Raw genomic sequence first — 69,479 nt, forward strand, 5'->3', positions numbered from 1 at the left:
CTCAAGGGTTAATTAATGGTTGTGGAGCTTATGGCCACACAGTCCTCATCAGGTCGGCTGATTCTCTAAAACTACTGTGGTTTAAAATATTACTTCACGTGCTCATGTAAAATTTTCACTTTGTAACTCTGATTTCACAGTAGTATATTCAGTCCCAGATCAAATCCAGAAGATTTTGCAATCTTGGAGAAGATAATGTTGGAAAGTTTCTTTGACGATGCCGTTGTGAAAGTGAGTAGAGCTTGTCCTCATTATGTATTCACTTTAATGTCCTGTTTATGGCTTCATCTGTGCTGGTTTCATGGTCTCAACTTCATAAAATAAAATAGACATTAAAATTATATGTGAAAACAATTCCTCATAGTGCGGCATTTTTCCATAAATAGTGTGAGGACCTACAAACTTAACACTTCTTATTTCAACTATTTTCATTTGACGTAGTTAAAAAATCTAAATTGACAAATAAAAAGACTTACATTTTCTATTTCTGTTGGTGGTGGTGAATCATGTCTTACCTCTTCACATGAAACAAATCCTTAACTATATGAGAAACAATATGAGACTTGTCTCTGTTTTTATTTTATAACAAATCTCAGGTTCAGATCCAAGTCAGCTTTGAGCTCCAAACAGATCACTTCCAACTTTAAAAAGAAAACACCTCATAAACACACAGCTGGAGTTAAGAATAAACTCAGTAAACAAAAGTAAAAATAATAAAGGAAATAATCAGAATTACGTGAGCGATGGAACTGACTCAGTGTCTCACTGTAGGACTCCTTAAAGATGGAGAAGCAGAAGCTAAATGAAGAGCTTTTCTTCAGTTCACTGCCTGATAGTCTCCTGACACTGCACAAGTCCGGTCAGGATGACACAGGTACAACTACAGTAACATCGTACTGTAAAACACGTTCAAATACATAATGATAAACCAGCTTTGTTAGCCTTAAAAATGTCTATATTCTATAATGTCTATATTTTCTTCCAGAAAATCCTAATATCACAGTACAAAGACTTTTAGCTAGACTTTGAATTTGAGAAAATTACAAGTCAGACTTGAGGCTAAAAACACCAGACGGCTTGTGGTCACACAGTGTTAAAGACAAATCAGTGCAGGGAAGAGTGACACTTCTTTCATTTCAGATTTCAATTCTTCCACAGCAGCTGAGCTTCTATCCGGGTCACCTGAGCCGGACCGAGTGGACTTTTCTGTCTGTCCCACTGTTCCTGAGGTGCCTGTCAGCCATGTGACGGAGCAACTAGAACTTTCCCCACACATACAGTACTGTGCTTTAAATATTACATGTAGTACTAAGTGTCAAGCTGCTTTCGCATGCTCATGTAAGAATTTCACTTTGTAAATCTGATTTCACAGTAGTATATTCTGTTGCAGATCAAATCCAGAAGATTTTTCACTCTCGGATGAAATGATGTTGGAAAGGTACTTTGACGAGTTCATTGCAAATGTGAGTAGAGCTTGTCCTCATTATGTATCCACTTAAATGTCCTGTTAATGGTTTTGTCTATGCTGGTTTCATGATCTTAACTTCATAAAATAAAACTGACATTAAAAATTTCCACCCAGTGCTGCATTTTTCCATAAATAGTGTGAGGACCTACAAACTTAACACTTCTTATTTCAACTATCTAGTGGGAGAGCTGGCACTTAAAACTTCCCTTCTACTTGCCTCTTTTGATCAGCTTCTTGTATCCTCATACTATAGCGTAGAATCTTCAGTTAAAGTTTAAACGGGTCTAGTCCCTTTCTACTTTTTCCGCGTTGATCAGCTTCTTTGTATCTTTGATACTTTTTGAATAATCCCAGTTTTAGTTTTAGGCAACTTTTGGAGCTTTTTTTAACTTTTCCATTAGTGTGTATTGCGGAATGTTGGAGCAGCTAGAGTGGGTGACATCACACGCACTCTAACTTTTCAGCTTCCACTTTTAGCAACTTTTTCCCTTCTTTTCCTTCTTTCCTTCAATCAACTTTAATCTTAAATAAACAAACTATACATCAGAATGTAGGTATTTTTGTGTTCTTTCGGGAAGTGTAACTCTCACAGTGATAGAACGTACGGTTCTTTCTATAAGTGTCCAGAAGCGGAGGGAGCGACGTCTCAATCTCCCATTGGAGCCCATTAGAACAGGTGTCCTGAAATACTCCTCAAATCACAAACGTGGGGCTCTTTTAAAATTGCCACAACGCCTTCATTTTATCGAGTATCTTCAAATAAAGTACATCACCGTGTTTGTTGAAGCCTTTTGCTGCTCACAAGTTTTGAATTTTTTCGATAGGACAACTACTTTTTCAGATTTTGAACATTTTGCGAGGTAAAGTCTCCGCACTTTCACAGCCTGCCCTTTGCATTTGGGATCATGTGATCAGCCTCAGAGCTGTGTCCACACACTTTACCTGAGTTTTTCTCCTTCAACATACACAGTGGAGACACACACACACAAATACACACACACTCCTTCAGACAGGAAACATCCTTTCAAAATAAAAGCCGTTCATCACACTTTATTCGCTTTTTTAGCATTTAAATGCTAAAATGAGTTTGTGGTAAAGTCTCCCGACAAAGGAATTCACCACAACGCGAGTGGTGGAACTGACTCAGTGTCTCACTGTAGGACTCCTTAAAGATGGAGAAGAAGCAGAAGCTAAATGAAGAGCTTTTCTTCAGTTTACTGCCTGATAGTCTCCTGACACTGCACAAGTCCAGTCAGGATGACACAGGTACAACAACAGTAACATCGTACTGTAAAACACGTTCAAATACATAATGATAAACCATCTTTGTTAGCCTTAAAAATGTCTATAATAAATTCCTTCCAGAAAATCTGAATATCACAGAACGAAGACGTTTAGCTAGACTTTGAATTTGAGAAATATTTGCTACTATTATGATTCATATAATTCTTTCACACAATATTACTGCGGCTAAAAACACCAGACTGTACTTGTGGTCACACAGTGTTAAATACAAATCAGTGCAGGGAAGAGTGACACTTCTTTCATTTCAGATAAAACCAGACAATCAGCAGAGAGTGAAAGTGCATCTATGGGCTACCAGAATACTTTTATAGCAGCCGAGCTTCTATCCGGGTCACCTGAGCCGGAGCAGGTGGACTCGTCTTTCTGTCCCACTGTTCCTGAGGTGCCTCTGAGCCATGTGACAGAGCTACTAGAACTTTCCCCACAAATACAGTACGTCACAAACCAGTGTCCCTGAAGGGTTAATTAGGTCGTTTGATTCTCTAAAACTACTGTGGTTTAAATATTACATTTAGTACTAAGTGTCAAGCTGCTTTCACATGCTCATGTAAAAGTCCAAATCCACTGTACCTGTGTGTTTGTGTGCAGTAACGTCGTCTCTACAGCAAAACTAGGCTGTCGACTGGATCTTAAAGTAATCGCTCGTAAGGCGAGGAACGTAGAATACAACCCAAAGGTACACACACACCTGAAAACACACACCTGAGGTGGAACAAGTACACTAACTAAATACTCAAGTAAAGATTAAAGTACAGGTTCTTGATTTGAAAAGTACTCCATTACAAGTAAAAGTGCCATTTCAAATAGTACATGCTCTGAAATGTACTTTAAAACTACAATATACAACTTATGGGACTCACGCTAGCTGTAGCATGGGACTTAAAATTAGCCCATCAAATACTGTGTGCATTCAAACCTGTGTGCATTGATGGGCCATAAGAAAACTGGCCCCTGGGCACAGACGGGTAAACCCCCTAACCTAGATTAGCCCCAGACTGAAAGAGGAACATACTGGTTTGTAAAAGTCTTAACTAGTTGCCTACTGCATGTACACATTCTGTTTTAGCCTTTTGAAAATCAAGCTGCTCTGTGAACCTTCCTGTTTTAAAGAGTGACACTTTTAATTTTTGTTGTTGTGTTGTTTTAGGTTTGCAAGGTGCTAATCATGAGGATCCGTAAACCCCGGACCACAGCCATGATCTATGCAAATGGGCATGTTACGTGCACAGGAGCTAAGAGGTCTGCAGGCCTGTCTGTCTGTCTGTCTCATTCCAGTACTACAAGACAGTTTTGAGGACAGTGACTTAACTTATCCTATGTGCATTTTGAGTAGTGAGGAGCAATCGCGGGTGGCGATCAGGAGGCATGCTCGCATTGTGCAGAAGCTGGGCTTTCCCGTCTCTGTGTTCAACTTCAAGATCAAGAACATAGTGGCCACTTCCAAAAGCTTCCCAGTCAATTTTGAGCAAATGCTGCTTGCCTACCCTCAGTACTGCAGGTCAGCACAACCGCAGCCTTCCAGCTGATAAATCCTGTGAAAGTACTTGTCTGGACAGTTTGCTGCTGTAATGTCTGTGAAAACTGTTCACTCTTCCCAGTTATGAACCAGAGCTATTTCCTGGCCTCTTCTTCAAGATGGATCATGGCATCACTGTGACCATCTTTGCATCAGGGAAAATGTCTCTTAGTGGTAAGTGAGCTGCCTTTGAGTTCACACTTTGGAATTAATGTGGTGAAATACCACAGAGCACAGCAGCAGTTCCTGATCATTCACAGGAAGTGTTTTCAAATATCAGGTTCTAGTGAGCGCTGAAGAAATTCAAGGGGTCCTGAAGGTAGTTCTTGTTGTCAATGAAAATTTTTTAGAATTTTGAATGGAAATCTAGTGGGAATTAAGGAAGTTCTATAAGTAATTTACCTGTTCTTCGTGATAACTTAGGGTGTCACTTAAGGTGCTTCTAGCAGTGAGTATTCGGTAGTTGTAGTGCTCCTTTTATACTTTCTAAAGGTCTGGTATGTGGGTCATGTAGGTAGATATGGATGAATCTGTTAAACTGCAGTTCTCTAAATGTTTAATGAGCATTGAGGTAGTAGTGTTCCATTAGGAGTTGAGGTCATTACGGAGGTTCTCAGGTTCTTTTACGTAATTGTAGTGTTGTGGTCATTCAGGTTATGAAAGTCCTTTGGAACGTCATATAGGGCCTTTTTAAAGGGTTTCAGGGCTATTTGATGTGGCCATGTGGCGAGTAGGAAAGTTCTATGTCTGAAAATATGTTTACAGGTCACTGTAGGTTATAGAGATTGTGAAGTTGATGTCACGCCGTGTTAATTGTTGGGGGACAAAAGCAGAGGCCTGTTGGTCAGTTCTGCGGAGGGTTTGTGGGTTAGATTTAGTTTAAACATCATTGTGTTTACATTTTTCCAGGAGGAGACTCTCTTCTTCCTCTTTATAACAATCTCTGTCCAATTCCTATCATTTAAAGTATTCTGTAGCCAAACAAAAGATGTTCAGGTAACCCATTCTAACCACTGTAGCAGGTACAGGCAAACCACGTAGACCACAAGATGTTGCCCATGTCCCCCCAACACTTAAAACAATGTGGCATAACTTGTGTCATGTTCCTGCATCTGTATGAATCCTTCATGTGTATGGAGATGATCAGTCATCTAGATCATGGTCATTACTGAAGTACATTTTCAAATATTGCAAGTACATGAAGTTCTGTAAAGTGTTGTGTTTGATTCTAGGAGCTAAAACAGAAGCTGATGTCTACAGAGTGCTTGATAGCGTCTCTTCAATCTTGAGCAGCTTCAGGAGGCAGTGAGACTCACCAACCAGCAGGAGCTTCCGTTCCCATTTTGTTTTACAGTCTGCAGTGTCCCAGACACAAAGGCTCTTTTAATAAACAGCTTTTAGCATTTAGACTCGACACAACTCCTTATTAACATTTACATTTAGCTACAGGAGCTGTCAACATCCTGATCTCAGCCCTAAGGTCTAGTCACATATGACCTGATGCTTGGGAATGTTGGTGATGTCTCTTAACTTAATTCTATGCAAACCGTTGAATATACAATTAACAAAACACGGCCAATGCTGGAGAAGATCTCCACTGTAAAGCCTATTGAGCAAAGCATGTGCAACTAAGTAGATGCATTTCCTATGAAAACCACTAGAGGTCAGTGTAGTTGCAGCTGTGAGCGTTGAAGTCTCTGACGTCACCATACAAACTAATTCAGGCTCATGACTGTATTATCAGTGCAATATTTGTAAGGCAGCAAGGGATTTCATCAAAACAAGATTTCTATTTCATGTCCTTTGTTAACACAAGTAAAAGAAACAGACTATTGTCGCTCACTGCAACAAATGTGCAGACAAAATCAGCTAAGGTGCACAAACAGGTATGATTGTGATCTAAAGTGAAGTACAAACATTAAAAAAGCAGCCACAGAATAAAACATTTGCGTTGACCCCCTGCAGAGAGTTTGAAGCACCGCCACCTCTAATTAGACCGATTATAATCACTGTGTTGAAGCAGACTGGTGACCAGATGTGCAGCTGTTGGTATACAGGGAGAATAACAGAGGAGATGATGGTGACAGTGAGTCAGAGACATGCGTCCCCAGCCTCACGAACTGCCGTCCACCGTCAGTCGGGCACTTGATGAACTGCTTGTATCTGGAGACTTTGTGGGAGAGATGACCTTTGTTAAAGTCTCCTAGGACCATAACCAAGGCGTCCGGGTCTGTCCGTTCCACGCACAGCATCCCGTCAGCCAGCACGCGCTGCGCCTCGCGCACGTTGCCTTACAGCGGAACGTAAACACCGACTAGAATGAATGATGAGAATTCACGGGGCAAGTAGAAAGGCCTGCAGTTCATGATGAAGAGCTCCAGGTCCGGGGAACAGTGCAGAGACAGCACCGAAACATTGTTGCATAAGGCAAAGTCCGCTCTGTAAAGCTGAAATCCCCCTCAGCTGTAGCACAGACTCTGGAATAAGACATTATCCACGCCGGCGGAGACGCACAAGTACACCTGAGCGTTTACCTCTTCTGCAGGGGCTCACTTTGTTACGTGCCTCCTCGATCCAAACAGCCAGTAAATCCGCGGTAGAAGCCAGGAAAGTCGCAAAAAGATCGACAGGGGTAGTAGCTCTGATGTTCATGAGCTCTTCCCTGGAGTAACGGCCACCAGAACTGTGGCAGAAAACTAAATTAAAACACATAACGGTACAAAGTGGAGCGCACCAAAACACCGAGGCTGCCGTCCATGACACCACCGTGAATTCTCCTTTGATTTGACTCTCTCACTCTGCACTCTGTGCTGTAACTGCTGCCAGAACAGTTGTCCATGAATCACAGGGTCGGTGGTTCAGACCCCAGTTCCTCTTCCCCAAGTGTCCGTTGTTGGGTGGTCCTAACTTGGATGAAAGAGTCTACTAAAGGCCTACTGTCCATCCCTTCTTCTGCAGGGCCCGTGTGTGTGTTGGTATGTCACAGGTGTCAGTCGTTAACTCTGTGAAGCGATGAACAGCACATGAATTCCCTTTTGAAATTTTGCTTCAGTTTTGGTTACATTCTTGAATTTGGATTCTAAACTTTGAATTTATGACTCTGGGAAGTGTTTCTCTTTGTGTGGCTGCTGAGGCTCATATGAAACGTAGTGTTCAAAGTGAACAGCCTGCACACGTAGGAGATGGTTTTAAAAGCTTTCTGCAGTATTTTCTGTGACCTCTGACCTAGAAGCCCTTCCTGTCTGCTCTTCAGGGCTGTACTGACACACACGGTGTAAAACATCAGTTGAATCAGTTAGCAGGTTGGTGTCTGAGTCTGCATGAGACTTCAGAACAGAGTAATACAAATCAGGCAAACACAGTACGTTGACAGGTGCTTAACTCAGAGAAAGGAGACTGTCACATAACAACCCACAGAAATGTGTTATATCCGGGCTCTGGCCAACAGGACACAGTGACGCGGGACTCAAACTAGGCGGAGGATTTTGTGTCAGTGTGAAACACTTTTTTGTTGTTTGGATACGTTAAATGTGCCTAAACCCAACCGCACCATGGTAACACTCCTAATGTAACACATCGTGTGCAATCTTGGTGCCTGGTAGGGAGGGAATTTTAACAAATGTGTGCTGACATGAGGTTCCCCTTTAGCAACGTCTGTGGGTCATGTGTGTGGACAAACAATGTCTGTGGTGAGAGGGTGAAGGTTGAAATACGTGTTCAGATAATTTGGGGGGTACAGCCATTTTAAGAAATGCATCTTAACCTTTTTTACTTAACATAAATCAAATGTCCAGGAGATGATGCCAGTGCCTTTGCATGTGATATAAATAGACTTATGAAACTTTTTGAAACATTTATTTTTTGATAACAGGCTTTATAGCTATTGACTTTGATAACACTTTCAGTTTTATACATTGAAGCACTGCTCATAAAATGACCTCAGTACTCATTTGGATTAGTCATTGGCTCCGACATAAGCAAACTATTTTCTACTACAGTTTTGATCATCAGACATTGTTTTTCCTCTGTGCTCTTTCCACATTTATTTTGTTCTTCAGTGAGAGCACTCACTCAAACCTTGGTAAAGTTAAGGAACCTTCAGATTTATCATTTAACTGTTTTCATGATGTCATTTCATGCATAGTTCATATAAAATATCTGTACTTTTCTGAATGACCTTTGACCTCTAGATGGAGCCTCACCTTCAGGATTTCTACCTGCTCCAGGATGAAAACACTATGTGTGAAACTCTAAAATTATTCACATTGTCCTGTTTTTACATATTCTCTTTGGCCTCTTTCTTATCTCCTTACAGCATATTTTCTCCTTTCTGTTTCAAACAAAAATTTGAATCGTGCTATGAAAATAAATGGAGCTTGCTAGCTGCAGCTCTAGTTTGAAGTTTTAAGTCTCAGCTGGTGTATCTGTGCTCCTGCAGCGTTCTGGAGATGCTGAGCTACTCCAAGTTGTCGGACTTGGAGACATGGCTCTGCATGCCATACTTGCTGCTCCTGCCTAGGGCTCTGGACTCCACCCACGCAAGCTCCTCTTCCTCCAGCACCTCTTCCTCACGAACCAAGTCGGCCACTGTCTCCTCCTCATCGTCCCTGGGTTCCATCTCACGTCACTCCATCTACATCAGAGGGCACAGATGCACTGTTCAGGTAACACCAGTGTTTCCAGTATGCATTTTCCAAAACTGCTCATCATTACTGAGTGTAAGCATTTGTTTACATGTACTACACTTAAATATAAAGGCTTCATATAAAGCATCCACATTTTATGGATGCTTGCAGTAGTTTTACTGCATTTTCAATTACTGTTACTACTGTATTTTGATCTACAATAATAATACTGAACTTTCTTTTGCATTATTATTATTTTATTCAGAGTTACATTAACATTACTGCAATTGCATTTACAGTAATATTACCGTATTTTTTAAGTATAGCATATGTACTGTTTTCAATTACTCACTATACGAGACTTGTTTAGATCTACAGTAAAAGTTAATGTGAACTGGACTGCTGGGTTAGAGAAGAACCAAGAAGAAAGAAATCTAGTTGACATTATTCAGTCTTCAGATAACCAAAGCTGTCAGTCATCCAAGCTTCACCGACAGTAAAAGTTAACAACAAAAAAAATCAACAGCATTCAATTGTAACCCAACCGTCACCAAAGATAAAAGTCACAATTACTGATTGTCTTTATAAGATATTTTGTCTTTATATGATATTTTTATGTAAAAGATGTACTTATTGAGAGGTACCATTTAAAAGAACTTTAAGAGAAATCAGTTTAGAGTCAGAAGTCCAAAGCATTCACATATGCAGGACAACATACAGTAGCTACACTGTGTCTCTTCAGTGTTATTCCACAGTCTTACTTACCTGGTCCATTTACTTCATTTAATCCCTGCAATATAACTTTGAAATATTATAATATGTCTACATCTGAAATAAAATATTACAAAACATAATTCATGTAATGTTAGTTTACTTCAATACACCATTACCATCTCCAGCTAACTAATACTTTCATTTCTTATTTTCATCATTGTTTATCATCATTGTTCTAACTGTCGATGTAAATTCTTTCCATTTCTCAAAATTTCTTTTACAAATCTGACCAGAGTGCTCATGGTGCTTTTCTTGGGGTGTCATACTAGCATACTTTGTAGTGAACCTTTTTTGATATGATTCTGATCACAAATGCTCCATGTTTGTACAATTGGACAAAAGGAAACCTGAAAAACAACCATAAATCTATGTAACAAAAAGTACCTTTATATATCTTTGAGACGAGTATCAGTGCAGGTTCTGCTTCTTCAAGTTCCATCCACGAGCATGAACTTGGTTCTCTTTTAAGCAAATGATTAAAAAACAATGGGCCACAGAAAAAACATGAAGATCAGGAAATCTGCCACTCACTTGCTTTAGACATGTATTTTGTGTTTGTTGCCACACGAGACAGGTAAGAATTGACAGCTTCCACCTCCTCTCCTACTGTCAAACCTGGAACAAAGCCCTTTGCATTTGTATAATACCTCAATACTTTTACTTTTTTAGTCGTAAATAGTCAAATTACAGTTGAGAATCAACTACATTTATAAATATATAGCATTAGCCCATAAAAAAGCATTTTTATGTCACATTTTGTTGGGTGTCCTTTTCCATGCATTACTAACAAAAATGGCTGCATTTGCAAGACACACTGCAGTTCAGGAACCGTTTCCACTACCCTCTGTACATATGGATAGTATTTGCACATGACATTGGGACAAACAAACTTTTTTGTGCTCTTTACCAATTGGCTCTGGAGGTACAGAGGGTAGGCAAATACCTCTCCACGAAGGATGTGGATGCCTGTAACAAAAACAGGTAGATAAAATGGTAAGAAAAATTGTTATGATTAGAACTTTGTGTTGAAACATATAAAGAATTTTATGAGAGGCAATTAAGTATCCTCGAGTGTCAAGAGTTTTACAATTCAAAAATCAATAAACCACTAAACAAAAATGCAGTTTCTGCAGACAGATATGGTTATGCTCTCTTCATCCAATCTGTCATTGCCTGCTTTGAATTTAGATTTTCCACACGATGGCTGTCCAAGAGCCTATATAAAAACACAACACAGAAATTATTCCAAATCTATATTTTACATCTTACAACTGAAAGAAAGCACAAAAAATTATAACTTACTGATTTCACTTATTCTCAAATGTTTTGTACAAACTGTTGTATATCGGAGTCTCTGACAAAGAATGTCAAGGGACACTGCAACTATATTGTCACGAGAAATGTTCATCACTAAGAAGCTTCTCAATCTCAAGAATTAAATGTCAAAAATCATTTGTTAAACACACCACCATTCTCATATGTTTACAGTATACATGACATGTAAGTATTTTTCTCTCTTTTAACTCACTTTGGAATTTGTGACCAAACAACAAGTTCATTACAATATATATTACACTCTTTGCATTAGACTGTCCTGACTTAACAAGTTTAGTCCTCATTTTCCTAAACTGGTCTGTCTGAAACAAGTGCATTACCCTGCCAGCACCAATTGACCGGCTTTCCAGCATTCGTGTGCACTGATTTTCAAATCTTCAAACACGTCACTGGCAAAAACTGTTCGAAAATCTACAATCCCAGGCCAATATCCATTTGAGATTAACTCACAGTGCAGTGCAGCGGCAGGTCACCTGGAAGCCCTTGGTCCAACTCAGCGATGAGATTCTTGAATTGCCTGTGGTTAAGCGCATGTGTGCGGATGTAGTTTACGATTTCCATCACAGGCTTCTTGACGTTTTCTAAATTAAATCATTGTTTCTTTCACATCTATGCCACGGTTTCTGTCTTTTAATGGTACAATATCAAGAAGTTCTTCTTTGATCACACAATTGTTTGACACAGAGCGTGCAAATATTGCCACCTGAGGGTTGTCATGTACTGTATGTCACAACTCTCATCCAATGCGATACTAAAATACTCACATGCTTGAAGGTCAGAGTGCAACTGTGATTCAATAGCCGATATTCTGTGTTCAACAGTGTGGTAGGAAAGTTGAATGTCTGATACCATTCGTTTTAGTTTGTCGTTTTCAGGAGACAATATTTGGACAATGTCACGGAGGCATTTGTTTAACGAACTCCCCGTCATCGTGTGGCTTTTTAGCCCGCGCAATGTTCCAAGCCAGTGGATACGATGCAGTCGTTACTGTCTCTGAGTGCTTCGTGAATTTTTGGAAAAAACTGTATCTGCTTTTCTGTCTGACTTTTCAAACTGACCAACTTGTGCTTGCGAAGTTCAGTCCCTTTTGGAAATTCCTGGTCGATGTTAGCATGGAGTGAGCTGAAGTGGCGCTGAAGAGTTGAAAGCTTTGAAATGCGCTAATGACGCCTGACATATAAGGCAGAATGGCTTATTATATTACGTTCAACAAAAACATATAAACGCTCAACGTCTTGTGTTCATCTTCATATTTTGGTTTTGCTGTGTTTCCCTGCCATTTTGAGGGCGAACTTGACAAAAATTGTTCACTCAAATGATCTTGCCACTAGTGGGAAACTTTTCGGTATTTTCATCTCACGCACATGCGCAGTTGACGAAATACCGTATTGAAAGAACACGCCAGGTCTAGCTGGATGGCGGCTTCCGGAACTCCCTCCTCTGCTATGTTTTGTTGCCCTACCATCACGTGACTCAGCCGTGCCAACAGCAAGCAGCTGCAGAGAGAGTGAGAGCGAGGTGGTGCGTGCCTGCCTTGGTACCATGGAACTGGCAGATAAAAGACGGAGCGCGTGGAAGTATTTTACTGCTGTGAATGAAAACACAGCAAGTTGCGACCTCTGTAAAAAGATCATTCGCTACAGTGGTAACACCACCAACTTACACGAATACATTTTTATTACTATTCTTGTAATTTTCTTGCAGTTTCATGTTTGCATATTGAGTTTATTACAATAATAGAAACAAGAAAGTAAATGTAATTTATATTGCTTGCTAAAAATTAAAAAAATATCAGTATCAATATCAATTGCCCTGTTTTTAATTGGTATCGGATCGATACAAAATTTTGCAGTACCGTCCACCTCTAGCGGACATTCTGCGTGAGCGTACCTCTTTTATTCACGTGCGCACCCCGGACAGCTGTGGCCGCATGGGTATGAAGTGTATCCCTCTCTCTCTCTCTGGCAATACACTTAATAATGAATTAGGTGCTGGAGATGTGTTCAGATCATTTACTTTAGTAAAAGTAGAAACACCACAGTATATCAATACTATAAGGAAAAGTCCTGCATTCAAAATGATACTACAGAAAAAGTACAATATTACTAGCTCAAACTACTTTTGTGACATTAGACATCAAATAAATGAATGTTATTTTATTAGAATAACATTATTGCTTCATTAATGTTGCAGCTGGTAATGATAGAGATAAGCTGATGAATTACTTTAAATACTGCTGGGTGACTCTCAACGATGGCCCAACATTGGACGACAGCTCAACACAGTGATTATAATCGGTCTAATTAGAGGTGGCGGTGCTTCAAACTCTCTGCAGGGGGTCAACACAAATGTTTTATTCTGTCGCTGCTTTTTAATGTTTGTACTTCACTTTAGATCGCAATCATACCTGTTTGTGCACCTTAGCTGATTTTGTCTGCACATTTGTTGCAGTGAGCGACAATAGTCTGTTTCTTTTACTTGTGTTAACAAATGACATGAAATAGAAATCGTGTTTTGCTGAAGTCTCTTGCTGTCTTACAAATATTGCACTGATAATACAGTCATGAGCCTGAATTAGTTTGTATGGTGATGTCACAGACTGTGTCTAGTAGTTTTCAGAGGAAATGCATCTACTTAGTTGCACATGCTTTGCTCAATAGGCTTCACAGTGGAGATCTTCTCCAGCATTGGCCGTGTTTTGATAATTGTATGTTCAACGATTTGCATAGAATTAAGTTAAGAGACATCACCAACATTCCCAAGCATCAGGTCATACGTGACTAGACCTTAGGGCTGAGATCAGGATGTTGACAGCTCCTGTAGCTAAATGTAAATGTTAATAAGGAGTTGTGTCGAGTCTGAATGTTAAAAGCTGTTTATTAAAAGAGCATTTGTCTCCGGGACACTGCAGACTGTAAAACAAAATGGGAACGGAAGCTCCTGCTGATTGGTGAGTCTCTCACTGCCTCCTGAAGCTGCTCAAGATTGAAGAGACGCTATCAAGCACTCTGTAGACATCAGCTTCTGTTTTAGCTCCTAGAATCAAACACAACACTTTACAGAACTTTATGTACTTGCAATATTTGAAAATGTACTTCAGTAATGACCATGATCTAGATGACTGAGCATCTCCATAGACATGAAGGGTTCATACAGATTCAGGAACATGACATAAGTTTTGCCACATTGTTTTAAGTGTTGGGGGGACATGGGCAACATCTTGTGGTCTATGTGGTTTGCCTGTACCTGCTACAGTGGTTAGAATGGGTTACCTGAACATCTTTTGTTTGGCTACAGAATACTTTAAATGATAGGAATTGGACAGAGATTATTATAGATAAAGAGGAAGAAGAGAGTCTCCTCCTGGAAAAATGTAAACACAATGATGTTTAAACTAAATCCAACCCACTATGGCAGCAGTACAGACCCACACTGGAGATGCTTTTCAGAATCGTGACAGAAGGAACACAAAACCTCCGCAGAACTGACCTACAGGCCTGTGCTTTTGTCCCCCAACAATTAACGCAGCGTGACATCAACTTCGCATTCTCTATAACCTACAGTGACCTGTAAACAAATTTTCAAACTTGCCACATCAAATAGGCCGGAAACCCTTTAAAAAGGCCCTATATGACGTTCCAAAGGACTTTCATAACCTGAATGACCACAACACTACAATTACGTAAAAGAACCTGAGAACCTCCGTAATGACCACAACTCCTAATGGAACACTACTACCTCAATGCTCACTAAACCTTTAGAGAACTGCAGTTTAACAGATTCATCCATATCTACCTACATGACCCACATACCAGACCTTTAGAAAGTATTAAAGGAGCACTAGAACTACCGAATACTCACTGCTAGAAGCACCTTATAGACTAAAAGAATCCTCATACTGTACTGACTAATCACAGGACCTCTAGAACCGCCTACATTGCCTGTAGATGCAGCTGAGTGCCCTCTAGATTTATAAAATCCTTAAAGTATAATTCCTTAAGGATCCCTTCCTAAACGTCCGTAATTCCAACTAGATTTCCATTCGAAATTCTAAAACATTCTCATTGACAACAAGAACTACCTTCAGGACCCCTTGAATTTCTTCAGCGCACACTAGAACCTGCTATTTGAAAACACTTCCTGTGAATGATCAGGAACTGCTGCTGTGCTCTGTGGTATTTCACCACATTAATTCCAAAGTGTGAACTCAAAGGCAGCTCACTTACCACAAAGAGACATTTTCCCTGATGCAAAGATGGTCACAGTGATGCCAGGTTCCATCTTGAAGAAGAGGCCAGGAAATAGCTCTGGTTCATAACTGGGAAGAGTGAACAGTTTTCACAGACATTACAGCAGCAAACTGTCCAGACAAGTACTTTCACAGGATTTATCAGCTGGAAGGCTGCGGTTGTGCTGACCTGCAGTACTGAGGGTAGGCAAGCAGCAGTTGCTCAAAATTGACTGGGAAGCTTTTGGAGGTGGCCATTATGTTCTGGATCTTGAAGTTGAACACAGAGACGGGAAAGCCCAGCTTCTGCACAATGCCAGCATGCCTCCTGATCGCCACCCGCGATTGCTCCTCACTACTCAAAATGCACATAGGACAAGTTAACTCGCTGTCCTCAAAACTGTCTTGTAGTACTAGAATGAGACAGACAGACAGACAGGCCGTCAGACCTCTTAGCTCCTGTGCACGTAACATGCCCATTTGCATAGATCATGGCTGTGGTCCGGGGTTTACGGATCCTCATGATTAGCACCTTGCAAACCTGAAACAACACAACAAACTCAAAGTGTCACTCTTTAAAACAGGAAGGTTCACAAAGCAGCTTGATTTTTAAAAGGCTAAAACAGAATGTGTACATGCAGTAGGCAACTAGTTAAGACTTTTACAAACCAGTATGTTCCTCTTTCAGTCTGGGGCTAACCGCCTGTGTTAGGGGGTTTACCCATTTACACGGTTTACCCGTGTGCAATGCACACAGGTTTGAATGCACACAGTATGTGATGGGCTAATTTTAAGTCTCATGCTACAACTAGCTTGAGTCCCATAAGTTGTTTATTGTAGTTTTAAAGTACATTTCAGAGCATGTGTTTGAAATGGCACTTTTACTTGTAATGGAGTACTTTTTAAAAACAAGTATTTGTACTTTTATCTTGAGCGTAGTTGGTGTACTTGTTCCACCTCTGTTCCCATTTTCAGGTGTGTGTTTTCAGGTGTGTGTGTACCTTTGGGTTGTATTCTACGTTCCTCGCCTTGCAAGCGATTACTTTAAGATCCAGTCGACAGCCTAGTTTCGCTGTAGACACGACGTTACTGCACACAAACACACAGGTGCATGAGCATGTGAAAGCAGCTTGACACTTAGTACTAAATGTAATAGTTAAACCACAGTAGTTTTAGAGAATCCGACAACCTGATGAGGACTGTGTGGAAAAAGCTCTACTCACTTTCACAATAGTGTTGTCAAAGAAAATCCCCAACATAAGCTCCTCCAAGATTAAAAAATCTTCTGGATTTGATCTGGGACTGAATATACTACTGTGAAATCAGAGTTAAAAAGTGAAAATGTTACATGAGCATGTGAAAGCAGCTTGACACTTAGTACTAAATGTAATACTTTAAACCACAGTAGTTTTAGAGAATCAGCCGACCTGATGAGGACTTTGTGGCCATAAGCTCCACAACCACTAATTAGACCTTTAGGGACACTGGTTTGTGACGTACTGTATTTGTGGGGAAAGTTCTAGTAGCTCTGTCACATGGCTCACAGGCACCTCAGGAACATTGGGACAGAAAGACGAGTCCACCTGCTCGGGCTCAGGTGACTCGGATAGAAGCTCGGCTGCTGTGGAAGAATTGAAATCTGAAATGAAAGAAGTGTCACTCTTCCCTGCACTGATTTGTCTTTAACACTGTGTGACAACAAGCACAGTTTGGTGTTTTTAGCCACACGTCTGACATGTAATTTGTCAAATTAATATAAAGAAAAATGTGAAGTAAAGTTGCAAGGAACCAAAATTAGAAGACAAAAATACTAATCTTTAAATCTGATAATCACTTAGTCTATTTCCATGTGAAACTAAACTTGTGACTCTCTCTCTGAAGGTCTGTCCACACCTGTAAATAACATTTAAAACCTTTCTTTGTAAAATATTTGATTGTCTATGGGCCTAAATTTAATATTGTGTGAAAGACACAATCAGTTGGTTTTCTCAGACGGTATAAAAGACAGAAATAAAAAAATTACAGAATTATATTAATCATAATAGTAAACAGATATTTTTCAAAGTCTAGCTAAACGTCTTTGTTCTGTGATATTCAGATTTTCTGGAAGAATTTATTATAGAGATTTTTAAGGCTAACAAAGCTGGTTTATCATTATGTATTTGAACGTGTTTTACAGTACGATGTTACTGTAGTTGTACCTGTGTCATCCTGACTGGACTTGTGCAGTGTCAGGAGACTATCAGGCAGTGAACTGAAGAAAAGCTCTTCATTTAGCTTCTGCTTCTCCATCTTTAAGGCCTCCTACAGTGAGACACTGAGTCAGTTCCACCAGACATTAAAGTGAATACATAATGAGGAAAAGCTCTACTCACTTTCACAATAGTGTTGTCAAAGAAAATCCCCAACATAAGCTCCTCCAAGATTAAAAAATCTTCTGGATTTGATCTGGGACTGAATATACTACTGTGAAATCAGAGTTAAAAAGTGAAAATGTTACATGAGCATGTGAAAGCAGCTTGACACTTAGTACTAAATGTAATACTTTAAACCACAGTAGTTTTAGAGAATCAGCCGACCTGATGAGGACTTTGTGGCCATAAGGTTCACAACCATTAATTAACCCTTGAGAAATACTGGTTTTTGACGTACTGTGTGTCTGGGGAAAGTTCTAGTAGCTCCGTCACATGGCTCACAGGCACCTCAGGAACAGTGGGACAGACAAATGAGTCTACCTGCTCCGGCTCAGGTGACCCGGATAGAAGCTCGGCTTCTGTGGAAGAATTCTGGGAACCCATAGATGCGCTTTCACTCACTGCTGTTTGTCTGGTTTTATCTGAAATGAAAGAAGTGTCACTCTTCCCTTCACTGATTTGTCTTTAACACTGTGTGACCACAAGCACAGCTCCACTCACTCTCACTCAAGTTCCTGAATTTCCTCCTTTAAAGATATGTTGTTATGGTGACGAACAAAAGATGCAAAAACGGAAATGCAGCAGAGGAGACCACAGAGCAAAACAAGTATTTCCCACTTTAAACCGTGTGTCATAACTTGTGTCATGTTTCTGGATCTTAGACATGTACTCTACTACTTAGTCGTTACTGCATTTCATTTTCAAATATTACAAGTATTTAAAGTTCTGTAAAGTGTAGTGTGTAAAAGTGTAGTGTAGTAAAACAGAAGCTGATTACAGAGTCCTTGATACGTTACTTTTTAGACAAAGCTGAAGAGTAGAGTGCATTTGAATGAGAGAAAATTGCTGAAAAAAGCTGAATATTTTAAAAAGTCCAAAAGATGCTAAAAAGCTGAATGGAAGCACACGTTCTTAATAAGATGAATGTTTTAAAGTTTGAACAATGTTTCTAGCTAAAAGTAGGCTGTCAGAAACAACAATTAACATTCAGTTAGTACAAATGTTCCCTCATCAGAAATTATTTAAAGTTCATTTTAAATTATTTTTTCAATGAACATCAAAACTTTAGCACTGATATAATTGTCATTATTTTACCGAAACCTTTTATTAACTTGTTTGATACACATTTTGACTCAGTTTTTTTTGATGAACATTTGTACTTACTGAATGTGCATGTGTCCAAATCCTGAAAGAAATGTTTGTCTCTTCAGCAGCTAAAAGATCCACTTTGTTCACACCTTTGTGTTAACTGCTTCTTTCTGCAATTTCATGCCAAGCAAGTCGTGTACAATGTTTTCTTCTATGTTAAAATTGTCAAACTATCTTATTACAGCAGTATTTTAGTCCATCAGACAAGCTTAGCCTACGTGTCTGCTGTAAGAATGGTCTAATAGCTTCTGGTTTGTCCAAGTAAATGTCTCGGCTTTTTAATGTTGTGGGATCACAGAATGCTAGTTGTTTCACGTTGACTGTATAAGCACCGCCCTCGTGTGCACGATAAAAATTGTTCACTTTTCTTACTTTCATATCCTCTTTCCGATGCTACATGAACATTGCTGTGTGTGTGTAGTGATGATATTCCAATATATATATATTTTTGCTTGTGTGCTGTGTGGTGTGCAAAATCTGCAAGCTGCTGTGCAACAGGTGTGTTGTCAACAACCCCCAGACCCGATTTTTGACAAGATCGACTTGTTCTTTCTCTGAAGAGCTAAAGGACGTCGGTAAAGTTTCTGCAAACTCAGATTTATATTTGCTGCCCAGCTTGGCCTGTTACAGCAGTCTGTTAACTACTAACTACCAGTTGACGTTAAGGTTTCTGTTACCAAATCCCACGACGGCCAGGCAAACCGAAAAGGAGCCGATATAGTTTAGACACAAATCCAGAGAACAATTAAGTTTAAAAAACCCCAAATATTCACTTAAAGTAATGTTACGTAAATCTCTGGCACTAGAAACGCCCCATTAGGCAATAATGTTAAAGTGACTGAGTCAGTGGCACATAAAGTTCAATTTAACTTACATTGACCTGGATGTTATTCGACGTGATTATTCGATGAGAAAAAACTAATTACAGCTTAACATCTCCAACTAGAAAACATTTTCAAATCTCTGTTTGAAATTAAACTATGGAAATAAAATGCTTACAGTTTTCCGCAGTTATTTTTTCCTTTGTTCTTTTACAACCACTTTATTCAAAATGGAAATTACACAAACAAATCATACTCTCATTGGTCATTTTCTCAAGGGTGGGTAAATATGACAGTAAATTATTTGTGTGTTGTTTAACTTAATTAACATATATGATTATTGACTGATCACTGTAGATCTGAATTGTTCTGAAAGATAGCAGGCAGTTTATGAGCCTGGGAAAACACCCCTCCCCCCCTCTGAGCATCAGCACAGGGCCACCTCAGAGCTGTACACATCAGACTAAAGCTCTTCGTTGTAGCACATTCAGTTCGACAAACCACCATTGCAATTGTACTGAAATTGGGTGGAGTCTGATAAGTAGGTAACAAATACGGGTAGTTGCACATTCTGAAGATAGCAGAGATAATAACGGATTGAGTAAAAAGTTTCATGTCCGGTTTGACGTAAAAAAATGTCATACGGGCCAGCATGAATTTTACATGCCACCGATGGGGGGGGGGGGGGGGGGGGGGGGGGGTTGCTTTTTTATTGTATTTCCTTTTTTTTTGCTTTGTTTTACTATGCTTTCTGCTGCTAGGTAGATCTGATAACTGCCTGACCTGGATAAATGTAGGTTAAAAAAATAAATTGAATGCAAGTATTTTATGAAATTTGACTCAAACTCAAACCTTTATTCAACAGAATCAAGAAATAGCATGTCTGCATTAATGCGAAGGGGGATACTGAGATCTGCACTGCAGTAAACTGGGCAAGTCTGGCTCAAAAACGGTGGTTTCAATGTCACAGAGGTGGGAGTCGCTTAGTCTTGTTCTCACACGGTTATTATTCATGTTCATAACTGAGAATGTCTTCTCGCACAAGTATGTCGAGCCAAATAAGCTCAACATTTTCTTATCAAATGTTCGAATCTCTTGGAACCTGTCTTTATCCAGCTGCTGGTAAAAGTTGACTAGAGGGAGTTGTTGGTGCCGGCTGCGACACTCCGTGTCACACTGCAGCTCAGTGAGCTCCAACTGCAGGTGGGCTGGAACGTCACTGGGATCCGCGGAAAAAAGCGTGATCTCCTTTTCAATAGTTGCAAAATCTCTGAAACGCTGTTGAACCATCGGTTGTCTCTTTTTGCCAAGAATTGTCCAATTTCCTTTTTAAGAAAGTAGAAACGATGCAGTGCAGACCCCCGACTGAGCCATCTTACATCAATGTGATCCACAACATCTCCGTATTCAGCGTGAATGTCCAGTAGAAATTGTTGAAACTGGCGGTGGCACAGGGCTTTGGGGCGAATATAATTAATAGCCTTTATCACCGGTTTCATAACGTGATCATATTTCACATGTTTGGCACATAGAACTTGTTGGTGAATAATACAATGGAGTTTTATAGCTTTGACCTCCTTCTTCGCTGACTTTGTTACACACCAGAGTTGATAATCCACTGTGCTCGTCAACCATGGCAGGTGCGCCATCCGTAATAATCCCCGTGATTTTATTCCACTGTAGTTTTATGTCATCTACGGCGGAACAAACAGAATTAAATAAATCTGTCCCTCTTGTTTGTTCCTTAAGGCTCTGGAGGTCAAGTAGCTGTTACCTCAAGTTCATTTCACTGTCCACTCCTCACAAAAAAAATCAGTAACTGAGCGGTGTCTGAAGTGTACTGCCATCTTGTGGTGAAATATAAACTTGCTTTTTTTTTACGCGTGTATTTTATACTGTGGATAACAGTACTGGCGGGCCATACCTTATTGATTTTATGACAGAGGCTTCGGGCCAGTGGAAATATGAAGGCGGGCCGCATTTGGCCCGGAGGCCGAACTTTGGGCATGTCTGTACTAAGCGGAGAAGATCTTATTGACATCCCACCCTGGACACTCTCATTGAATCTATGACCAGAACTGCTTGAAAAGGTCAGGAGAAAAGACAAAGAGCAATAGACACCTCCACAAGCAGACACAGAAACAGCTTTTCCTGAGGCAGTTTAACTTTTAAAAAGCTGAAGTACACAGCTGATAGAAAACAGACCTCATATTGCCCACTGCATACCTCCGTCAGTGTTATTCCACAGTCTTACTTACCTGGTCCATTCACTTCATTTAATCCCTGCAATATAACTTTGAAATATTATAATATGTCTACATCTGAAATAAAATATTACAAAACATAATTCATGTAATGTTAGTTTACTTCAATACACCATTGCCATCTCCAGTGCTAACTACTACTTTCATTTCTTATTTTCATCATATTGTTCTTACTGTCAATGTAAATTCTTCCCATTTTTCAAAATTTCTTTTACAAATCTAACCAGAGTGCTCATGGTGCTTTTCTTGGGGTGTCATACTAGCATACTTTGTAGTGAACCTTTCTGATATGATTCTGATCACAAATGCTCCATGTTTGTACAATTGGACAAAAGGAAACCTGAAAAACAATCATAAATCTATGTAACAAAAAGTACCTTTATATATCTTTGAGACAAGTATCAGTGCAGGTTCTGCTTCTTCAAGTTCCATCCACGAGCATGAACTTGGTTCTCTTTTAAGCAAATGATTAAAAAACAATGGGCCAAAGAAAAAACATGAAGATCAGGAAATCTGCCACTCACTTGCTTTAGACATGTATTTTGTGTTTGTTGCCACATGAGACAGGTAAGAATTGACAGCTTCCGCCTCCTCTCCTACTGTCAAACCTAGAACAAAGCCCTTTGCATTTGTATAATACCTTAATACATTTACTTTTTTAGTCGTAAATAGTCAAATTACAGTTGAGAATCAACTACATTTATAAATATATAGCATTAGCCCATAAAAAAGCATTTTTATGTCACATTTTGTTGGGTGTCCTTTTCCATGCATTACTGACAAAAATGGCTGCATTTGCAAGACACACTGCAGTTCAGGAACCGTTTCCACTACCCTCTGTACATATGGATAGTATTTGCACATGACATTGGGACAAACAAACTTTTTTGTGCTCTTTACCAATTGGCTCTGGAGGTACAGAGGGTAGGCAAATACCTCTCCACGAAGGATGTGGATGCCTGTAACAAAAACAGGTAGATAAAATGGTAAGAAAAATTGTTATGATTAGAACTTTGTGTTGAAACATATAAAGAATTTTATGAGAGGCAATTAAGTATCCTCGAGTGTCAAGAGTTTTACAATTCAAAAATCAATAAACCACTAAACAAAAATGCAGTTTCTGCAGACAGATATGGTTATGCTCTCTTCATCCAATCTGTCATTGCCTGCTTTGAATTTAGATTTTCCACACGATGGCTGTCCAAGAGCCTATATAAAAACACAACACAGAAATTATTCCAAATCTATATTTTACATCTTACAACTGAAAGAAAGCACAAAAAATTATAACTTACTGATTTCACTTATTCTCAAATGTTTTGTACAAACTGTTGTATATCGGAGTCTCTGACAAAGAATGTCAAGGGACACTGCAACTATATATTTCTCCTTGACTTAGATTTTTGCTGCCTTGTACCTCACTTGTAAGTCGCTTTGGATAAAAGCGTCTGCTAAATGACTAAATGTAAATGTAAATTGTCACAAGAAATGTTCATCACTAAGAAGCTTCTCAATCTCAAGAATTAAATGTCAAAAATCCCTTGTTAAACACACCACCATTCTCATATGTTTACATATTAAGTATACATGACATGTAAGTATTTTTCTCTTTTAACTCACTTTGTGACCAAATTTGTGACCAAACAACAAGTTCATTACAATATATATTACACTCTTTGCATTAGACTGTCCTGACTTAACAGGTCTAGTCCTCATTTTCCCAAACTGGTCTGTCTTAAACAAGTGCATACCCTGCCACCACCAATTCAATTTAGCTGGTAGCCTGAACACCACAAGAAATTTTAAACATCAATTACTCCTCTGCACTTCATTACCTACTGCTTCATAAAAAAAAAAGTTCAAATCTGATTTAGCCAGTGCTCCACAGTTTCTACAGTAAACTTTTTATTTCTGTGCAGTAATCGACCTACATACACAGGATTTATAAATGAACGTAAATGATATAAACCTTAAATACAAAGATGTTACTCCAACGTACAAAAAAGTGCTTAATTTGCTGCTTCATGCAACCAAATCCAACCAGATATTGAGGACACATGAATAATGAATAATAATGAACTCTTAGCTTAGTGTTTGTAAGAATCAAAAATAGCCAAGACAAAGGAAAAGTGTTGGAAAAGCATGTGTCTAGCTGGCAGACGGACGTGGAATAAGAGTTTGATACTTACAAAATCCATACTGGGAGTACTTTTCCCATTAGCTGATCCAGAAAAATGGGGGTGACATGGAGGATCCTCTCTCTCTTCTGTAAACACACAAATACAAGTTAGGCTTTGCCACATGTAGTTGACCTAAAAGAACATATAAAGCTTTAAAAACAGGCAACACTGAAATGATCTGTTAACTAAATTGGAGTTTCAGACTCTCCGAAAAAAATATCTACCAAACCCACAACTGAACAACTGTTTGAATTATTAAATCCCACCCCGACTACATTTCCCATGAGCACAGTGTATTAGAAAAAAAACACACGACCACACAGAGTTTCAGCCAATAACAGAGCAGAATGTGACTGTCTCGAGCAGTGATTGGCTATTTTTGCACTAATCTTCCCACAATGCTTTGCCACACCGCCTTGGAATTTAAATCTAGCGGACCAATCAGAGTGCGCTGTAACGACTGAGGCAGCATTTTAAATTTGTGCCAGAGACTTGCCAAAGGCAGAACGGGTTAACGCTTCAGATATCGAGGGACCAAGTTGGTGGTTTATTTAAAGTCATTCTCAGGTATTTTCGAACATTTTGATTCATATGTAGTAGGTTTTACATATTTAATCAAATGATTAAGTAACGTTTGGGTTCAGGAGTGATTGAGGTTAGTTTTTATTTGAATTGTGAAGTGTTTGAGAGTAAGCTAACAGTTAGCTTCTAAGCCTGAACTACCGTCGTTAGTGTTAACATTAGTTTGGTATTTGCATCTGTTATCGATACTTCGACTTTCGAAGAGTTTTAATCGTTTCTTTTTATTTCACCGAAGAGCACCTCGAACCTAGAATGAGCGCAGGCATTCCGAAGCCGGCCAACCCGGCCGCACATGTCGACCCGAAATCAGCTCCTCTCAAAGAGATTCCAGATCTCCTAGTGGACCCCCGCAAAATGAGGAGATACAGCAGAGGAAGGTTCCTCGGAAAAGGGGGGTTTGCAAAGTGCTACGAAATCACGGACTTGGAGACGAAGCAAGTTTTTGCCGGAAAAATCGTGCCGAAGACTCTGATCCTGAAGCAACATCAGCGGGAGAAAATGACATCGGAAATCGCCATTCACAAGAGTCTGAATCATGCAAACATCGTTGGTTTCCACGGGTTTTTTGAAGACGACGATTTCGTCTTTGTTGTCCTGGAAATCTGCAGGAGAAGGGTGAGTATAAAAGGACATGAATGCTTTGTCTTCAAAATAACCTACATCTCAGAACCAACGGCTGTCACGGCGGTCACTTCCGTTGTCCCAGTGGATGTGTTAAATCTATAGGAAAAGCAAAGAAAAATAGGATCATGCTTATATTTTGTTTCAGTTCTTCACTATGTAACAGTAAAACAGCCATTATACCATACGTCACTTGTTGTTGCAGATGTATTTCCCTGAATTTAACGTTATGGTTTTTGCTTCCCTGCTCACGTCGCAAATATTTGCTTTGGATTTATTGGCCAGTCCTTCACTTTAGGTTTCGGGTTATTTTAAATAAGGCCCCTTTTGAAGCCTGAGTTATTCCCAAACTGAGCTTTTATGTTTTAAGTTGAAGCAAAAAAAAACAAAAAACGAGAGCAATGGACTTGATCTCAAGCACGTTATAGTATTTTCCAGCTGTTTCATGTTATGGATACTTAGCCCTCTTCTCTTCTCTTTCAGTCCTTGTTGGAGCTGCACAAGCGTCGTAAGGCTGTAACTGAGCCAGAGGCTCGCTACTTTATGACACAGCTGCTCAATGGTGTCCAGTACCTGCACAACAACAGAGTCATCCACAGAGATTTGAAATTGGGCAACATCTTCCTAAATGATGATATGGCAGTCAAGATAGGTAAATGTTACTGTAAACTTAACTTCAGTTTTCTTGTGATTCCTAAGACAGCTGTGACATTTATCAAACAAAACCTGTCAGTCTAGTAATAAAGAATAGGACACATCGGGTCCGCACATCAGAAATTTGTCATACTTCCTGGATGAGTGGATTCTACAGAGCAGTGGTTTCTCATGAAGAACAAATGCACAAATTAGCTTTCAAATGGAAAATGGCACATTAAGAACAGAAATGTCCCTAGAATTAACAAGCAATATGTTTAAATTTTTTAATTTAATTTACAAAAACTTATTGTTTCATTCTTCCCTAGGGGACTTTGGCCTGGCTACTAAGATTGAGTTCGATGGTGAGAGAAAGAAGACCTTGTGTGGAACGCCCAACTACATTGCACCTGAAGTGCTTTGTAAGAAAGGCCACAGCTACGAAGTCGACGTTTGGTCACTTGGTTGTATATTGTAAGTCTGAAAACCCGTCCCACCTAAGAATGGCTCTGTCCAACATGGTTTAAAAGCCCAGTTAGTTCAGCATCCTTCTGTATGCTTTCCTCAGGTATACTTTGCTGGTGGGTAAACCCCCTTTTGAGACCTCCTGTCTGAAAGAGACTTACAATCGCATTAAGAAAAACAACTACACCATCCCCTGGGTAAGCTGGAGTGTTCAGATTATTTTATTTATTCCCCTTAAATTAGCTGAATCCTAAATTTACATCTCTCTGCAGCACATCAACCCATCTGCAGCTTCTCTTATCAAGCGGATGCTGCATGCTGATCCTGCCCAGAGGCCCACTGTTGCTGAGCTGCTTACAGACGAGTTTTTTACATCAGGCTACACTCCCACACGCCTCCCCACTACTTGCCTCACTGTGCCCCCGCGGTTTTCGATTGCCCCTTCCAGTGCTGCCGAGCTTGGCCAGAGACGCCCATTGACGGCTATTAACAACAAGGGTAATAGTCCCATCAGCACACAGTGACTAACTTTCGAAAGTCTTTGGGTTATTCTAACAATGCTGACATATATAGATTTCACACAATATAGCAATGCTGTTAACGTGTTGTCTGAAGGAGTGTTAAACTTATCTTTACAGCAGGCACAGAGAAGGTGGACATGAAGGAAGAGCCTGTGCAGAGGTGAGGTGCTTGTTTAAGATGCACATACTCAGGAAGTTTCTAAATAAATAGCAACTGTCCTCAGTTAGGAAAATTAGAAATTTTGGAGGCAGTCAGTCACTGAGACTCATTCTACAAGAACTGGATATTTATGTAGATGTATGTTTGGTCCCTGTGCAGAGAGGCTGAGCCACCAGAGTGCCACCTAAAAAACATGCTGCAGCAGCTTAACAGCATCATTGCTGCCAAGCCCTCTGAGAAGGCTGTCATTCGCCAAGGTGAGTGAAGACTCCAGTTTAGTTAACGGGTCATTTCAGTGTTGCCCGTTTTAAACCTTTATGTTGTTTTTGCTTATGTGAACTCTGCACGTGGAAAAGCCGAACTTGTATTTGTGTGTTTACAGAAGAGGCAGAGGACCCTGCATGTATCCCCGTTTTCTGGATCAGCAAATGGGTAGACTACTCTGACAAGTATGGATTGGGTAAGTATCAAACTCTTATTCCACCTCCGTCTGCCAGCTAGACTCATGCTTTTCCGACCCTTTAATTTCTCTTGAGTTTTGCTAAGATTTGCTAAAACAGTAGATGATGAAGAGATGAAGTGCAGAGGAATAATTGATGATTAAATTAATTTCTGGTGTTGTTCAGGCTACCAGCTGTGTGACAACAGCGTGGGCGTGCTTTTCAATGATTACACGCGCCTGATCATGTACGCCGACGGAGACAGTCTTCAGTACATCGACAAGTCAGCGGTCGAGTCATACCTCAGCGTGTGCTCTTATCCTTCTGCCCTTAACAAGAAGGTCAGCAGTTCCAGACTTTTGATTTGAATTTTGCATGTGACATTACCGCGATGATACATTAACTTAATTGAATGGATTAATGTGTCCATCCTAATAACCTTTTTAAAGACTGATCACCACTTTTTATTACGCCACTGATTCTAACACATTTGTACCTCCTTGTAGATAACACTGCTGAAATACTTCCGCAATTACATGAGCGAGCACCTGTTGAAGGCCGGCGCAAACATAGCACGGCGGGAAGGAGATGAGTTGGCGCGTCTGCCTTATCTTTCCCTCTGGTTCCGAACAAAGAGCGCCATTGTCCTGTACCTCACCAGTGGCACCGTTCAGATCAACTTCTTCCAGGTTCGACACACCTAACCTAGTCCTGCAGGAACAATAACTTCCATTTAGCTGCTAAAAGTTTACCTTTAAAGTCTGACTTCCATTGTTAGCTTTTTAAAAATCTTCGTTGTCATTAACCCCTGACAGGACCACACCAAGCTGATCCTGTGTCCACTGATGGGTGCAGTTACCTATATTGACGAAAAGCGGGACTTTCGCACCTACAAGCTGTCTCTGCTGGAGGAGTTCGGCTGCAGTAAGGAGCTGTCCAGCCGCATTCGTTATGCCAAGCTCATGGTAGAGAAATTGCTGGACAGCAAGCCTTCCACTGCCGCACATTAGACCCCCACCCACCCCTAGAAAGTCAGTTATTGACCGTGTTTAATCACTCTGGGTTTGTACAATGAAAATTATGCTATGTTTTGTGCATGAAAGTTGAGTTTCGGTCTGTCAATCCGTCATTTTATACCTTTTCCTGCTAATAGAAATTCACTCAGACTCTTAACTTTGCTGGTATGTCTGTTTTATGTGTCGTATGGAGAAAATGGAACATGTTCATGTCTTCATCATGTACATTTTTCCTGTAGTTTTTAATTCATTTTTATAACTATTTTAGATGTCTCTTTCAACATGTACAAACTTGTACATACTGCTCAATATGTATTGTAAAGATGGTTTAATGTTTACCAAAGTTTAAATAAAAATTCCCTTCCATAAGACAAAACTTAGTTTCAGACACATTTTTAATTAGCCTTTTGCTGCTTTTTTTTTTTTTTTTTTTTAAAGTGTACAAACTGAAGCTAGATTTGAGATTGAAGGTTCATTCTTAAACTGCTGTTGGTTCAATTGAATTGTATTAAAATCTGTTTTTCAGATTTTCTCTTGCTCTCTCTTGCTCTGCCAAAAGTCCTAATGTAGGATAAAGCAGTCTTTTGGTGTCTCCTGAAGATTTTTTTTTATTATTTATTTTTAACCTTATGAAGCTCAGCACAGCAGAATTCCATGTCTAAAATACAATTTGAAACAAAACATTCAGAATGCCCAAGAATTATTTTAGGATGGTGTCATTTTTGTGTGGGGAAAAAGTGAATACAGTTGAGAACTGTGTAACCAAGTCTAACAGTTTGTTTCCCTGGCAAGATTAAACGTTTCCTTTTATCACTCTTAAACTTTGCTATTGAGTGATGAAACTGGTTCGGCTTGTGCAGACCTACATCAAGTTTTCATGCTCTATATTTCAGTGCGGAAAATATTTCAGTGCCGGGAGCCTGAACAAGTAAATTTATTACTATTTAGATTTTTTAATCTAAACAATTTATTCATGCTTTTGAACATAGACAAAAGTACAATTAAAAGCATCAAATAAACAAACATTTAATGTACAGTAAATTATAAAACCGAACTTTGGCAAGATATATATTATCAAATATAACATACCAATGTGTTTTCAAGTAAACAAAGAAGATTCCAAACAGCAGCAGTAGTAAAACAGCAGAGCTGGTTTCCAGGCTGAAGTTACAGGGGTGTAAAACGTGAAAACTCTGTCAAGCAGATAGGGAAGTTTATTAAGAGATTTCCAACATGTTACTGATGCTGGATGCTGGATATTTTAGCAGCACTCCACCATGAACAGCTCAGCGTCTTTTATTTCTAAGTAAAGCTTCACTTGCTTATGGTGTAGTTTACAGTATATTTATTTGCATATTTAGCAGCATTGTTGCATAAAGACTATAAAAACAATATTAATAAGAGAAGCCACAGAAGGCCTTTACAATGCATTCAGGATCAGATCAGAATAAACGTGTGGTGTAGAATTTTAAGGGTGTTTTTAAACTGAAGCCATGTGAAAAACTTAGAATCTAGTGGCAGAGTGAATTCTGACTGTAGTAGTGTAGAGTAACATCTCCATTGTGATGGCCAGTCACTAACACATCTGGCCCCCCCCAGCGAGCCAGCTGCCAGCCTTCGCTCTCCGGAGCCCACACCATCCTTGAGTTCACCCGATGCCCGAGCTCCCACACACAAACACAGCCGTTCTGACTCCGACTCACCACACTGGAGCTATTAACGTCAGCTTCACACAGTCTGCAGAAGAAACAGAGGAGGACGGGAGTGTTGGTTACATAAATGGGTAAATAAACACACACATCTTACCCTCTGTCGGAGCTTATCTCACCTGCCTGACCAGGCTTTGGGAGGATACAGCTTGGTAGCCACGACGGATTTTCCACTCAGAGGGTTAACAGCAACCAAGGAGAACAAGGCAGTCTTGTTCATTTCCTCTTTATTCGGCTCCTCAGAAAAGATTTGATCTTTTGCTTTGACCTCTGTTCCTTCTCTATCCAGGGAAATGAGCAACTGATGCTGCAGCAGGACGAATAACACTCCCTGTGCACAAACACACGTTTACAAAATCCAGTCTGTAGAGTTACACGGTTATGATGTTCGTACGACAACAGGCAGTGGTCTTAGATGCAAAAGCAAACACACGTACACAGTAGGAGTATCCTCTGAGGCAGGATGTGTGGGACAAGTCCTCTGCGATGGTGACTCTCTGCAGTAGCTGTCCAGTCTTCAAATTCCTGTAATAAACAAAAAACACATTGAAATGTGAACATGAGCTCCATCTGTAGGTATTACAGACCTTTTCCACAGCAACTGTGAAAAGGTTTCATTTAGCTTTGCCAGTTCCAGGGTTCTGGTGCAGTGGATGCTGGCTGTTCTTTTTTACTGAAGCCATTTTTCACTAAATTTGTTTTATCTTTCTCCTTAATCACCTCACTAAACAGATTAAAAAATAGCTTGGCACAAAATAAATCACACTCATTTCACTTCTATTTGTGGAGATGGGCATGGTGTAATTATGCATTACAATCTATTACATTCACTGGCCTGTAGCTCTTTAAAGGCGGCATGTCTGTTTGCATAAGTTTGAAACATCTTTTGGAAATGGGCTGTGGGTCTCATTCACAGAGAGAGCTTCCTGGCAGTAAGTACGCAGATGACAGGCAGCCACAGCGCTACTTACAAATGGTAAATGGTAATATAGCGCTTTTCTACCTATTGCCACTCAAAGCGCTTTACACTGCTTCTTGTTCACCCATTCACACACACACACACACACACACACACACACACACACACACACACACACACACACACACACACACACACACACACACACACACACACACACACACACACACACACACACACACACACACACACACACACACACACACACACACACACACACTGGAGGGCGCCGGCTTAGTGTGTCACAGCCCTAAATAAATTGGCCATGATTGGCATTTGAAGCAACGATCTTTTGACTGCCAGGTGGTGCCAGGTTTGACTGCTTACCAGATAAAGAGGCTCCCACACTCATCTGTGCCAATGAGAGCATCAGAAAGTCCATCCACTGAAGCAAGAGCCCCAACACAAACACCAGGAGACACGAGAAGCTGAGAGCTCTGCGTGCTGAAAGACAGACCAGGCAATGAGACCACTGTGTCCTGATGAAGTAGCTGAGAGAGGACAAATACCGCACTGACAGTGTGTTACCTGCTGCTGTCTGACACGTTAAACACTTCCAGTGTGGAACCTGTTGCTGACAGGGACGAGGTAACCACTTTGGACTTGTACGCACCTACAACAGCCTGGATGCACCCCTTACATAGCAACACATGGGAGAGGCTGGAGCAAGACAGGATCCTGTGTAAACAGTGCAGAGACCCTCACATACACGCAAATCTTAAACACACTGATGATGTGCAAACCATTAAGTATATCCACTGAAAAAAATGATACTATGGCATAAATCCTGCAGACAAAATTCCCACCCGGCAGTCTGAATGTACTTACCTCACTTCTCTTATTTCCAACTGGCCCAAACTCACACACATCAGCCCAGCAGCATCAGGGACAGGAAAGACATTGATAACAGGCTGTGAAAATAAAGGCACACATCACAGATGTTTTAAAGCTAATCTGTGTAGTACGGTTGTTGCAAAACAAAAAACAGCTATCTTCATGTTGACCTAAAAAGAGCAATGTCACTTTAAAACTCACCTCATCGAAGGTCCAGGTGTGTATTAGGCTCCAATCAAATGTTGAACTCTGATTCCACAGGCACACTGCCCATTTTCCTGCTGCTGCTAGAAACAAACCTCCAGAGTGCCCAGTCAGACAGCATGCATCTACCAGACAGCCTCCTGCTGGGGCCTGCACACACACACACACACACACACAAATTTTATTTATTCAACAACGATTAACACAAATCTTTGAAAGAAATGTTGATTTTAATCTAAAATGGCACACTGAAATCACAGATTAGTTAAGTTTAAAGTATTTCACCTTCAAGGTGTATGTGCCTCTCAACTTGTTTTCATTTGCAGACTCTTCTATTCTAGGGCTAGGGTCCACCAGCCCACCTGAGCTCTGCAGGTGGATACTGGAAGCACTCAGGCAGCGTAGAGGCTCAACCTGATGACAATGATCAGCTGTACCTGGTGAATCTAAGGAAGACTGCTTCTGGATTGAGGGAGAGGCAGGAGGGAGGCTTGAATGAAGGGAAGTGAAGGACGGACAGGGTGAAAGAGCTGGAGGGGAGAGGGTCTGAATGGATGGGCTGTGAGGAGGAGGCAGTGTGAGAGATGGGGCAGAGGGGGACGAGGTTAGGGGGAAGACAGGGTGGGGAGTTAATCCTAGGGAAGGTAGAGTGGGGCTCGACAAGACAGCAGAGGAAGGCAGGTTTGGGGTTATAAAAGGGCCGGGTGGTGAAGCCAAAGGTGGACTCTGCAGGAGCTGAGAGTGGACACTGGTGTGCCTTAAATCCTTCGCCGGATTTTTAGTTTCCACTGATGTGTCTCTGACAGGACTTGTTATGGCTTCAGAAGGTTCACTTGAATCTCTGGCAAGATGTATAGCAGCGGAGTCTCCTGGAGCTTCAGTGTCATTACATGCCTCTGCAGCAGTGCAGCTGTCAGACGCTCCCTCGGATGTTTCCTGTCCACCAGCACAATCTGGTTCTTTCTCTGATGCATGCTCTTTCATTTTAAGTTGATCTGAGTTTCCATTGACAGAGTCATTCACTTTGCCAGCTGGTCTGTCTACAAGGTTTAAATGAGGCTGTAGCTGAAGGTGGTTTTTCGATCTGTGTGTGTTGCTAGTACAGATTCCACTGCTGCTGTTATGACTGTTATAATTTAAAGACTCGTGCTCTTTATCAAGACTGACGCAGTCGGTAACAAAATCTTCAACCACGGAAACACATTCTGTCGACCTCGTGTGAGTTGTTGAATTGGGGTTTTCAGGCTGTTGTTCTCTAGGTGTTTCTGTGGTACCTTGCCCAGATGTCCCTTCAGCTAATTGCTGACTTGCAGGCTTGAGGTCTATTGCCAAGTTACTGGAGTGGACAGACTGTGCTGTAGCTTGTTTATCTACCGTGAAACCAGGGGAATCTGTAATTGTCGGTGTAAGGCTGAGTGGAAGAGGGAGCAGCAACACTGGGTCACTGCTACTGCTGCAGTGAGCATCAGAGTGACGTTCACGGTTACGTGTAATGTGAGACGGTGAAGTCAAACTTTCAATCCCTGATTCCAGAGCAACTTGGCGAAGTTTGCGTAGCTTCAGGGAGGCAAACTGGTCATCAGGAAGATGGAAGTCTTGATGGATGTCAAAGTTCATTGGGTTGTTGATGAGTGAGACTGGGGACTGAAAAGAAAGAGGACCAAGTGACGTTTGGGCAGGTGGAGACGAGGGCAAGAGTAGAGAGTGCCAGCTGGTGGTGCCTGTTGGAAGCAAAGTGAATAAAGAGAAAGTGAGATGATGCAGACAGGTAGGACACGAAGTTGACAATGAGACCAACAATGACTTTATCTACGTCAGTACCATTTGTATAACTACAGCTTAGCTAAAACTAATTCAGTCTAACACAGCAGTCAATAAATTCTATCTTCGTGACCATTACTATGCTCAGTTCTTGCTATAACTGTTCAAGGGAAAAGTAGATTTGACCTAATAGCCATCTTTGCACCTTTTGGTGCGTTATGGTGATAGATGTTACTAATTTAAAAACACCATAGACTATGTTCACAAAAATAACAAATCATAACAACTCTTTAAACCAGTGGACAAGCCGACAGGTCTGCAGACAGTAAACAATAACACAAAGTTGATTCAAATGAGAGAACACAATTCCAGTGCTGATCCTAATGACTGAATATGTCAGTATTATACATTTTAGTTCCTTCACCTAGTTGCAGGACTTGCACAGAAATGTCATGTTTTAAGTCATATATTTGTGCAGTCATAAACAAAATGCTAAAGGTGTCAGAGATTTTCACATACCGTTATTAAAGAGAACTTACTTTTGCTCATCTTTGTGGATCTGTTAGCTTTGGCACAGCTCTTCAAAAAGACGGGATAGACCTCCTCCAGGTGCACAGACATAGGTTTGGACTGAGCTCCATTAACTCCAGAAGAAGTCTGGGTAGCAGTGCTGTGGGTGGACGAAGACTCTTGATTATCTGGCAATGGAACAACTTCTTGTGCGATGAGAGTAGATGGTGGTTTATCAGCTGAATGAAGAGTCAGGGAATGAGAGACGGGGATGCTGATGGGATGGGAATTGTCTAAGGTTCGTTGAAGGGCTAAATCATTAGTGTCTAAACTTAGAAAGGATCGAGGGGTCTGGGGTCTCCCTCTGCCTCTAGCCCTCTTCGTCCTCCTGCCTCTCGCCGGACGAGAAGTGCCAACTGTCTTGTTCTGACTGTCGGAGACCTGATCTGAAATCTCACTGGAGCTTAGGCTGTTGCTGGTGAGCTCAGTGGATGCATCAGTAGCCTGCAGATGTGAAAGTTTTGAAGGACCTCCAGATGGAGTAGTGAGAGGGCAGAAATCTGATTGAGTTTGTTCATTTAAACATTCATTGGTCTGCGTGTTCCTGCCCAAACCTCTCCTGCGGCCGCGGCCCCGGCCCCTGCGATGTCGCCCTGTGCTCAGCTGAGAAAGAATGACGGCCTGCATGTCAGGCTGACTCTGTGACGATGCCATACGCCTGGTGGTTCGCACATAGTATTCTGCTGGGAAAAGTAGTCCTTCCACTAAAGTACAGGAGTCTAAGAGGCCCACACATTGTTTCTCTCCGTCCATCCCACTCTCTTCTTCTTTTATTCCCATGGTATTATCATGATGCTCTTTCTCATTAGGTTTGTTCTCTGCTTCATTTTGTTCAGTGACTGTACTAATGGTCTTTTCACAAAGCCTTATTTCACTCTCTCCTCCAGTATTGTCACCATCCTCTCCCCCTTTTATTTCTCTTATTTTTCCATTTAGTGTACAGTCTTTTTCCCTGTCTTCATTGTGTATAGCAGGGTTCCAACACTGTAGTGGTGATTCTTTTTTCCCTTCAACTCTGAATTCCATTTCTCTTTGCTCTTGACATGCTTGAACCTCCTTTTCATCCACATCTCCTGTGTCTGTGTTTGCATGCGTGTTCCAGTGTGTGAGCAGCAGAGAGGGAGACTCAGACTCTGAAGCAGAAAACAGCTCTTCGCTTTCATTCACAATCTCTGTTTCCTCCGATTTGATTTCCTTCTTCTCTCCATCTATTCTTTCCGTTTCCATCCTTCCACTGTGCTCTTGTCCGTCCTCACTGTTTTCTGTCATCCTGACAGCTTCAGCACTCCTTCTTTCCCAACGTAGGCGGCTGCGTTGAGACCTGAGGCGCATGGCAGGGCTGGGTCTGTGACCTCTAGGTTCGTCATGGCTGGGATCTGGGGTCTGAGGACAAGCAGCATCAGAGGGGAGCAGGAACCTGATCACCTGGCTTCTTTTGGTGTAATCAGTATCTGCTGGACCTTATAAAACATAAGAAAATACTTAGATACTAATTTTCATTGTAATTATAGGCAAAACATTGTCTGCTTCTCAGGGTTAAGACGACCTCAGTGGATTCACAAAATGTTGTCTGTGCAGAGCTAGACAGGAAGCAATTTATAAGTTATGATAAAGATAGAAGAAGAAAAAAAAACTTTCCTGTAAAACTTTAATATTTTACAACATACATTCGTACCTAATTATAAATGCAGTTATGTACTGAGGAAGAGCCATGGTACTAAGCAGCTGATTGGGCCTGACTCACCTTCAGAGTGCCCCTCGCACTGAGGTACGCCTCGGGCTGATACATCGCTGGTGTTTAGTGTCAGTGAAGACGGCTTTGGATGGCGGTTAGATGCCACCTGTTGATCTTCCTGGTCCTTGTGATTCTGCTGAGTGATCCTGCTTCTCACATGTCTTCGCACCGCATCCAAACGCTCAGCGCGCTGTCATCAAACCAACATGGGTATGAGCCAAATATTCCCTCTATACTACTGTTTATTGAAAAATTATGTATTTTTTCCATTTTCTTTTCACCTTCCACACAGAGCAAAAGTATTGGTTAAAAAAAATGTGTGCCTGCTTAATGTACCATTCTTTCAAATATTATATTATTATATATTTTATTCCAACTTTTTAAGGAAAGACAATATGTCTTACCTGTAATCTCCGAGCTGTCTTCAAATATTCCCTTTGTAACAGTGCCAATTTCCTACGAAGCTGAATGGGAAAAATGTTCACGTAAGAAGCTATACAGCGATCAGCCACAACATTGACACTTGTGGTCTTAATAATGTCATGAAGGACAAGTGCAAGTATTGTCCTAAAAAAATTCTCCATTAGAAGTACCGCTTCAAATCTTTTAATCAAGCAAAAGTATTACGCAGATTATCTACATTGTAGAGTACAAAAGTACAGGTATAAGTATAAAAATCAGGTGGAAGCTGATTTTAACCACTTGGTGTGCTGACACACCAATAACACTAATTAACTAGTTCATGATATTTTTATAGAAAGAATATGATATTTTTTATTAAAAAGGTGGTGTTAGGCTTGTGGTGTAGAGTTAACCAAAAAATAGATAATGATTAGCTGTTTGGGATTGAAACTGTTTTTTGGTCCCAAAAGGAGAAATTCTCCACAAAACCCAAACACGCAAATATCCTTAGCACTGCTTTTATCAGCCGCAACATACTAGTAATGAGCACATTGATGCATCATGTATGTATCACGCAATAAATATATAACTTAAAAATGATCCACTTAGTATCATGAGTATTTTTACTTCATTTTAACATATATGACGAAACTAGTACTTTTAAACTTTTCCCCACCTTTAGATGAAGACTTTTACCTCTAGCAGTGAAAGTACTCTCAAATGCTGTGGCATGGGTGCTCTTACCTAAGTAGAACATATGAATAACTTATGTTTTTATGAATTAATGTCAATGAAGGATAATCACCTTCTCCTTGTCATCACAGTACAGTGTAGACCTTAACTGTTCCTCACAGTGCGCGATGTCTCCCACATTGTCCTCCATCCTGTTCACTCGGTCTTAACACACTAGAATAAATCACAATAATCATAGCACAGCTAATCAGACATTAAGGTTTCACCATCGCTGTTAGTATAACGTTATGTTTATTTTCTAAGAACGCGTTACTCAGCTTCATGCTAGCTGTCAGCGTTAACTAAACCAGAAGACTAGCTGTACAGTGCAATTAACTTAACGCTAGCTACAATGAAATAACACAGCATTAGCAAATGGGGAGAATCAACAGCAAACTTAGGATTTTCTACACACAAATGCCGACACTTTTCACATAAATGACAACAATGTAGTTGATACTAAAGTTTAACGTAGACTTACGGGGACTTCATAAGTCCGACCATCAGAAGTTTGTTTTGATGTTCGATCAGACGGTTTTCGATTTTAGTTCAACTTTCCCGCGACTTCTCATGAAGTCAGGCGCGGGCAGTGGAGCTCCGATGGCTCGATCAGTCAAGGGAAAAGGTAAATAAGACATTTTTGCTCTCTGTAATATATGAAGGTTTGCTTTGTACTTGCTAAAGTCATAAAATGGCCTAGTTTTCCGGAAATACTTAAAACGAGTATGTCTTACCGTACCATACCAAATAAGTGAAAATGTATGTATAATATGGAAAATATCTGATTGCTCATCATACACGTTATTGTTAATTGTAACACTTAATACGACGCAGACAACGATCCTATCAAAACAAGCTAACGTTAGCGTAATATTTTAACTTGTTGGCTAACTTCTACAATATTATAAGCACCTTATATTAATAAGGCAATGCATTTTTATATTTCCTCATTAATCACTCAGCGTCGCATTTGAAGTCAATACAAGTAGGTTAAATTAAAAAGTACTATAACATTAACTTAGTCTGGAGAAAGTCGGCAGTAATGCAACATTAGCTTGCTAAAGCAATTTGGGTAAAATGTCAAATTGCTTTAGCAAGTAGAATGTAGAATGTAAAATCTTACAAACTCTGTCTCATATAATTCTCATTGGCATTTATTTTAAATTGTGTGTAAATGCCAATGTTTGTTAAAGTAAATGCTAATGTTTGTTCAATTAAATACCTAAAATGAAAGGACTAGACATGATTAGGATTAATTTCTGTTCAACTATAGAACAGGTACCTTACAGGGCCTTTGCTGGCAAAACTGAATTTTATTTTATATCATTTACACTAAAACTACTGAGAGAGACATCGTTCTTCAAATGTGGATGTACTTTAACTAAATTGACAAGGCCATGGTTTTGAAAGAAGGAAATCAGCAATATTTATGAGTTTGTGTACAGTCATTTGTTCACATACTGTGAGAAATAACAGAAATTGTTAGGCAAGAATCTTGAGAAGGAGAAATAAAGAGGAAGCTTCTGTGTATGTAGCTAATGAAGAAACTGTCACCATCATGGATACTGCACACTATACTTGCAGAAAACTATTAAATGTTCTAACTAAACTCCAGGAAGGTATTAAAACATTTTTTTGTGCCAGAAGAGTTGCTCCAATATTCATTATCAATTTTATTTGTTAAACTCATGTGAAGCCACACTTACAGGTTAACATTTTATTATAATATAAAATACAATTCTATTATATTGACCATTTGAAATATATGCTAGTACATTGGCTACAAATAAGTAAAGTGTAGACGTACAGTATTTCCCTGAGTCAAGTAGAGTTTTAAACAGTGTGAAATATCACGTTGTCTCAAACTGATATTGATAAAGTAATGAAATGGAGCTACATTATATTTGGCACTGTGGGTGGTCTAGAATACATTTCAAAAGTGTTTTATTTCACCTCTGTTGGGCTATACATTTATACATTAATAAGTCATACATTTATATAGAAACATAATTCAGATAATTCTCATAATATAAACTACATGTGCAGCAGGAAACATGGCAATTTACAAAAGATAAACACTGGAACGGAATGTAAAGATGAATTTATTAATTATTTTTTTATTAATTTCTGACAAAGCGACTTTTGCAACACAATTTTAGGTAGGGTATACTATATGTAGTTAGCACAAGTCTGTAAGTTAGTATAATACAGATTTTATGATTCTCTGACTACACAACCAGTTAGTATGTGATCTATTTATGTGACAATCAGGTTTACATCCTCATAGTGTTTGAATTATTCACACTGGTGCACGAACCATGAGTTTCTAGTTAGGTGAAACTGTCCTGTTCCTCAGACATCCACAGGTGAGGAACTTCATTAGTATTACGCTGAGGTTAAGTACAGGGCCCAGGTTGTAGAGCATTTGGTAGAAGGCATGGACAGACAGGTCACCAGTTTCATCAGCATATTTCAGTGCTACAATTGGTGTGTATAAAGGGTTGGTCAGATTACGAAATCTTGGTGTGCTTGCTTCAATCACTTTCTTGACATGCTGCAGATAGTCGGGGAGGAGAAACAACACAGATCAATCATCATTGCAGACAGACAGACAATGAGGTGGAGGAGGTGGACAGCTTGAGAACTCACTTTAGCAATTTCATCTGGTGTTTGTCCTACTGCTTCAAAGATGTTCATAGCAGAAAGAAGGTAGATATCCTTGAAGAAATGCACAGTTTCAGCATCAGCTCCCGGACAGTCCCTTTGCCTCACGTCCTCAATCATTTTTAACTCAAAGTCTGTACGTACTGGGCCTGGCTCAATCAGTGACACTCTAAGGAGAGACAGACACAACAAATTAGGAGTCTTGTTTAATGGTTCGTCATGGGGAAAAAAAGCTAATGGCAGACTGTACTTTGGACACTGGAAGGTTATATCTGATAGAATCTACCCAATTTAATGATTGACACAGTTAAATAATTATTGCTAAAATCAAAATATCCAAAATGGTGACCTTTAGTCAGACAAAGGAAGTAACCCTGTAATACAGGGTTAAGTCTTATTGTCAGCCTAATCCACTGATCCATTATCCAAACCCTTATCCTGTTAGCAGCCGTGGGAGGGTTAGTCAATCCCAGCTGTCACTGCACGAAAGGGGGGGTACACCCAGGACAGGTCGTCAGTATATCTTTAGACAAAGATCCATTCACTCACATTCACACCTAAAATGAAGTCACCAGTTAAACAGGAGAAGAACATGCAAACTCCACACAGAAAGCCTCCCCTGGCCAGCCTGGATTCAAACAGGGGGCCTTCTAGCTGCGTGCTGGCAGTGCTAACCCCTCCACCGCCATACTGCCCACTTGTTGATGAATGCATACATTTTTTTTTCTGTATGTTATTGCTTTGTTGACAATGATGGTAAGATCCTCCGTGTAACTGACGTGATATTAAATGTGAAGAGCTGCACAGCCAAACTCTCACAGAAGCCTTCGATGGCAAACTTGGAAGCTGCATACACATCATTAAACACCACACCTGCAAAGACAAAATACATGTGTAAATTCTACTTCCAGATCACATATAAACACATGCTATAGTTCCTCATTAATCTTTTTCCAACTCCAGCCACTTTTCTATTTAAACATGAGTCCGTTATGCTGAAGCAGAGAAACCTATTATTTCTCTCTGGGCCACTGAGTTCCCAACCCTTCTTCCCCACAAAACTCTGTCTCTGCTCACTTTGCAATCCCATCACACTGCTGATGACAATGATGTGGCCTCCTTTTCTTTTCTTCATGTCAGGCATCACTTCCTTTATCATGCGGATTACCCCAAAGACATTGGTCTCAAATACTTTCTTCATCTCTTCTATTGGGATGCTCTCTATTGGACCCACAAGGCCAATCCCTGCATTATTGACTTTTTTTTGGAAGGTGAAGGAACAAAAGAAGACAAGAAAGAAACAATGTAAGCATGATCAGTTTAAGCCATTATAATAATAGGCAGCATCGTGTTAAGGATCCATTCACTTACTTAGGACATCCACATGTCGATCTTTGATGCCATTGATACACTCTTTGACGGAGTCATCGCTGCAGACATCCAGGGTAGCAAGAGAAAGAGTTTTCCCATAAGCATTGCCGGCAGCTTCTATCAGCTTGTCTTTACGTTTCAGATCACGCATTGTGGCTATGACTGTGGACAGTTGAATGAAAAGAGGAAAAAAAGATCTCAGGACGGAGATCATTCAATATTTAATATACAGGATTGTCTTAAAGTGAAAAGAAACCTTAGCCCCATCTGATCTGGACTTGTGCTAATAGCCATGAAACTCTTGATAATTTTAATGGAGACATTGGCATCTAGACTTGTGTTTTACTTTGGCAACACTTGTTAGGCTGTAAAAACATGCTAATTTGAGCTGACTGACAAAGGGAGAAAAAGGAGTTTTGCCTAACTGATCAAATCGAGGTAAATATAGCTATATAGATGGCCAAAGTTAGAATGTGTAATATCATTTTTAATAATAATAATAATAATAATAATAATAATAATAATAATAATAATAATAATAATAATAATAATAACAATACATTTAACTTAGCATTACCCAGCCTGACATATTCTGTCCTCCCAGAAAGATAGGAGTTAAACCAGTCCACAAAAGGTCATTTGTGACCGTGACCAGGGCTGTCTCTGTGCTGTGGGCAGAGCAGAAGCCTGACTGAAAAGTTTCAAACAGACTGTGTAGGTGTAGATAGTCCTGAAGCTGAAAGGCGAAAGCTTTTTCCAGGACTTTGGAAAGAAACAGAAGGTTGCGGATGGGTCTATAGTTGACAAGTATGTCTTGGTCCAGGGTGGGTTTTTTTAAGAAGCGGCTTGATGACAGCAATTTTGAGTGCAGATGGAACAAGCCCAGACTGAAGGGAATGATTTATTATTTTTGTGATAATAGGGTTCAAGCTGGCAACATTTGATTGAATCAGAGTTGTGGGAAACGGATCAAGGCCATAGGTGGATGATGTAATTTTTCGGACGATAGCCTCAACTTCACACTGTGAAACCTCAGAGAAGCAGGGGTAATGTCACTGTTCTAGTTTTGATGGGGCGTGACGATCTAGAAGAGAGCTCTGTTATAATGGTTTACTGATTCGCTGGCCGATGAGAGTTTTACAGAGGTGAGAGGCTGGAGATCTGAGGCCAAGTTGTCTGGTTGTATATTTTTGAGATTCCAAAACTGAATTTGGTGTGTTAGGTTAGAATAGAACAAAAATGGCAGTTCCAAGGGAAATTACCCCATCAGCAACCAACTGCCCCATCAGCAACAGAGTCAGTGATGACAAGATCTAGAGTGTGCCGTCTGGTGTATGTGGGGAGATTAACATGCTGTGTGACAGTTCAGTAGTTGCAAGAATTCATCTGCTAGGTGGCAAGAAGGCGTGTTGAGATGGATGTTCAAGTCTCCAAGTATTATAAAATTGGCAGATGTGGAACAAAGTGTTTAGAGGAGATCATGCATTTCTGAAGTGAAGACTGAGTTTGGTTTAGGTGGGCAGTAGATTAGGAGTATTGTCATCTGAAATGGGGGTTTACATTTGAAAGCCAGGCATTCAACTGAGGAGAGGTCAGGAAGAGCCAAAGGAGACTGTTTCATTTCATTATGGTCTATTACCACCAGGGCACCACCACGGCCAGTGCTACATACCTTCTGCAGGTAACTATAACCAGGAAGACGGGCTTCATTTATGGCAGAGTAAACCTCTGGCTGATGCCAGGATTCAGTGAGGCACATAAGGTCAATACCTTTATCCAGGATATGGTTGTGGAGACGGTTTATCATTTATTTGTCAGGGATCGTACATTAAACAGTTCTATTTTGATATTTGATAAACGAGTGGAGCTTCGGTGAATGTGGCAGGGTCTACGCAGGATTCCCAGCTGGTTTATGGTTGAGATGCAGGCTACAGTGGAGGAGTTTTTGTATTTTAGCAGTCGCGAAGCAGAATATGTTAACTTCATCCCGGTCGTGGACAGTGTTAGCCTGGAGATAACTGTCAGCCTCAGGCTGGAAACACGGACATAAGAGACCCGCAAGTCCAGGAGTATTTCACAGCATGAAGACGCCAGGAGAAGAAAGTTGTGAGGAGTGTTGGAGAGTGTCGGCAGAAACAGTTAGCAGGGATAGACCGGCTGACCAATGTCCAACAGGCAAAGACCAGGGAAATACACCCACACTTAAGCTTCTTTTCTCAGAACAGATGTCTTAAACAATTGTTTCTGTGGTTTTATGGCCACGTTCTATACTAAATTCTAACCACATTCTACCAAACTGGCTATCTTTAACTATGATAATATTGTTTTGTGAGCAGTCATTTAAAACAGCATATGATGTGATGATATAATGATGTGCTTAAGCATGACCGCACAGACCTGCTAGTGGTTCAGCAGTCACAAAGTTTAGGGTTAACAGAAATGATGAAGACATTAACACTCACTAACTTCTTCTCTTCCAGCAGGGGACAATAACATAACCATGACATTTTGAACTGTGTGCACGTCTGTGTATAATTGTGCTCTTCGGATCTAATGGGTAGCTTCCAGCAGTGAGTTTGTCAATGGATGTACTAAGCCTTCAGAATACTGATGGGAATTGGCATGTGATTATGTATCCTGCCTAGGTAAACATAGTTACACAAAGGTCATTGTCAAACTTGGCTCTCTTGCTCAAGCTGCATGTAAGTCCACACAAGATACACACATGCACTCACAAAGCGTTTGCTAACCCTTTCGTAGCACAAAGGCTAAGCTAATTTTTTTTTTTCCTAAATGCAATTTCTGTCCAAAACAACATAGCAGCGGAAAAGCTAGTGCGAAAGATATTTGCTGCTGGAAATATAACTATATAATGCTTAAACATATACTCTCTGGTCTTAAACTGCTCTGCCAGAAGAACAAGTTTACATGTTAGAATTAGCTTCTTGCTGTAACACTCATGTCACCTGCCTGTTACAGGTAAATCCTTTGCCGGCTTGTCATCCACAATGAGGCTTTTCCAGCTAATTTTGGATCAAAGACCGTCACTGATAAGCCACAACAACTGTTGGTTTTGCTGTCATTGTGGACACGGTTCAACATCGGACAATGTTTATGCTGGCTGGGATTGACAGGGGTCAGAAAAGGGTGCATTGCAGTGTACTGTATATGCATGTGGCTCTAGCAGCAAAACAGTCCGTCTACTCATGTGGATCCCCTCCAACCACAGCATTAAAACCACTGGGCGATATTAATGTTGTGTCTGATTGGTATAAAATATGTGCAGTGCATTAAAGTGGTGTCATAAGTTTGGAGCTGATTCTTCATCTGGAAACTTTAGCTACATTTTAGCTAGACATTCACTCATATTACGCTGCCTAATGCTGCACATAGGGAGCATTAAGCTGAAACTAGTTTTACGTTTTTGTTGAACATGCTTGTAAACAGTTTGTACTTTAAATCTTCTTTGAAGAAGGACTTGATGTTGGGTATGACAAATAGGTTGTGGGAGGAAGACTTTAAAGTCTTGTATTGTTCAGAATCAGACATGGTGTAATGCTGCATTGAAGTGATTTGCCTGTGGCAAATTATACATTAGTGATGATTGTGTGCATGGTGTGAGCTGCGTCCTACCATCTTGGCATACATTTCTTTCATAAATTGTGTTCGTATTGGAGATCTTGGATATTGTAATTTCCAACTTGTGTTTGTTTGTATGTATTTATGTAACATGTGAAAATTCTGCCTGTTGAAAGGCCCCGGTTTTATGTTACCTGAATGTCTAGGAAAGCTATATGTTGGTGCTGAATATCTTGAAAACCACAAAAGCAAAAATAAAAACACACATAAAAAGACTCTTGATAGCGTAATTATCTGGGCATATCTCTAAATCGTTCTTTGCGTCTGGATTCTTAAAAGCTTAACTGTGACCTCTAACCTTACTGTGGGGTGAGGAAACGCTGCACTCTACTGCTTTTCAAAGCTTTGAATTTACCTCAGTGTTTCCAATTATAAATGTATTTGTATTTATTTTTCATTTCCAGACAATTGTGATTCCCCTTTTACTTTGACATGGTTTTAGTGTTTTAACCGTTTCAGTCCATATTAGAAATCTGATAATGTGGATTCAGATGCACAGAACCAATGACAACAGCTTTAATCTACATCATAATGTGAATAATGTAAGACTCTTATATACAGTCCTGCATTAATGTATGAGCTTAAGTATAAAGTGAGTTGAAAAAGTGATGGTGACAGTGTGTTTAGAAAGGCTTTACAAAAAATCTGGAAGAAAGTTACTTAGATACACCATAATTAACTGTTATAGTTGCATTATTAAATGTGTTTAAACAACTATTAAACAGTTTGTTTGTTGCTAAACTAGTTTTGTTTTCTCTATCCTGTGACAACACAAATGAAGCCTTCCCAAACAAGCAAAATTGAATACTCCCCTCTCTTTCTCTTACACACACACACACACACGCACACACACATATATGCAGTATACCTACCCTGATAGCGCTTCAGCTCATCCTTGGCCAGCATCACAGCCATCCTCAGGCCGATACCGGAGGAGCAGCCAGTTATCAGCACTACTTTCTGTCTGGGATTCGCCATGACTCCGGCTCCACTGCCTGCTTTGCTCTTTTGGCAGAAGGAGACACCAGCAGTCGACCAGCTCTACAGGATGAGTGCTGATGTGATGTGAGAGTTAAGGTAAGAGGATAAGTGAGAGTCACATGGGGAGAGTACACATTCACAGCACAAATAGACAGATTATGTAGTGGCTCTGTTCTGTCCGTTTTGTTTTTTTCAGTAGGAGAAGGAAATATGCATTAGGCAGAACAGTTTACCCTTCGGACCAATAGAGTAATTGAATGTCTAAAGAACCAATATGCAAGAAATTATCAAGTTTGTGACTTGTTTTCTTTTTGATGTAAAACATCTAATAAACATCCTGATCTAAAAAGTCGTAAAACTAAACACCCAACAAAAGAAACAAGACAAAAGATTACAATCCATTTATTTGTTGTAGATATTTTTTGTGGCATAAGTGTGTGAATCCCTTTAGAATGACTCCAGACTTCTTCATACAATACCACAGCTCCTTTCTCAGCACCCTGTCGCTTTGTCTAAATCTACGAAGACACAATGCAACTCCCTCTGCCCTTCTCTGTACTTCTCCATCAGCATCCTCAAAGCAAATACTGCATCTGTTGTTCTCTTTCTAGGCATGAAACCATATTGCTGCTCACAAATACTCACCTCTGCCCTTAGCCGAGCTTCCACTACTCTTTCCTACAACTTCATTGTTTGGCTCATCAGCTTTATTCCTCTAGTTGCCACAGCTCTGCACATTTCTCACACAAAGTTCTCCTTCCATCTTCCCATCACACTCCTGGCACCTGTCAATACATTTCCATCCTTATCTTTAATCACTCTAATCTGCTGCACATCCTTCCCATCTCTATCTCTCTGTCTGGCCAACCTGTACAAATCCACCTCTCCCTCTTTAGTGTCCAACCTAACATACAAGTCCTCATATGCTCTTTGTTTGGCCTTTGCCACCTCCACCTTACGCTGCATCTCCCTGTACTCATGTCTACTCTCTTCAGTCCTCTGTGTCCCAGTGACCCTCCTACCTGTCTCCCTGATCATGTTAGCTGCAGTGGTCCAGTCATCTGGAAGCACTTCCCGTTCACCTAGAGTCTGTCTCAGCTCCTTCCTGAAAACTTCATAACATTCTTTTTTTTTTTAACTTCCACCTCTTCGTCCTCTGCTCTGCCTTTGTCCTCTTCATCTTCCTCACCACCAGAGTCATTTTACACTCAACCATCCCGGTTTGTCTGCTACATTCTCCTTTACAAATACTTTGCCCTCACTGATCTCTTTCAGATTACAAAGTTGAAACAAGATGTAGTCCACCTCAGTGCTTCTACCTCCGCTGTTATACGTCACCCTATGTTCCTGCCTCTTCTGGAAGAAAGTGTTCACTACAGCCATTTCCATCCTCTTTGCAAAGTCTACCACCATCTGTCCTTCTGCGTTCCTGTCCTGAAGACCAAACTTGCCCATCACATTCTCATCACCTCTGTTCCCTTCACCTACATGTCCATTGAAATCTGCACCAATCACCACTCTCTCACCTCTGGGGATGCTCTGCATCCCTTCATCTAGCTCACTCCAGAATTTCTCCTTCTCTTCTAACTGACATCTTACCTGTGGGGCATAACCACTAACAACATTGAACATCACCCCTTCAATTTCCAGCTTCAGACTCATCATCCTGTCTGATACCCTTTTCACCTCTAGAACATTCCTCACAAACTCCTCTTTCAGGATAACTCCTACTACTTGTGCCCCCTTGTGGTTGCATTATAAATAATCCTGTGCAAACCTCTGTAAAGACATTTGGCACCACCCAGTGGGTAAGTATAATTATTTCTTCACATCCCTTTATTGTAAGTTTATGAATGGGATTTTTTTCCCTTGTTATGTATAAGCCAATAAATAATCTGGCACCAATAATGATGCCAGAAGATGTTTTATATTTTTTTCAGAGTGAGCATCATAGATGTTCTAATTATGACTTGTTGTTTCATTCACACACAAACACACACACACACACATACAGCACAAGAAAATAGCTGTCTGTCATGAGTTTAAGACAACCCACTTAAACCTTTAGGTAGAGTCTTTGGAAATATGCCTGGAATCTACGTTTTTGTCCCAAAACAAAAAGTCAGAATGTAATATGTATGTCTGTGTGGCTGGATGCAAATAAGTTATGTTTCCTAAACAGCACGGCCCCCAATAATTCATCAATTATATATATATGTATATACACACTATATTTACAGTAACCATCATTACACCATCTGAAGAATATGCTAAATGTCTAAGTTAAGTGTTTATCTCAAGTATATTCCCCTAAACAGAAAGTCTGTGCATCTGGTTATGAGTCATCAGCCTCTAAACCACTTAGTACTTTTCTCTAACTTTCATGAAATGTTTTTATAAGATACACCTGAAATATATCACCAAACTGTGTCAAACACAGGTAATTCCTTAAAATAGTTATATGAAACCTTATTGTTAATTGTTGCCAAGTATTGATACACGGAAAATCGGAAAATGGTCCAAAACTGAATACCCTTGTGGCACGTTTTGTTTTTATATATACATATATATATATATATATATATATTTTTTTTTTTTTTTAAACAGTCCTTGTTAGTTGTTGTAAATCTATTTTAAATATCTATTTTCTATATTAATTTAGAATAAACATTCAAAGAATGTATACTCTACAGTTGATTGTTATCAAGTGCATGTTCTCTTTCAATGTATAAAATGAGTAAATATTGGAATTTTATTAGATTATTGAATTGAATTTGGCCTGGAATCACCTGGAATCATTATTCTTCCTTTGTTTTTTTAAAATGTCGTCACATTTTAGCTTTAGGTGACCTTAAGATTTTTAGGATATACTTCCAACAGATCGATGTATGGGAAGATCTGAGGCTTATATATGTTGTCAGGGTCGTGTGTGTGTGCATGTACCGAGCCCAGATTCTGTCTGCAGTATTCAATCATGAACTAAAACTCCTGAAAAGGTTCAGATACATGGCAGTAAAGTGCTGGCTTGTTTTGGCTTTTCCGCATTGGGGATGAAGTAAATTGAATGTAAGGAGCACGTTATGGTTCTTTTTGTGTCTATAGGAAGTGTTTAAAGAGAGTGTGGGGTGGGCAAAGACAGACAGGCACTGGAATTTGGAATCTGCTGCAGCATATTTTTATTAGTTGGGCAGCACCGTGGTCCTGTCCTAGCATGCTTTGTGTGTGTGTGTGTGTGTGTGTGTGTGTGTGTGTGTGTGTGTCAGTCTGAGTGAAAAAGCGGTAAATGATATGTGCTGCAAGCCTCCCAGGTTTTGCGTTAAGTCCTGTTGAGAAAAACGTTGCTGGAAGGTTTATATACACACGTGCGCGATAGCGTTATAAAATGCTGGTGCATGCGCGCAGTTACGTGACAGTACGAGCTCCTTTGACACAGATTGTGACACCACAGAGTCACTTTAATCAGTCAGACTATGATGATGCGCAACACGCGCAATAGTTCGGTTTCTGGACAGCCCCCCAAATCCTCAGGAGTCTCTGGGGAGGGAGGGTTCTCTCCATTAGAGGAGAGGAGGAGAGGGGAGGAGGAGAAAGTGAGCAAAGTTCTGTGTGGGTAAGGGAGGACAGACCATCCGGATAGATCTTTTTTTCCCGATGGTCTCCCGTTTTCATCCGTCCATCCAGAAGAAAAACAGTAACACCTGGAGGACGTTTACTGCTGAGTATCATAAACCATCAATGAAAGTGACCCTATGCCTGCGCGCTCTTAAGCTTAAGCTGTTGGTGTGCGCGTAAAGACGCACGGGCGCGAGATAGATCCTGGACTTCTTGCCCGCAGAGCCGACGTTCGTCTGACGGCAGGTGTCCCGCTGAGTGCAGGAGCCACGAGGGAATTACTGGTCACCGTATCGATAGCTTCAGATGCAACATGATGGATAGATGGAGCCCAGTGCGCCAGACATGGCTGCTGTCGCTGCTTGTCGCGGTGGTTTACACCTCAACGGCAGGTAGGCGTATAACGTTTCTCTTTTTGGACATACTTTATTATCTGGATTCAGTTTCTCGATAGGCGCTGTAAAAAAACAGTCTAAGTTGAATTTTTGTCCTTCTTCCTCATGTATCTGGGGTCACATAATTTGTCACCACCGGTGCTCCAGGCCCTGTAGAGTTATTGCAATTCAAGTTTAAATGTCAACCTAAACATCTTTTAACATACTTTTTATTCAATTCCATCAACAATTATTTGTGTGTTTAGTTGTTTTGTTATACCCACCACCCCACACACAAGATGCTTTCTCCAAATAATTCTCTAATTTCAGAAAAATAAGCTTTGCTTTCAGTTTTTTTTTTTTGTCATAGCAGGTTATGTTGCCCTAAAGCACATTGAACTGATTGGCCTCGTTCTGGGCTTCTTTAGCCCACTGCACATTTGCTAAGCAGTTGAGAGCCACAGGCCTATATGTCTAGACTTGTTCTGCCATACCTGCAGCATCAGTGTGCTCATACAACAGGATATTTAACCTGTACAGCTGGGTAATGGGGAACATATTGGGGCAAATGAAAATAAGCTGTTCTGAACTGCACTGGGTACGCTTGGTTACATACAGCAGGCCCTGGAGCAGTCAGTATAAGCAGTTGCAGCAGTGGCAGTGACGCTAAGATCATGGAGGCAGTCAAGGTAGGCATCTGTATAACGCTGACTAAGAGTGCTCCGAGCCATAATTCATGTTGAACACAGGTATGATATGCATATTTTTAGATCCAATGTGGCTCAAATTTGACCCTATAGAAAATGTGCTTCTAATACTCCCAGAATGAGCATGTGTTGGTCAGTATCAGAGGTTTTGTCAGTATGGGTAAACTCAAACTGCTGATTTTTTTTTTTTTTTTTTAGATTTTTGTGGCAGCTGTAGCTCAGTTGGTAAAGGCAGTGGTCCAAAGACCACAGGGTCAGTGGTTTGATCCCCGGCCCCAGCTATATGTCGAAGTGTCTCTGGGCAAGACACTGAACCCCTAACGCCCCACTCCCCTCCCCAGCTGTGCAGTGCCGGTCCAAGCCCGGTAGAAATTGGGGAGGGTTGCATCAGGAAGGGCATCCAGCATAAAAACTGTGCCAAATCAACATGTGGACAATGATCCACTGTGGTGACCCGGAACTTATGGGATAAGCCGAAAGGACCAAAAAATAAATAAAAAATTGATTCAATGCTCACTGATTGTTTAGAACAACCATAAAATAGCACCCATAAAAACCCAAACAAACAAAAAATCAGTGAATTAAAAACAATTCATGGCTGGACCACACACTCATCTTAACTTTATTAGATCTGATCTGCTACTCATTTATTGACTGTTTTATATTCAAACCACCAGCTTTGCTCAGGACAACTTCAGCATCTATATTAAAAGACTCAATGAGCAGGTGTTTTGGCAGAGAGTCCACCATGTTGCCTCCACCTGTTCTGTCTGAGAATAAACTGAGAAAGCTAAAAAGTATTTCTTTTATGTTCCAGTAAGGTTTAAGCAATTAACCGTGTGCCTTTGTTCTAAGGGAAAAGAAAAATATGTCCGCCAGCTATCAATTATAGTTTATATATGTTATAGAGAAATGTTATCAGTTTCTTACTATCTACTAATAACATAAACATTCTGGGTCAAACCAATGTCTGTTAAGTTCATTACTCTAGTGAATAATGTGACCTTTGGAGCTTTAGGGTCATCTGGGGTCAAACTAGGTCAGGGTGTGCACCCTGTAGTGTGTAAAACCCGGTGGTCAGAGAGCACATTTTTGTAAAGAGGAAATTATTTGTAGCCTTCGTTGTAAAGAGAAACACATGTACAAATAGTTAAATAACACACATACACATGCACTTTCATGCATCTACAAAGAGTGTTGTGTTCTTCCACTTTCCTCTTCCGCTCCAGGACAAACCCTTTCATAACACCTGCTATAAATCTGTCTTCAGTTACATGTCACTCTTGTTTTTTTGCTTACTGTCAAATGCAGTCACACACCTGGCTGTCAGCAGGTTGGGTGTAAATTATGATCGTAGACGTGAGTAATGTGGTCAAGTTAAGGTCAAGCCAATCGTGGTCTGCCCTTAGGTGTTTCTGTTAGTCATGTGAGTTTAATACCTATAAACTGACCTGAGCTATTTATGGCTTTTGAAGTATTCAGAGTATTCAGTGTTTCTTTAAAACTTTCCTGAGACGCTCTAAAAACATTGCTTCCCAAACAAAATAGAGAAAGAAGAAGGCCTGTCTCCAGTGGTGATAAACACAATCAATGTCTTAATGTAGGATACTGTGTGAAGTTTTGATAGTAGAATAATAAGTAATAAGTAATTAATGTTCTGTTTGGCGAGAACATCAGACATGGTTTAGGAATGTGGGCCTTGATCTGGCCAGGCTCCCAGCCAGGTAGACACATGGTATTAAGTAGAACCTGCTTCCTATTTCCAGTTAGTGGTTTTTATTTCACGCTCTGGCATCATCAGCAACAAGAACAACAGCTACGCATTTCATTTCAATCCTAGCGTAATATTTTAAAAACACTAAAGTAAAACCTTTGTCAGTTGCAGTAATAATTTGGATAAATTAAGAAAGTTGTAGTTAATTATTTTTTTTTAAAAAAGAGGAAAAAATTGGTTTAAACACAAATATTACAGTATTTTGAAGAAATTTATTAGTTTTATTCTTTTTGCCTTTGTAAAGAGGATGCAAGGTTCTGCACTCAACTGTACTGTTCTGGCCACATCCTAATCCACGATGTCACAGCAGGTGTTTTGCATTTCACCAGTGATGGGAAACACCTGCTTTGACACCATGGAGAGGGATAAGGCCAGAGAAACATGATATTTTCAACACATTAGTAAATGGGGATGGCAAAGTCCGCATCATCTGTTGAATGGACTGCATGAGCCTCAAAGTCATGCTAAGAAGGGATCTCTGTTGTATTAGCAGGAGGAATTATTATAGCAAGAAAACATTTTTAATATTCATATGGCCATTGGCTGTTGTTGTTTAGCAGAAGTGTGAATTTATTCTTTAAGCTCTTACTAACGATAAACCACTGTTGCACCTCATCTGATTCATGTAGGAAGTCGTGGAGCAGTTCAATATGAACATTAACATAATGTGGGAGGAAATTACGTTCTTCAAAGTCTGAAGAAAAAATTCAATGGCAATTTTCTGGAGGCTAAAACGGTGGTCTCAGTCTATATGAATGTGGTAAAAATAACATTCCCTTTGTATTTGTGAGTTAGAGATTACTGAAACGTTTGGTCGACTGAGGATAAGATCCACGAGCGATCAAGGGGTTGTAGCTTCCTGTATTCAGTACAGTACAGTACACATTTCTACAAGTTTCTGAAAATTCTGTTAAAAATTGTTATTGTTTTAACATTTAACTCATGGTCCAAACTTTGGTCCTTTTTTCAACTTGTAATGCAGTGGCAGCAAAACATTTTGTAGTAGAACAATAGCTATCAAGTTTTTCGCAGAGTATTGCATTTAGCTCAAACATCGAGTCATATGAATGAAAGTGTAATTGGTTCTGTTTCTTTGGCTTGATGTCCAGAAACAGTTTCACACTAGTGATGCTCAGTGGCATAATTTGCTGCAAAAGATCTAGTCGAGATCTAACATGTCACACAAAACACAAAAATGCCCAGAAACTATTTAAAATGCAAATCATAATTTGTGTAGTTTAAATTTTATGCATATTTTGCTGTCCAGCACAGGTCAGTATGCCATAAATCTTTGTTATGTGTGAAAAGAGCCTCACTCTTTGTTCTCTAAAATCAAAGCCCCTGTAAGATGCAACATCCTAAAATAATATAGCACAGTGCCACATTAAGCAACGTGTAGCTGTCTGAAAAGAGCTGGATCCCCGTGACTGACAAATATTGATGCAGTCTTTGATCTGTGTTTGAGATCAAGAGTATCTTGTTGAATTGAATCTATGTGAAATCCTCCGTTGTTTCGTTAGATCAAGTGCAGACAAGATTACGAATGAGTCGGTGAGCTGTGCCACAGATTCCTCGAAGGAGATAAGGAGCACATGTCTGTCTGCAGACTTCTTATTCCCAATCCCAATATTAAAAATTAATTTAAGTAAATGCACGTGTGTGTGTGTGTGTGTGTGTGTGTACTGTATGCTCAGGCTAGTGTGTCTCTGTGTGTGTATCAAACTGCAGGAGACTGCCCAGTGTGTTTCTTTGATTTAAACCAGGCGAACTGGCTGAGAAAAGTAAAACATTTGGACCTTCCATCCTATTCTTTCCTCTTTACTTTGGTTTTACTTCATTCTGCTTTTCCTTTTTCCTGTTTTTATCATTCCCCTGTCTTTATGGAGATGTTAGATGTTTGAGAGGGATGCTAGAGACAAGCAGCAGAAAGTTAATACGAGCACGGGAAAACTTAAAAGAGGTAAATGGCTGTAATGAAAGGCTCCCGGGGCAAATACTCTGTGGGAGATGTGAATCCCACTGTGGTGCCTGTTTTGTGTGTGCTTGGTGCAGCAGTGCAGGAGGCTCGACAAAACATAAGTTATTGTTTCTGCAAAAGGCGTGCTGGGTTTTTTTGTTTTGTTTTTTTTCTTCTTCTTCTTCCTTCACCATTACTAAGATGACGGAATAATCACAAGCACACGTACCAAAACACAGTCTTCAGTCACACACACAAAAACGCATACAGACACAGACACACATCTGGACTCCAGAAAATCCATAGTCTTTCCAAAATGGTGCCTGTGCATGTGTGTGTGTCTATGTTGTTTTGAGTCTGCTTCAGTGCTCCACTTATCTGTGTCCTGTATTCAGTGTGGAACCGAAACCAGAGATGGATCTGCCTCCAGTCACTATACATACAGTGCCATTTGCTTCACTTTTTTGTCAGCCATTTTTTTTTCTCTTCATAGAAGAACAGCGTGATGCACAGATTTAGAGAGTGTGCACTGGTATATGATCTGGAATCTGGGATTATGTAACTAAATCAGTATCAGGAGAGCAAACATCTAATACTGGAGTTAGGACCTAGAGTTTGGGAAAAAGACATTACAGATGAAAAGTCAACGTTCTTACTGACGCTGTTCCTCCATATAGCTTGTTTAAACAATCTATGGCTGCTTTTTATTGCTTTTACACAACCAACGAAATGTGAACTGGCAGAATGTACAGTATTCACTGAGAGGCTTATGGTGGATGTGTTGGAAGGCTTTGTCTTCTATCTTGGCCCACTACCTCTCTTTTATCTCCTAGTTAGACTTGTTGGTAATTTCCCCCAAAGAACATCTTTGTAGCTTTCTCTACAGACACATAAACAGATCTAATTCAGAAATTAAGTCCCCATTATTGTTTTTTTCCTGATTTTGTACTTAAAGTAAGTTTCCTAGCAAACAATGCTACTTCTCATCTCATCAATGATACTTTGTAACTTGTTACATATTGTCCTTGTAACATACGTAGGATTTCCTAACCTGAGATAAAACAGAAGGTAATAAGGATAGTGCAGGACTCCTACACCACCCAGCAGAGCCATGGGTAAGATAGATTTTATTTGAGTAATGCTGCTACATCCATGCCAAGATCAAAAGTTAGAAATGGTACAGCTCCAATTAATGAACCACAGTTATCTGCATGGCACACAATATCTGGTGTCTAGGTGTTCTTGTGTTCTTGTGGAATAGAACTATAGAACTATAGTTGTTCTGCTTTAATAAGTTGAGGCTTACATCTGACATACTCTGCAAGTGTGTGCATGTTGATCATGGTGCCCCTCACACCACAATTCAGAGCCTCAGGATACCAACAACTGATGGAGACCAGAGCACTGCTATTTGTACGTGCAGCGCAGAATACTGTATGAACTGTACTTCCGTGTGTGTTTTTATGTGTGTGTGCATGTGTGTGTGCAATTGGACACATCATGTGGATCACATCATGTTATGCTTGTTCATACTTATGCATCAACAGTTTAGGGGAACATTACCTGATGTGTTTAGGTTCACATAGACTAAGCAAAGAGTTTCCATGTCTCATCTTGTCCTGTGCTGCATTCAAATGTCAGTACTGCTGTTCATTTCTTGGTATGTGTGGCTGAAACCCCTCTTGTACACGCTGCAGAAGACTGTCAGAAGCAGTATCCCACTGTTTGCCATGTTTAAACATACGTGAACACCACAGGTACTCTGGAAAAGAAAAGCGTTTGTAGCTAGTCATGTTAACATTTTACCTCAAAATTTAAGACCTTATACAAAGTATTGTAATGTAGCCCCACAGAGTCCCTACAGGGGTCATAGCTTAGAAAAGTGTATTGGATGTTCAAGATACATTTACTGGGGCGGCAGTGTCTCAGTTGGTAGAGTGGCCCCCTACCAACCATAGGGTCGGAGGTTTGCACCCCCGCCCCTTCCCGATCCACGCATTATCAGAATCTCTTATCATTGTAAGGGCCACCTGGGGTGTACATGAGCAAATCACATTCTATCTCAGGCTTGTCATATTAAGACAGACAGCAATTTACACTCATATTCACACCTATGGGCAATTTGGAGTGATGACTTAACCATAATTGCGGATTATGGCGGATAATATTAATTTAGCAAAGATGTTGGAAGCAGAGTAAAGCAGATGTACTGCATTTTGCTAATTATTGATAATTATCTTGAGTCTCGGCAAGAAAGCACATGCAATTTGCCATATGTATAAAAAAATTAAAGAGGAATTGTGAAATGTTTTGTTCATGCAACTGTGGTAGGTATAGTAGTCGTCCACCAATTTCAAAGTTGTTGGTTCGATCCCGGCTCCTATGGTCACATGTCGAAGTGCCCGTGAGCAACACTGAACCCCAACTTACTTGCTCCCCGTGAGGACCAGCTGCATAGCAGCTCCCCCGTGTGTGATTGTGAGTGTGAATGGGTGAATGAGAAGCAGTGTAAAGTGGTTTGAGTGCCAATAGGTAGAATAAGTGCTATATAAGTGCAGAACATTTACCATATAACTTGCATATTATCAGTCCAGCACACAGGATATTATAGTATCTTATTGTCTCACACAATTTATGAGTCTATGCTTTCATCAAGCTGGTTTAACAAATTCCCTATTTTTGTTTTGAATGTGTTGCAGTGACAAGGACATTAATCCTGTAGTTCATTAATTTGAGTAAGAGTTTATCAGCTAGCCGCTCCATACATAGCCGCTCCATACTTCCGTCATGGAAAATCCAAATCCCCCCTCATCTTTTCTCTGCACAACTCTAATCTTGTTGTTGGCCGTCAGATTTAATTTTTAGTTGCTGCTGTTGTGCTTATTTAATTTATGTCATTTTTTTGTTAACGCTTGATTATTATAATGATAATTGATAATTGCTTGATAATTATAGCCTGCTACTTACAGGGTAAATACAGGGAACTCACTGTGTACTTATTAGCAACAACGGTTTACCTCCACAGTGCCTATGTATACATATTTGTTGTTTTTTGATAACAATGAGCAAACTTTGCTAAATGACTAAATTTAAGTTTTGGAAATAACAAGGTAACAAGATGAGAATAAGAAAAAAAATACATTGGAAGTATTTTGTAGTAAAGGGGTACTTTAAATAAGTACATGATAGGTGAGAATACTTGCAGTGTAACTACTGCGTAAGAAGAGGGTGAGAGACTCCTCTTTAAATTTCCAGCCCTCGTTTGTTGCTCCTACTGTATAACAAGTAACAGAGGGAAAATATATAGCAGTCATGCTTTTATTTTTATTGCCTTTAATTTTATTGCATAAATTACAAATTTAAATCATTTGAACTTTAGTATTCTAAAAAAACGTATTAATAAATAATTAAATATTACATGATAGCTGCAAGCTAGCGCGACTTCCTCTTTTTTTTTTTATTTCAAAACAACAAAAACAAAATACTCACACTGTGTAGAAAACTGCACCAATACTCACGGGATAAGCCGAAAGGACCAAAAAAAAAAAAAAAAAAAGTTATCTTGTGAGTAAGATGCAGACTACCTTAGCAAATTCAGTAATGTGTGAAAAAAAAAATATATATATAAAAAAAATAAATAAAAAATATAAACATTAATATTCAGCCCCAGTGACTCCTTGAAACTGTTCTGAATAGATAAAGATTAAAAATGATTGTTCAGTAAAATTAATTAGAAAATTTGTTACACAAATACTATATTGGAAAAATATCTACATTAATATTGCGATAAATGAAAGATCTTGCTCAGTCCTACAGTCCATTTGTTCAATGTAGAAAAGGCATTACGTGGTCTTTGATGAGCTCCTAAAAATGCTCTTGGAATTATTAAATATGATTACAAAACGTGCGCGGATACTCTAAAAAAAAGACTGCACTGCTTGCATTTTTGCAGCATGAGTAGACCTTCACATCACTGGAAGTTTAAATAGCACATTGTTAGCTTTGTCAGCAAATAATAATAAGATGCCAAGAACCCAGAGGACAGAATTACAAGCTGACAGACTTCCAGCAGGCAGGTTTGCAGACATAAAAACATGCAGACAGATGGACAAACCGAAGATAAGGCAATAAATACATCTGGCGCTCAGATTTGGAGAGCATGCCAACCTCTTTTATGCATGCATGTGTATGTGTGTACTTGTGTGTGTTCTGAAGGTGCGAGGCAGATGGAGGAATTATCTAAGCCTCAGAAATACGTGTGAAAAGGAGCTACACCAGTAGAGGCATGCCCATCTCTCCTCTAGTATCTACTTTTTCTTCTATTTTGCCACTCCCCCCCCCCCCCCCCCCTTCTCCTTTTTTCTTCTTTTCAATATGTTGCACATTTGTCTCGTTTTTTCGTTTTTCCCCTCTCAGTCTCAGTAGAAAGTGTGTATTGCATATGTCAAGCATTTGAGCCTGAAGTACAACTGTGGTTGCATATTTGAGCATTACAAATCTCTCTTTTGCTTTTTGTATTTCTCTGTGTGTAGCTCAGAAATAATGTATCCTTTTATTGCCCTCTGGTATTTAATATTCTTGTATCAGGCAAAATGTTGGATGTGTCAGTGCCAAGAAGTGTAATCATGTGATTACATCAAGCTTCTGCAACAAGTATGTGTGTTTGACAAACACACATACTTGTGTGTGAATGAGAGAGAGTATGTTCTGACTGATTGAGAAAGCATTTCATTAATTTGTTTACGAGGTAGCCTAATTATAGAGTCAACATCAACCACATGTCTGAGAGGTAACATCACAGAAAAACAAAGAGTTGTGTATTTATGGGAGGTTGTCAGTTTGTGTAATTATCAGTGTTAAGTCCATAGATAGAGTTCTCGCCTTGTCTGTCCACACTCATGTTGTTATTGATACATTTTTTTAGTCCCAAGTTATTCCCCCCCAGGTGTTGCTCTGACAAGACACGCAGGAGGTCACATTAACCATGACCTTCAGCCTTTGGCCAGGAAAATCCCATTAGGTAATTGTTGAGTTCAAGTGAACGCTTGTGCCCAATTTGAAGGAAATTCTTCAAGGCATTCCTGAAATATCAAATTCATGAGAATTGGACAGACGGACAAATAGATGAACAACTTCTAAACATAACTTCTGCCCTCTGCTGTCACTGGTGTGGCGGCATAAACATTTCTCTTACAACATTTCTCTCAAGTTGTCTGTTATTTATGATCTTATGTATTAGCTACTGCAGGTCTGATTCAGATTTAGACTTATTAACTCCAGACCATTTTATGGAAACAATCAAGCAATGCGAAATATGCTATGCAATAATAACAGAATAATGACATCTGACAGGAATTAAGTAAACTTTCTTCACGCAAGCACCTTATGCCTACGTTCAAACTAGATGTGATATGTAAAAAGTTGCAGTACCTCTGATCCTAGCCTGGTCTTTCTACTGTATCTTATTTATACTTTGGTTCCCCCGATACATCTTTCCAGTATCGAAACCCTAGATTACACGAGGTGAAATGTATTGTGATGAACAAAAACCTCTACTAATGTTTATTTGAATATCTACTTTCTAATTATGCAGGATATGTGAATACATTGATCAGCAGCCTCAAATGAAATCGTCATCAAATTCATCCTCACCCGTTCTCGCAGTCATACTCTTTCTCGTCTATTGGCAGCCAACCCTATTGATGTCCTGAAGGTCCTGGAGCTGTCGGAAGACATGGAGGGTGTTTCATTAGAGGCAGGTCTGTGTACCAGCAGGGAGGGCAAAGAGGCTACAGACCTCTCCTTTAAAATCAACAAGAAGATTCAACTGAGTGCACCCACCAAGCAGCTTTTCCCCGGTAAGTCTTGATAAAGACTTTGTGTGGACTGATTTGATTTAAAAGTGATTATAAATGTCCTTATGTCCGTCTGTGTGCATTCCCTCTAGAATCACCTTTCCCCGTGAATTTCTCAGTGATGACAACAGTTAAAGCTGTGAAAGGTTCCCAAGCCTTTCTCCTCTCCCTATATGACTCACAGGTACGGTGTGCAACATACACTAAAACCTTAGGATGCTTAGCCTAAGTATTGTGCTGAATTATTATTTTAACTTTGTATATAAAAAAGGGAACATCTTCCTTTTTAAAGAACAATTTTTAGTGTCATTGAGCACCGATACATATTGCACATACGTGTTATAATTAGATATTTCCGCCAAATTATCCACCATGCTTGCCCAGTACACTGACCTGACCAAACATTGAATCCCCACAACCATGTTCTCTGCAATAAGCACCCCCACTGGGATCAGCATCATCACGTGTCCTGATGATAAGAATTTTTCCAAATCTGCTTCCCAAAATAAACTTTTAATGATCATTTTGCCGAAGCGTCATTCAATTACTATGTTAATGTGCTGTTCTCTTTACAATAACCATCATACTCTTGGCTAATCTAAGTGAAATAAATATAGAGATCATGGGTAACCAAGCTGGAAATGGTTTTAAATTATCATTGTGTTCCATCATATCTATTTTTGTCCTTGTTTTTTACCTCTTTTCTTCAGGGTACACAGCAGCTGGGTGTAGAGGTCGGCCGTTCTCCTGTTTTCCTATATGAGGACCAGGAGGGTCAGCCACCTCCTGAACTCTACCCCACCTTTAGAAAGATCAATCTGGCTGATGGCAAGTGGGTAACTACACTCACACAGGCACCCATACACAAACTTTTGGGTTTCACATGCATAGATTTGTTATTTTATTAAACAGGGACAGAGTGCATTAATAAATATTGCTGTAAAAGTGCTAGGGTTATTTAAAAGGCTGTTTTTCTTGACAGATATGTTGCAGTTGCCCTAATGATACAATATAACGAAAGTTAAATTAAAATTATATTTATTTATAAGCATTCAAAGCAGAGAGAGTGGGAGAGAAAATAATATTAATATGAATAAAAAATTAGCATCATACTACATGCTCTACTAAAGGTGCCACCTCAGTCATGCAACATTCAAATCAACATAAACTATACTTTATAAGTCCTGCTGTATGGTTCTAAACACAACACACCATTTCAAAAATTCACAACCGTTAACAAAAAAAAAAAGTGACTTTCTTTTTCTCGGCTTTCTGACAGGTGGCATAGAGTAGCCTATAGTGTGGAGGGCCAGTCCGTGACTTTCTATCTGGACTGTGTCAGGGTGGTCACCCTGGACCTGCTCAGAGGTCATGACCCCCACATCAGCACTGACGGAGTTACTGTGTTTGGAACTCGCCTGCTGGATGAAGATGTGTTTGAGGTAAGGACACCACTGTGTGAATGATAATGTTATGTAGTTGAGTCGAGTGGGTTAAAGGCAAAAGGTGCAGTAGGTGGATCATAACATCCAAACCATTTACTTCATTACAGTAAACTCATTTGGCTTTGGTAAAAATAACAATAAAACTTGGCAAAAATACAAAGAATGAGAACGCACAAATTCCTTGTGTATGCTAAGGAAATGTCTCTGCTTGTTGCTTCTTGTTTGATTTTCCCATCAAATAATGAAAATGGAACATGAAGCCTTGTCTCCATTCACTGCCCTCCAGTGGCTGTTGGTATATACTGCACTTTTCCTTGATGCTCTGAAGGTGGACAACCTGAAGTGTGCATCCAAGCTGTGGGATATTTTCCTGTGTTTCCAAAAAGAAACTTTAACTCCTTTTTTGGCAAATACATACCTAATATATTTATACATCCATTATTTGTGGCTGCTTATCCTGTTTAGGGTTGCGTGGGGGTTGGAGTCTATCCCAGCCGTCATTGAGCAAAAGGTGGGGTAGACCCTGGACAGGTCACCAGTCTATCCTAGGACCACAACACAGACGGACAACCATTGACATTCACAATTAAGAGCAATTTAGAGTCACCAATTAATGTTTTGACTGCGGGTGAAAACTGGATTACCTGCCAAAAACCCACACAACCACGGGGTGAACATGCAAACTTCATACAGAAAGGCCACAGCTAGCACTTTGTAGCTGTGAGACAGTAGTGCTACCTACTCCGCTGCCCCTAATCTATATAAACCTACAAATATCTGACAAGTATTCACAATTAACACTGAGTAAAATGGTTTTCAAATGTGTAGCTGTATATAAAGCTTTGTAGACTTTTGTGGTTTCTGTTTTTGTTGTGGCCTCACTCGCCACAACCATTCGTCACCTGAAGGCCACATTTGGCGTTGACTCTCTACCATGTGTGTGGACGTGTGCATAAAATAGAGCGAGGAAGGCTTTGTGTCGGTGGATTTAATGTGCTGGCACTGTGAGAGCATAGATCTGGAGACAATTAATTGCAGAGCTATGACCAAAAGAGCCTGTTAAGTCACTTTGATCTGACTAAGTGAACACATACAGTCAAAGATAAAGAAATGGGAGACACATATAACATGGCCTTCATGTAATTGATGACATATTGAGCAGTAAGGAGCAGTTATAACATCCATAATGATATGTGACTCTTCATGTGGAATCCTGTTGCTCATATGGTTTCACCATGTAAGTGAGTAATTTGCTCGGTTTTCTTTGTGTGTGTTGTTATGACACAGGGAGACATCCAGCAGCTGCTCATTGTAGATGACCCTAGAGCAGCCGAGAGGTACTGTGAGGACTACATCCCGGACTGTGATTCACCGTTGCCCTACGACAGCATATTAACAGAGGCTGAGGAGGCACGTTTCCCTTCTAACATCCAATCAGAGAAGGCAGAGAGAGAGCTGAACCACATGTGTACTTGGAGACAGTCAAAAATCATGTCAGCCATGTGGGGTATTGGTCTAAACAGACCATTTCACACACTTTTCCAGACCAGGCCAGTCACATATTCACACTACGAAAACTTTTACTCAACGTAACAAAAGTAAGTTACAAAAGTAACTGTGGGCTGTGGAGGAATTTTCTGTGTGGAATTTTCACCAAGTATTAGGTTGCAATAACACTTATACACAGTGTTTAAGGTGCATCACTCAGATAGCTCCAGCTGTTTATGTTAAATTATAGTTTTTAGTAAAATTCACTAAATAATTTGGGATCTAGTGTAGTTTGGCACGTTCTGTGTGCCAGTACTCTATAAATCCTCTTCCACTGTTTGATTTATAATCTGGCTTAGAACTCAAACCACACCAGTGTTCCTGGTTTATTACATGCACTTTTTTTTTATTGTTTTAGCACCAGCAGTTCAAAAAGCATGAACAAGCCAAAGAAAAACATGGAATATGGGCAGAGATGAAGCTGTCATGCTGTAATGTGATGGCCCAAAGAAGCTAAAATAAAGGCTGCAGGCCAGCTGTAGCTGTAAGGACGGTGCCATGCTTTCCAGAAATTTTTCAAGAAATTCTTTTTGTAACAGATCACTCGGCAAAGTAGCCTGGTAAAGGAAGTGTTTCTGATATCTTAGTATGACATTTCGGACATTTTTGTTCATGCATCAGCTACATTGTCCATTTTTGTGTTCTCCGTATGAAGAAATAACGGCCACACGTGCGTCATCACTTGTTTCTGCAGCATTTTGATTTGTCTTCTATTTTGATCCCTTTGGTTTTCAGGTGGATGAAGCACCCAAGAAACGTGTGGTCCAAGAGTTTGAGGAGTTTGACTACAGCGACTTCTCTGACGACATCTCCCTCTCCACCGTGACCACAGGTCCTGATCTCACAGAGTACGAGGTGAGACAACAGAGAGAGCCATAGCATGTGCTTAGCTTTGTGTCTGTGTTTCTGTTAACGTCAGTATTTGTCTCTGTGTTTCTTTGTTGGCCAGAATTTAGAGTTTGGTGACTATGACAACACTACAGATTACTACCACGTGAACGAGTATGAATATGAAGAAGAATATGATGAACGCTATGGGCCAGCAGAGAGAGAAAAAGAGTTACATCTTAATGCTCAGGTACCATTCAATGTGTCACACTCTTAAGAAAAAGAAAATCATGTGTGTGTAAAGAACTGAGAACTACCCTTCTGTGCCTCTCAGTCTCTGTCTCTGTACGATCTCCTCTCATTAGGATATACCAGAGAAAGGACAGAAAGGAGAACCGGCCTATTTGGGAGTGGTGAGAAAGACACACACACACACACACACACACACACACACACACACACACAGACACACAGCACAGGTAGGTCTGGTGTTGGAAACTTTCCTGTATTTCTGATCTTTAATAGCTTTTTCCTTAGCTTAAAATTGTTTTAGGTAAGGACCCGTAAATTAATTAGCCGGACAGTTATATCATCAGATTTTTGTTTGTCACAGTTGTATCAACAGTGGGAGGATTTTCAGCCAATAAGAAAATACTATTTTTCAAATAAATTAAATGTATGTTAAAACATGAAAGAAGCAACATATTTGTTCACTAGAAGTCTCTGATGAATATAGTTGATGCAAATATTAAACTGTTATAATAATTATGATATGGATTTGTATAACCTAGCTTATTACCTAGCCGTGCAAAACTAAAATATTTCATAATTGATGCAAAAATAATATTTAGATTAGATTAGATTAGAAGTTACAAATTTATGGATTATAATCCATAAATACTTTCTCAACTGCAGAACAAATCAAAAAATGTCCATTGTCATATGCATCAAAATACCACCAGTGCCTTTTATATGATTAAATAAATGTGCTACATGACATTATTAATTGATAGCATAATATAATAGGTCACTTTCATACTTACCACAACTACTATTAATTTTATTTATCAGGAGGTAAATTTAGCCAATCTCCCAATTCTGTAGTAACCAAATTAAAGGGATTGTATTATTTTCTTTTTATCTTGTCACATTGTCACAAACTGCACAGTGTAAAAATATAACATTGGATATGTCAATATCTTGTTTTTTTAAATAGCCAATATAAAAATGACAGTATTTGTGAGTGGCAGCTATTTGATGAGTAGGAACTCTAGAATTGATTTATCACAAGCTAAATATATAAATAAACAACCCTAAACCTAAGACCTTAAACTTGATTTTTGTGAAATTTGTCCAGGGAACACAGATCACAGGACCACATGGGCCTCCAGGACCTGAGGTCAGTTTTTGTTTGATGATAAATGTTAAACTCACTTTAAAATATGTTTTATTTTAATATTTATGTATGAAACATCTAGTTTGTATGGGTACAAGCACCACTATAATATATTTGAATATGAAAAATGAAAGATAGTAATTGAATAGATCCTAGTTCCACTTTCAGTTGTGATTGTGTGTTTGCAGGGGGAGCCTGGACCTCCTGGAATCACAGGACTAGTGGGACCTCGAGGAGAACCCGGAGAGCTGGTGAGAATTTTTCCTTGTTTGTTTTGTTAGTGCCTGAGTACAAAACATTTTGGCATTTCTCCATAAGTGTCTGTCTCCTCTCAGGGCCCTCCAGGGCGACCAGGCCTTAATGGAGCTGATGGGATCCCAGGTCCCCCAGGAAACATCATGCTCATACCGGTAACGTGACGATATTTTTAAGTCCCCTAAGACTCCACAAAGTGCAGTGATGTTGCTTTGGCAGCTATTTGGTACTCCTAACCTTTAACAGAGCCTCAGGGCAAGGGAAAGTGTGAATGTGAAGGTTTTACCAGTGAAATGGGCTGACTCAGGATTGTTGCACAAATTCACCGTATGTTGGAAAATTTGTGCCCTTATCGTAGTCGATGTGGAAGCATCTGCATTAGCTATTTTTCTCATTTAATCAGCTTTTTCATTAGTTTTACCAATCGGAACTACATAGCAGTGTTGTGTATTGACCACTGGGTGGAGTGCCAAGGTTGAAAAGCATCTCCTGTGTGTGTGTGTGTGTGTGTGTGTGTGTGTGTGTGTGTGTGTGTGTGTGTGTGTGTGTGTGTGTGTGTGTGTAGTTTCAGTCAGGTGGTGATCCACGGACAGGTGCTGTGGTCTCAGCGCAGGAGGCGCAGGCTCAGGCCATCCTGCAGCAGACCAAGGTACACAGACTGCTGAAAAGCACAGACACACAAACGGGTGACATAGATTTCCAACAATTTGTGTGTCTGACTTCTTCCTCCTGTTCCAGCTGGCAATGAAGGGACCTCCAGGTCCGTTAGGCCTTAGGGGAAGACCTGGACCACTGGTGAGACATATGCATACAACATGCTGTCATTTTGGCGTTTCCGTTTCCTGAGACAGATGACAAGGAGATGCAGGATAGCAGTGTGCTGAAGAACAGATTCCGCGATGCAGCACAGTCATTTTAGAGTTTTCCCCTTTTGATTAAATTCAACAAACCAAACTACTGCTTAATGAATAATTTGGATTACTTCAACAACGCATTTGTTTTCGTTAGACTTGTGTATGTCTTTAACAGTTGTAGTGTGGCAAAAACCAACTTAATTTTGTGAACTTTTTTCCCAGGGAGCACCAGGTCCCTCTGGGCTGAAGGGGGCCAGTGGAGACATGGGGCCACCGGTGAGTTAGCTGGTTGTCGTGGCAACACATTACTGTGCGCAACACTTGAACTTCGTTGTGAACCAACTTGACCATCACTTGCTCTCTTTCCAACTTTTTCTCCCCAGGGTCCTTCAGGAATGACAGGCATCCCAGGTCAAAAAGGACGACCTGGGAAAAAGGTGAGACAAGTGGACTTTTCTCAGTCGTCAGTGATTCATTTACAGTATGACAGTGATCAGGAATCAACCATGTCTAACTGTAAGTGTATGTGTGGTCGCTAGGGTCGAGCGGGCGGAGATGGAGGCCGTGGTGCAATAGGAGAGACTGGAGCAAAGGTGAGGAAGAATGATCACTGCGTTCACTCACTGACTGCTCTGTCTCTGCCTTCTTAAAATATGCAGTAATCTGCCTCTTTTTCCCAGGGGGATCGAGGGTTTGATGGCTTGCCCGGTCTCCCCGGTAACAAAGGACATAAAGTAAGTTGTCCGGCTTACTGAGTGAAGCTGGTGATTCATGAAATAAATGCCAACACTTGTGTATTCTCTCAGGGGGACAGGGGGAAGCCAGGCCCTATAGGTCCTCTAGGAGAGCCAGGAGAAAAGGTGAGTGTCTGGCAGTTGTAGGTATTCACGTTTATGCTTCTGTATTATTTTGAACGTAGGTTTTACTGTTTGGGTTTTTTTTCCAGGGCTCAGAGGGGCCAACTGGGCCAAGAGGACAACCAGGAGATGCCGTAAGTTTCTACAAGCAAACACGCACACATACAATTACTTTGTTGAACACCAGCACAACAATGATTTTAATCCTAGTTAGTACTTCTCAGCCTATTAGACAAGACTTCACTAAACACACACACTGTCTGGCACAGACAGACGTATACTCAGTCACTGTAGAAACCCTAGAAGTCCCCATTTCACATTAACATTATAGCATAGCCCCTCATTTTAACCTCAACATTCAATATTCCCACCTGTCTCCTTAAAACTAAATGTTCATCTTTACACACTTCATTGAAGAAGCTTTATAGAATTGTCTCAATTGGGTCTAAAAGTAAGATTGATCCTCACAGAGATACCGGTGTGAGAGCACACATTCCGATATGTTCTTATATATGTCTGTAACTATGTAAACTTTGTATTTATGTGTCTTTCAGGGTTCTAGAGGTCTGAATGGTCCTAGAGGTCATCCCGGTCCCCCAGGGCAGCCTGTGAGAGAACGCTTTTTTACATAACACCTCCGCACATACACACACACTCAAACACAACATTCATTGTCCCACACATGAAGTCTTGACCATTTTCCTGTCTTCTCACGTCTGTGTTTGTCCTTCTCACCGCCAAGATTCATGCAGCAGGGCTGCTACTAGCAGATACTTCCATATGATAATGTTTAACAACAGAATTACAATAGTTCTTAATTTGTTAAACACGATGTTATGTAATTCTTATCTCTTCTTAGCAAATGCCTGTCTCGCTGCCAAACACAGCATCGCATTTCCAAAGACCTGAAGCAATTTGTTGCAGTTTGCACAGCTTATCTTTCCACCTGTAGCTACACGGGTTAGCACTTGTTAGGACATAGAGGTGTTTAAATTATATATCTATACCTGCTGTTGCTGGTTAATTAATCATTAAACGCCCTTAGCAAGTAAGTGGTTTAGCCACATCAGTGGTGTTTTTGACTATTTTTCATTCCAGTTGGTTGTAGCCCCAGGAGGCTCATATAACAAGCCTCAGGAAAGAAATCTGTAGACAGAAGGCAATGGATTCTATTTATGTCTTCTTTAGTCTGCCGTGGGGCAAGACACTGAATGCCTAGATGCTGTGGGTCAGGCTATGGGCTTTTTGTGTGTGAGCTTGAAGCAACAATGTAAAAAGCGCTTTGTAAGGTAGAAAGACGCAGCATTAATAGACCCAGTATAGAGCTGGCAAATCCACAATCTGCTTTTAAAACGTTTTTTCCATTCCTTTCTGTCCTCCCAGGGAATTCGAGGAATTGACGGGGTTCAAGGTTCAAAGGGAAACATAGTGAGTATAGTAAAGTTAGTAGACAGTAGAAGATGATGGCTTGTCCATCCCTGTGACCTTATTTCCTGTTGGTAACAGGGACCACCAGGAGAAGTTGGAGCACCTGGTCAGCAAGGCAACCCTGGAATTCTGGTAGGAACACAGAACAGAAAATAACAAAAGCAAGCAGTTTTCAAAATTGCAAACACATACTGTAAATACCAATGTCACATCTTTCCTATAGGGTTTTCCTGGTCCACAGGGCTTAGTAGGGCTGCCAGGAGAAAAGGTAAGAAAAATTTAGTTTGAATGTTACACTTCATTGAATTCATGACTGATTACTAGAACTTTCTTGTCTTGAAGGGGCCTCAAGGGAAGAAAGGGATGCAAGGCTTACCTGGAAACGATGGGCCTCCTGTAAGTACATGTATTCTGTGAACTATATTTGTCAAAGTCTTTTTGATTTAATGCATCAGAATCCTAATCCAAGCCTTAAAATCACAACTACATGT

General features: G+C 40.1%; 6 protein-coding genes and 1 long non-coding RNA gene across 7 annotated transcripts in view; 3 read left to right on the top strand and 4 right to left on the bottom strand.

The window, feature by feature from the left end:
- Positions 1 to 2,640: 2,640 nt before the first annotated feature.
- Positions 2,641 to 5,598, top strand: LOC137124698 (uncharacterized). Its single transcript, XM_067499792.1, has 7 exons — positions 2,641 to 2,734; positions 3,022 to 3,205; positions 3,362 to 3,449; positions 3,921 to 4,012; positions 4,107 to 4,271; positions 4,372 to 4,463; positions 5,522 to 5,598. Exons 1-7 carry the CDS (start codon positions 2,641 to 2,643, stop codon positions 5,596 to 5,598), a joined length of 792 nt encoding a protein of 263 aa, XP_067355893.1.
- A 2,565-nt stretch (positions 5,599 to 8,163) lies between these two features.
- LOC137124593 (uncharacterized) lies at positions 8,164 to 12,459 on the bottom strand. Its single transcript, XR_010913986.1, has 3 exons — positions 11,474 to 12,459; positions 10,073 to 10,904; positions 8,164 to 8,922 (listed from the first exon to the last, which is right to left on the bottom strand). It is a non-coding gene; the product is annotated as an uncharacterized lncRNA (long non-coding RNA).
- Positions 12,460 to 13,982: 1,523 nt separating this feature from the next.
- On the bottom strand, positions 13,983 to 19,076 carry LOC137124699 (uncharacterized). Its single transcript, XM_067499793.1, has 10 exons — positions 18,830 to 19,076; positions 17,904 to 18,087; positions 17,627 to 17,717; positions 17,453 to 17,555; positions 16,752 to 16,872; positions 16,253 to 16,340; positions 15,701 to 15,792; positions 15,442 to 15,606; positions 15,250 to 15,341; positions 13,983 to 14,059 (listed from the first exon to the last, which is right to left on the bottom strand). Exons 2-10 carry the CDS (start codon positions 18,047 to 18,049, stop codon positions 13,983 to 13,985), a joined length of 975 nt encoding a protein of 324 aa, XP_067355894.1. The 5' UTR covers positions 18,050 to 18,087; positions 18,830 to 19,076.
- A 5,443-nt stretch (positions 19,077 to 24,519) lies between these two features.
- plk1 (polo-like kinase 1 (Drosophila)) lies at positions 24,520 to 28,893 on the top strand. The gene is made up of 12 exons (XM_067499217.1): positions 24,520 to 24,646; positions 24,897 to 25,276; positions 25,766 to 25,934; positions 26,245 to 26,389; positions 26,484 to 26,577; positions 26,653 to 26,878; positions 27,019 to 27,061; positions 27,221 to 27,318; positions 27,444 to 27,521; positions 27,688 to 27,842; positions 28,008 to 28,190; positions 28,317 to 28,893. Exons 2-12 carry the CDS (start codon positions 24,914 to 24,916, stop codon positions 28,509 to 28,511), a joined length of 1,749 nt encoding a protein of 582 aa, XP_067355318.1. The 5' UTR covers positions 24,520 to 24,646; positions 24,897 to 24,913; the 3' UTR covers positions 28,512 to 28,893.
- Positions 28,894 to 29,522: 629 nt separating this feature from the next.
- Positions 29,523 to 38,005, bottom strand: palb2 (partner and localizer of BRCA2). The gene is made up of 13 exons (XM_067499300.1): positions 37,925 to 38,005; positions 37,517 to 37,617; positions 36,714 to 36,773; positions 36,319 to 36,499; positions 34,544 to 36,034; positions 32,529 to 33,964; positions 32,241 to 32,393; positions 32,034 to 32,116; positions 31,734 to 31,883; positions 31,533 to 31,649; positions 30,664 to 30,751; positions 30,346 to 30,557; positions 29,523 to 30,254 (listed from the first exon to the last, which is right to left on the bottom strand). Exons 2-13 carry the CDS (start codon positions 37,592 to 37,594, stop codon positions 30,029 to 30,031), a joined length of 4,275 nt encoding a protein of 1,424 aa, XP_067355401.1. The 5' UTR covers positions 37,595 to 37,617; positions 37,925 to 38,005; the 3' UTR covers positions 29,523 to 30,028.
- A 1,605-nt stretch (positions 38,006 to 39,610) lies between these two features.
- On the bottom strand, positions 39,611 to 46,095 carry LOC137123944 (retinol dehydrogenase 8-like). Its single transcript, XM_067498387.1, has 6 exons — positions 45,990 to 46,095; positions 41,479 to 41,640; positions 41,185 to 41,364; positions 40,887 to 40,980; positions 40,093 to 40,276; positions 39,611 to 39,997 (listed from the first exon to the last, which is right to left on the bottom strand). The coding sequence occupies exons 1-6, from the start codon at positions 46,093 to 46,095 to the stop codon at positions 39,770 to 39,772; spliced, it is 954 nt and encodes a 317-aa protein (XP_067354488.1). The 3' UTR covers positions 39,611 to 39,769.
- A 3,471-nt stretch (positions 46,096 to 49,566) lies between these two features.
- Positions 49,567 to 69,479, top strand: part of LOC137124320 (collagen alpha-1(XI) chain-like) — a 33,188-nt gene continuing 13,275 nt past the window's right edge. The window contains exons 1-25 of the mRNA XM_067499178.1: positions 49,567 to 50,102; positions 60,213 to 60,380; positions 60,470 to 60,561; positions 61,088 to 61,209; positions 61,657 to 61,819; positions 63,110 to 63,232; positions 64,106 to 64,225; positions 64,320 to 64,448; positions 64,564 to 64,611; positions 65,556 to 65,597; positions 65,783 to 65,845; positions 65,930 to 66,004; positions 66,415 to 66,498; positions 66,588 to 66,644; positions 66,926 to 66,979; positions 67,087 to 67,140; positions 67,243 to 67,296; positions 67,384 to 67,437; positions 67,510 to 67,563; positions 67,650 to 67,694; positions 68,115 to 68,168; positions 68,944 to 68,988; positions 69,067 to 69,120; positions 69,212 to 69,256; positions 69,331 to 69,384. Of these exons, the coding sequence (XP_067355279.1) occupies positions 50,024 to 50,102; positions 60,213 to 60,380; positions 60,470 to 60,561; positions 61,088 to 61,209; positions 61,657 to 61,819; positions 63,110 to 63,232; positions 64,106 to 64,225; positions 64,320 to 64,448; positions 64,564 to 64,611; positions 65,556 to 65,597; positions 65,783 to 65,845; positions 65,930 to 66,004; positions 66,415 to 66,498; positions 66,588 to 66,644; positions 66,926 to 66,979; positions 67,087 to 67,140; positions 67,243 to 67,296; positions 67,384 to 67,437; positions 67,510 to 67,563; positions 67,650 to 67,694; positions 68,115 to 68,168; positions 68,944 to 68,988; positions 69,067 to 69,120; positions 69,212 to 69,256; positions 69,331 to 69,384 (1,932 nt within the window). The 5' untranslated portion in view covers positions 49,567 to 50,023. The remainder of the gene's footprint in view (positions 50,103 to 60,212; positions 60,381 to 60,469; positions 60,562 to 61,087; positions 61,210 to 61,656; positions 61,820 to 63,109; positions 63,233 to 64,105; positions 64,226 to 64,319; positions 64,449 to 64,563; positions 64,612 to 65,555; positions 65,598 to 65,782; positions 65,846 to 65,929; positions 66,005 to 66,414; positions 66,499 to 66,587; positions 66,645 to 66,925; positions 66,980 to 67,086; positions 67,141 to 67,242; positions 67,297 to 67,383; positions 67,438 to 67,509; positions 67,564 to 67,649; positions 67,695 to 68,114; positions 68,169 to 68,943; positions 68,989 to 69,066; positions 69,121 to 69,211; positions 69,257 to 69,330; positions 69,385 to 69,479) is intronic.

Source organism: Channa argus, chromosome 3 (assembly GCF_033026475.1).
Source record: "Channa argus isolate prfri chromosome 3, Channa argus male v1.0, whole genome shotgun sequence".
NCBI lineage: Eukaryota > Metazoa > Chordata > Actinopteri > Anabantiformes > Channidae > Channa > Channa argus.

Excerpts from the sequence above, each read along its gene's own strand:
- LOC137124698 (XM_067499792.1), top strand. The coding sequence starts at position 2,641 with ATGGAGAAGAAGCAGAAGCTAAATGAAGAGCTTTTCTTCAGTTTACTG. Across the intron at positions 2,735-3,021 it reads GTCCAGTCAGGATGACACAG|ATAAAACCAGACAATCAGCA; the intron begins GTACAACAACAG and ends CTTTCATTTCAG. Across the intron at positions 4,464-5,521 it reads AGGGAAAATGTCTCTTAGTG|GAGCTAAAACAGAAGCTGAT; the intron begins GTAAGTGAGCTG and ends GTTTGATTCTAG.
- LOC137124699 (XM_067499793.1), bottom strand. The coding sequence starts at position 18,049 with ATGGGTTCCCAGAATTCTTCCACAGAAGCCGAGCTTCTATCCGGGTCA. Across the intron at positions 17,556-17,626 it reads TTGACAACACTATTGTGAAA|GAGGCCTTAAAGATGGAGAA; the intron begins GTGAGTAGAGCT and ends GTCTCACTGTAG. Across the intron at positions 15,607-15,700 it reads ACGTGCACAGGAGCTAAGAG|TGAGGAGCAATCGCGGGTGG; the intron begins GTCTGACGGCCT and ends CATTTTGAGTAG.
- plk1 (XM_067499217.1), top strand. The coding sequence starts at position 24,914 with ATGAGCGCAGGCATTCCGAAGCCGGCCAACCCGGCCGCACATGTCGAC. Across the intron at positions 26,578-26,652 it reads ACAACTACACCATCCCCTGG|CACATCAACCCATCTGCAGC; the intron begins GTAAGCTGGAGT and ends ATCTCTCTGCAG. Across the intron at positions 26,879-27,018 it reads GACGGCTATTAACAACAAGG|CAGGCACAGAGAAGGTGGAC; the intron begins GTAATAGTCCCA and ends TTATCTTTACAG.
- palb2 (XM_067499300.1), bottom strand. The coding sequence starts at position 37,594 with ATGGAGGACAATGTGGGAGACATCGCGCACTGTGAGGAACAGTTAAGG. Across the intron at positions 32,394-32,528 it reads GAGGCACATACACCTTGAAG|GCCCCAGCAGGAGGCTGTCT; the intron begins GTGAAATACTTT and ends GTGTGTGTGCAG. Across the intron at positions 30,558-30,663 it reads TCAGAGGATACTCCTACTGT|GGAGTGTTATTCGTCCTGCT; the intron begins GTACGTGTGTTT and ends GTTTGTGCACAG.
- LOC137123944 (XM_067498387.1), bottom strand. The coding sequence starts at position 46,095 with ATGGCGAATCCCAGACAGAAAGTAGTGCTGATAACTGGCTGCTCCTCC. Across the intron at positions 41,641-45,989 it reads TGAGCTGAAGCGCTATCAGG|TCATAGCCACAATGCGTGAT; the intron begins GTAGGTATACTG and ends AACTGTCCACAG. Across the intron at positions 40,277-40,886 it reads CTCTTCACATTTAATATCAC|AGTGTCACTGATTGAGCCAG; the intron begins GTCAGTTACACG and ends GTCTCTCCTTAG.